The sequence below is a fragment of the Lolium perenne genome, chromosome 2 (assembly GCF_019359855.2).
Source record: "Lolium perenne isolate Kyuss_39 chromosome 2, Kyuss_2.0, whole genome shotgun sequence".
In the NCBI taxonomy this organism is placed as follows: domain Eukaryota; kingdom Viridiplantae; phylum Streptophyta; class Magnoliopsida; order Poales; family Poaceae; genus Lolium; species Lolium perenne.
The window spans coordinates 217164399-217235549 of NC_067245.2; the positions used below are offsets into that span (position 1 = coordinate 217164399).

The following is a 71151-nucleotide window of genomic DNA, read 5'->3' on the forward strand; positions in this document are numbered from 1 at the left end:
TGCAGCGAAAGTAAATGATAATCAACTTTATGCAAATCAAAGGAACACTTAGCTTGTTGGGCACGACGGAGTCGGCGCGATGAAGTCTTCGAGTGCGGAGAAGAAGTCGAGCCGAAGTAGAAACCACCAAATAGCGAAAATAAATGCCGCCAAATTGTTTGATGAAGAAATAGCCGAGCCCCCAAGCGTTGCTAGGGTGATGTCATGATTGTTGCTTAGACGCCGTGTCATAGTTGTTACTCGGGGCAAAGTTGTTGTCGAGCTCCCGAGTATTATCCGTGTCGCCGAAAGAAAAGTTTACGGAATTGCGGAGTCATATAAGGTGAAGCCATTGAGGATGAATCCATTGATAATAATATAATATGAATCAGCCGAAAATTTACGCCATTGGAGATGAAGTCGTTTGAAGATTGAACCATTGAAGATTACGCCATAAAAATGAAGCACTGGAGATGAATCCAAGATGAAGTATTTGAGATGAATCCACGTTGAAGATTACGCCATTTAACCATGAAGCATATATTGAAGATGAATCCGCCAATATCATAGATGATGAATCCATTGACCCGAAGAATCCAGTAATAGTCATAAAAGATGAATCCGTTGATATCATAGAGGATGAATCCATTGAGCCGGAGAAAAATAAATCCAGTAATAACCATAGAAGATGAATCCATTGACCCGAAAACGCATCGGATAATATTGTATAAGAGTGAACCAATAATAACCCGAAGAAAACCAATTCAGTAAGCCGAAGAAAATAAATCCACAGAGCCGAGGAAGATAAATCCACTAAGTCGAAGAAAATAACTCCAGTGAGCCGGAGAAAATAATTCCACGGAGCCGGAGAAGATATATCCAGAGCCGAAGTAACCGAGTATATTTTGAGGTAATGAAGTAATGACGTAACCCCCAGTGTTGGTTGAATTTACTGTAATAATATAATGGCGCAGCCCCCGAATATTCGGCTGTGGCGAAAGTAAATAATAATTGACTCTTAAATGAGAAACACTTATCTTTATCATTGGATGCGGCCAGAGTCAACATGGAAGTAGTTCATCCGGCAGACGAAGCCGACGAAGTGGACACAACCGATGCAGCGGAGCCATGCGGCGTTTAGCCGAAAATATTCGACACGGTGGAAGTAGTTGGCATGGAGGAGAGAATTGTCAAGTTCGCGGCGGGCGAGCTCCCGGGCGAGGTGAGTGCGCGTTGTCGGGTTAACGGCAGGCGAGCCCCCGAGCATGTGATTGCACGCGGCGAAGTAATCGGAGCTAGTTTTGATCTAAAGTTGTATTGGAGTGCGGAAATCTGCGCGCAAATAATAGTACAAGCCAGAAGAAAAAAAATGGCCAAATAAATTTTACGAGTAGCGATTAACTGGAAATATATCACCTGATCTTTGTGCCGGATGACGAGTTCGCACTCATGGGTGCGTGCCGACAGATCTTCACGTTTTCTGATTTTCGTTGTCGAGAAGTTTTGCAGTTCTTGTCGTGAATATAGATTTGCACGTAAAGTGGAGGTGCGCGAGTTGTCGGCTTGGAGCCCTTCTATACGTGAAGACACAACAGCAGTGTGCCGAATATTTTTCCCTCCTTGGCGTAAGGTTCTCGTTGAGCCAGGTTCAGTAAAAGATCTTGACGGATCCGTAACTTTCGGAACATCAAACCATGACGAGTCCGTGACCAAAAACAAATTTGAAGACTGTACGTGAGACGCACCCGATCTTCTTTTCTTCTCTGGTACCGCAGTAAATAGGTCCGTCAGGCCTTGCTGGTTCCTCTTGCTGGGAAACACAGTAAACCGTGCGAGCTTCCTCCATGATTCTAGATGGGATCTGTAGTGGTTGAAGTCGACGAAATCTCTGTGTTGGTTCACGCCGGCGCCGACGCAAACGAGACAGCCGATGATGATGTTAGGGATCCCGCCCGGATGACAAAATCCAGTCGTTACAGATTCCCACAGACGGCGCCAATTGACAAGGTATTAACTTGTCAATGCCTATGTATTGTAGATTTGGTTTCGGGAGAGAGCGACGATGGAGATTTCGGGAGCGAGATTAGGCACACGACGTACCCAGCTTCGGGTCCCCTCGGTGGAGGATCCCTACGTGCTGCTAGCAATCTACTATATGATCATAAGTATGTTTACAGGGTGTCGCCATAGCGGAGCTATGTTGTCTATCTCTTGTCTATCTGTTGTCCTCCTTATTTCGGGTGCCCTGGCTAGCTTTATATATGCAACCAGCCTAGGGTTTTACAAGAGTCCTAGTCGACTACTTCTTCGGGTTGCCTTGTTGGGCCTTCTCCATATTGGGCCGAGCCGATCCAGGTATACCAATAATGGGTACCCGAAGGGTATGCCCATGTCACCGGGGGTGGTATGCCTTGCATTGCGTTCTTTTTGGATCCTCTAGAGTACCAGATTCAACACTATGTAAAAATCACAGTAGACCCTTGACGGTGCTTTTCCTCTGTGACACCATGATCTGGGTGCCAGATCTTCAACAACTCATCCATGCAATCATCAGTGCAGGTAGCTACTCCATCAGGTCTTCATCATCCTTGGTACCTTCTACGCCAGTTGGGCCCACTGCAGCGACTTTGCGTACGCCTACAAAGAGCCGGGCGTGTCTGCCAGGAGCTGGCTCACAGGAAAACACAAGCCCCAGGCTCACATATTACGCGTCAACTGCATTCATACCATTGTGTCGAGATTGCCTACATCAACAATACACACTCTTCTGCACAACACACTGAACGATCTGCATTGTGCCAATATCTTAGTTGAGTATGAGCGAGAAGTGATTTCGACGGGCAGGACACGACAAACCAGTGTGGAAAAAGATGCAAATTTTTTGACTTCGTCAATTTGACAGTAAGGCCTCAAGACACATCGTCGCGAAGGTCGCCTTCAACGACGCACTATATCACACTTGTTGCTTCATCGCTGACACCACATCACCAAGGTGTGCTCCAACATGGTATTCGTTTACATTTCCATCGACACACCACCGCGGCCGCTACATCATCCACATGAGATGGACATGCAACCCAACACCCTCTAACTGTACTACTGCAAGTCGGCACAACATCGACGATGGAATTGACCACATACGAGGCTAAGACTACATCGCCATACCAAAATCACAAACGTTGTTCTCACAAAACTGTTGTATGCTCGGTGGGCTTCCTCTAGTCTTGGGAGCACTGGTGGTTTCAGCTATGACCGTGTGTCATCTGCAAGATGCTCGCGGCGGTACCGCCGATTGCAGCTACACCACATACGACAAGTATTGTATCGATCAGGACTAGCTCGACCACTACTATTTAGGGATTTCTATTTCCGTGCCCTCGGGTCCTTAGTTGTACTCAGTTTTCCCGAACTCCTTAGTTTTCCCTCAGTTTTCCCCAAGCCCTTGTCTGAAACCCTCACAAAGAGCTCGGACGGGAGGAATCCCATTCAGTCGACCGTTCCATGCTGACGAGTGGGGTCGCATCGTGTGGGGCCGTGTCGTGTGTGGCTGGTAGAAAGGGACCACGTGGGAAAGGACGAGATCGTGTTTGGTCATACGAGCGGAGCGGGGGGCGTAGCGTGTGGGGCTGTAGCGTGTGGAGCCGTGTGGGTCCGGGACGTGGGCACGAGTGGTTTCTGTCTCTTTCGCCCAGATTAGCAGTTTTCAATGCACTTTTTCCTCTCTCTCGCTCGATCTCATTCATTCTTGATTGCCCAAATTGGTAGCAAATCTAGAGCAGCTTCTCCTTCTATTTTTTAACGCCATTCATTTCTTTATACCTTCGCTTTTACCCAATCAGGTAGGAAATCTAGGGCACAAATCCAGAGAAAATATAGGATAAGCTGCATACAGCAGCCAACATAGCATAGATATATTCACGACAGATCCAACAATACTACCGATAGATCCAACATAAGCTACATTTTACATAAATTTAAGCTGCTCTACAGAAAGAGCAGTCACATACAGAGAGTGCAGTAGGCACGTTCAACGCCTCCAGGTAGCGCATGTGACTCGCTTGGAGGCTACGCAGGTGAATCCCAAGTGCTTTGTGTTGGGCCATGAACGCATGCACGTTCACGATCGTTCCAACTCTAGCGCCGCATCTTGTTGCCTGCCAAAACCCACCGGCGAGCAGCGACGAGCAACACGGAGAGCCGGGAGGCTCCCAAGACTGCTGGTGGGCCCTGGTCCCTCGGGCGACGGCCCGCAATGCTCTGGCACACGTCCTGACGGTCGCAAGGGCGTGCCACCTGACCTATACCTGGTCAGGAAGGTGTTGGATTACTTCGATTAGTTTCCTGCATGGCAGACACGTAAACATTAAATGCGAGCCCGATCGGCTCTCAGGTTGCCCTGTGAATCGGCTCAAAGAGCCGATTGCCCCATGGTTCACGTTGGATTTACGATGACATGGGGATCCTGCTTGATCAATACAAAGCTAAATCAATCTACGACAGTTTAGGGTTTTCACCGCATAACCGGAACATCCTACACGTAGTTGAGCCTAGCAGATACGAAAGATGATGGAAAACTAGTCCTAAAAGAGGCCTAAAAACCAACATGAAGTCAATTCCCGGAACAATCCCTTCTAGGACTAGCAAACCATGCCTCACGCACTACCGGATCGTTCAACCCGTTTGCAAGGCCTAACCATGCGGATATCAAACTAATCCTTGGAGAACAAGGAACAACTATAACAGATCGGATCTACTAAATAAAGAACAAGCAAGATGCTGCCCTTACACCCAAAATAGGTGCAAAGGCAGCTAGATATTGAGGGGCAGCGTAGTTAAGCAAGCATATCATAAAAGCATTGACATCAGCCCCAAAACATCTACGATAAAGGTGTGGCTCGCCATCAAAAAGGCTTCAGCATGAGCAACACCAGCAACGAATAAAACTAATACTGCCTAGATCGCAAGATGCGATCTAGGCAGCATGTTGCTTACCCGGAAGAAACCCTCGAAACAAGGGGTGGCGATGCGCCTAGATTGGTTTGTTGTGAACGTGGTCGTCCTCCTTTCTCAATAACCCTAGGTACAAATTTATAGTCCGGGAACTTTCTATCTTTGGAATAAACCTAGTCGTATACGACCAAACTCTATCTCTTAATTCTAAACTAAGATGCGATCTACCATAATGTACAGATACACGGGCAATCTAGCCCAAATTCTCGCACGAGGCCAATTCATAAACGCTTCAAGTGCACATCTTCCAAGCCCAGCTCAATCACGACCCATCTTCTGATTTGGCCAAAATCTGGTGATAACACATGCCCCCCTGGTTTTGGCAATAATAATTCCAAAACCACTCTGTTTTCCTTCATTGGGTCATGTGTTGCAGAGCAGAACCGCTACAGTGCCCTTTCATCATGATGCCTTGCCTTCTCAACTTCTCCGCACTGCAAGATTTGACAGTTTTGGCACCGCATCCTCGAAACTGCCACAGCATTGAATTATCTTCCACTGTATCTCCTTTATTTAACCTCATCCGAGCAGTTCGCCTCCACATCTCCTCCTCATCCTCTTGCTCTGCATTAGCCACTGAAAACCCCCTTCCTCTGCCATGGACTCCTCCTCTTCTGCCTCCTCGGATCTCTCCTCCCTCTCTTCTTCCTCCCGTGAGCCGACGCCGGAGTACGACCTGATGGCGGCGTACGAGGCCCTCGCCCCACTGAAGTGGGACGAGGCGGACTGGGACTTCTCTGTCTGGTCAGAGGATGATGAATCCCTGACCGACGGGGAAGACAACCTCCATTTCCTCATTGATGGGGATTTGGAGGAGGAGAGCGACGACGACGCTCTCTGGGGCGAAGACATCTCCTCCGACGAGGAGAATGAGGAAACGGAGGAGGACACCTCCTCCAACGAGTACCCGCCGATGAAGCGCTTCCGCGCCGGGTCGGAGGATGACGGCGACGACGATGATGATGAAGAAGACGAAGCCCCTGCCGGCGGCTTCGACAGCAGTGACGAAGACGTCGCCGGCAGCAGCACCGACGGCAGCTACGACGGCGACGACGAGGGCAGCGACGGCCCCTAGACTAGGGACTCCTAGTATAGGGCTAGTAGTAGTAATTTAGGTGGTAGATCATCCTTTTGAGAGCAATCAGCTCTTAGTTGTAAGAAATCCTCTTATCAATGAAGAATGTTTCCCAATTCGATTTCTCCGATTGTCCAACTTGATTCTTCCGATTATCAGAGTAAGTCCACGCACCAAGAACCGATAGCAACGCATCGGTCTTTCACCATAAAACGCCACAAAGGCCAAACTCAGTTACCTAATTAGACAGGTCCAAGCAGACATTCCCCAAATCCAAACGGTAACTTGATACTTGCTTGTAATAGTTTGTACCTCTAAAGTCGATGGCTGCGCATCGGCTTTTTTATTATAAAGTCGATGTCTGTGCATCGGCTGTACTTTGCGTCTTAGTAAAAAAAAATTTACTGGCCGATTTCATGCATCGTCGGCCCCCATATTTTACTGCCCATCATCCCACATACTTGGGAAATACTTCTTGAGATGCTGGCCATTGACAGCCACTGGGAACTTCACGCCGCTCAGCTCCTCGAGCATGTATGCGTTACCCTTTAAAACTTGGTCGACTCTGTATGGCCCGTGCCAATTTGGAGACCATTTACCATACACTTTATCCTTAGTCCCCAACGGCAACACAGCTTCCCATACCAGATCACCAACGTGGAATTTCTTTGGTCTCACCTTCTTATTATACGCGCGAGCTACCTTGGCTTTGTTCTCTTTAATTTTCTCAAGCGACCACAGTCTAAGTTCCGTTACATCCTCAATGCTGTCACTCATCAGGGCTGCGTATTCTTCAGTTGTTAAATCATTCTGAAACGTAATCCATCTCGACCCAGCCGTGATTTCCCAGGGCAACACGGCTTCTTGTCCATAGACCAGGTGGTATGGCGAAGTTTTTATCGCTCCATGACATGACATGCGATAAGCCCACAAATCCTCTGACAATACCTCATGCCAACGTCTAGCGTGCTCGTCGATTTTCCTCTTAATCAGCTTGATAAGGCTCTTGTTGGACGCTTCAGCCTGCCCATTTGCTTGAGCATAGTATGGAGACGATCGGATCAGCCTAATTCCCATGTCCTCACAGAACTTTCTAAACTCGCGAGAAATGAAAACCGAACCTCCATCGGTCGTGATAGTCTGGGGAATCCCGAATCTATGAATGACATGTTCTTTCACGAAATTGATAACATCTTTCGATGCCACTGACTTCATAGGGACGGCCTCCACCCATTTAGTGAAATAATCTGTAATGGCCAGAACCCACTCATGGCCTTTGCTCGATGGAGGATTAATTTTGCCGATCATATCCATGCCCCAACCTCGAAATGGCCATGGCTTGATGATGGGATTCATCGCTGATGCGGGTACCATCTGAATGCTCCCAAACTTCTGACATGCTTGACACCCTTTATAGTACTTAAAACAATCCTCAAGCATGGTGGGCCAATAAAATCCCGATCGCCTGATCAGCCATTTTATCTTATGAGCCGATTGGTGAGTTCCACAGGCGCCTTCGTGTACCTCGTGTAAGAGCCGATTTGACTCAGCTGTTCCCAAACATTTGAGGAGTAACTCTTCCAAAGTTCTGTAGAACATATCATCCCCAATAAGGACATACTTCATGGCCTTGTATCTTATCCGTTTAGGTGCCCCCCGAGCCGAATCTTTCAAGTAATTGAAGATATCGGCTCTCCAGTCATCTGGCTCCAGGAACTGTACCTGAACATCAGCCCCATCTGCTGCGTCCTTGTAGCCTAACGCCTGATGCATGCAGTTGACACACGTCCGTTGGGAACCCCAAGAGGAAGGTGTGATGCAGACAGTAGCAAGTTTTCCCTCAGAAAAAAACCAAGGTTTATCGAACCAGGAGGAGCCAAGAAGCACGTTGAAGGTTAATGGCGGCGGGATGTAGTGCGGCGCAACACCAGGATTTCCGGCGCCAACGTGGACCCTGCACAACACAACCAAAGTACTTTGCCCCAACGAAACAGTGAGGTTGTCAATCTCACCGGCTTGCTGTAACAAAGGATTAATCGTATTGTGTGGAAGATGATTGTTTGCAGAAAACAGTAAAGAACAATTGCAGTAGATTGTATGCGATGTAAAGAATAGGACCGGGGTCCACAGTTCACTAGAGGTGTCTCTCCCATAAGATAAATAGCATGTTGGGTGAACAAATTACAGTCGGGCAATTGACAAATAGAGAGGGCATGACAATGCACATACATGATATGATAAATATAGTGAGATTTAATTGGGCATTACGACAAAGTACATAGACCGCTATCCAGCATGCATCTATGCCTAAAAAGTCCACCTTCAGGTTATCATCCGAACCCCTTCCGGTATTAAGTTGCAAACAACAGACAATTGCATTAAGTATGGTGCGTAATGTAATCAACAACTACATCCTTGGACATAGCATCAATGTTTTATCCCTAGTGGCAACAGCACATCCACAACCTTAGAACTTTCTGTCACTGTCCCAGATTTAATGGAGGCATGAACCCACTATCGAGCATAAATACTCCCTCTTGGAGTTAAGAGCAAAAACTTGGCCAGAGCCTCTACTAATAACGGAGAGCATGCAAGATCATAAACAACACATAGGTAATAGATTGATAATTAACATAACATAGTATTCTCTATCCATCGGATCCCGACAAACACAACATATAGCATTACAGATAGATGATCTTGATCATGTTAGGCAGCTCACAAGATCCAACAATGAAGCACATAAGGAGAAGACGACCATCTAGCTACTGCTATGGACCCATAGTCCAGGGGTGAACTACTCACTCATCACTCCGGAGGTGACCATGGCGGTGAAGAGTCCTCCGGGAGATGATTCCCATCTCCGGCAGGGTGCCGGAGGCGATCTCCTGAATCCCCCGAGATGGGATTGGCGGCGGCGGCGTCTCTGGAAGGTTTTCCGTATCGTGGCTCTCGGTACTGGGGGTTTCGCAACGGAGGCTTTAAGTAGGCGGAAGGGCAGGTCAAAGGGCGTCACGGGGGCCCCACACGCTAGGGCCGCGCGGGCCCCCTCTAGGCCGCGCCGCCCTAGTGTGGCGGCGCCCCGTGGCCCCACTTCGTCTCCCCTCCGGTCTTCTGGAAGCTTCGTCTAAAAATAGGCCCCTGGGCATTGATTTCGTCCAATTCCGAGAATATTTCCTTACTAGGATTTCTGAAACCAAAAACAGCAGAAAACAGCAACTGGCTCTTCGGCATCTTGTTAATAGGTTAGTGCCGGAAAATGCATAATAACGACATATAATGTGTATAAAACATGTAGATATCATCAATAATGTGGCATGGAACATAAGAAATTATAGATACGTTTGGGACGTATCAAGCATCCCCAAGCTTAGTTCCTACTCACCCTCGAGTAGGTAAACGATAACAATGATAATTTCTTAAGTGACATGCCATCATAACCTTGATCATACTACTGTAAGCATATGTAATGAATGCAGCGATCAAAACAATGGTAATGACATGAGTAAACAAATGAATCATAAAGCAAAGACTTTTCATGAATAGTACTTCAAGACAAGCATCAATAAGTCTTGCATAAGAGTTAACTCATAAAGCAATAAATCAAAGTAAAGGTATTGAAGCAACACAAAGGAAGATTAAGTTTCAGCGGTTGCTTTCAACTTATAACATGTATATCTCATGGATATTGTTAATGTAAAGTAATATAACAAGTGCAATATGCAAGTATGTAGGAATCAATGCACAGTTCACACAAGTGTTTGCTTCTTGAGGTGGAGAGAGATAGGTGAACTGACTCAACATAAAAGTAAAAGAAAGGTCCTTCAAAGAGGAAAGCATCGATTGCTATATTTGTGCTAGAGCTTTTATTTTGAAAACATGAAACAATTTTGTCAACGGTAGTAATAAAGCATATGTATCATGTAAATTATATCTTACAAGTTGCAAGCCTCATGCATAGTGTACTAATAGTGCCCGCACCTTGTCCTAATTAGCTTGGGTTAACACTGATCATCATTGCATAACATATGTTTCAACCAAGTGTCACAAAGGGGTACCTCTATGCCGCCTGTACAAGGGTCTAAGGAGAAAGTTCGCATTGGATTTCTCGCTTTTGATCATTCTTCAACTTAGACACCCATACCGGGACAACATAGACAACAAATAATGGACTCCTCTTTTAATGCTTAAGCATTCAACAACCGTTAATATTCTCATAAGAGATTGAGGTTTTATGTCCAAACTGAAACTTCCACCATGATTCATGGCTTTAGTTAGCGGCCCAATGTTCTTCTCTAACAGTATGCATACTCAAACCATTTGATTGTGAAAACCGCCCTTACTTCAGACAAGACGAACATGCATAGCAACTCACATGATATTCAACAAAGAGTTGATGGCGTCCCCAGGAACATGGTTATCGCACAACAAGCAACTTAATAAGAGATAAAGTGCATAAGTGCATATTCAATACCACAATAGTTTTTAAGGCTATTTTGTCCCATGAGCTATATATTGCAAAGGCGAATGATGGAAATTTAAAGGTAGCACTCAAGCAATTTACTTTGGAATGGCGGAGAAATACCATGTAGTAGGTAGGTATGGTGGACACAAATGGCATAGTGGTTGGCTCAAGGATTTTGGATGCATGAGAAGTATTCCCTCTCGATACAAGGTTTAGGCTAGCAAGGTTATTTGAAACAAACACAAGGATGAACCGGTGCAGCAAAACTCACATAAAAGACATATTGTAAACATTATAAGACTCTACACCGTCTTCCTTGTTGTTCAAAACTCAATACTAGAAATTATCTAGACTTTAGAGAGACCAAATATGCAAACCAAATTTTAGCAAGCTCTATGTATTTCTTCATTAATGGGTGCAAAGTATATGATGCAAGAGCTTAAACATGAGCACAACAATTGCCAAGTATCAAATTATCCAAGACATTTTAGAATTACTACATGTAGCATTGATGACCCACAAGTATAGGGGATCACAACAGTCTTCGAGGGAAGTAAAACCCAAATTTATTGATTCGACACAAGGGGAGGTAAAGAATACTTATAAGCCTTAACAACTGAGTTGTCAATTCAGCTGCACCTGGAAAAGCACTAGTAACAGGGTGATGTGAAAGCAGCAGTAATATGAGAGCAAGTGGTAACATAACACGAAGCAGCAGTAATATGAGAGCAATGGCACCAGAAAATAGTTGATACTACTTCCAATGTCATGTAGAACGAGTATATGATGATGAGAGATGGACCGGGGTTCCCAGCTATCTACACTAGTGGTAACTCTCCAATAACAAGTGTTGGGTGAACAAATTACAGTTGGGCAATTGATAGGATTGAAATAGCATTAAGACAGAACATCAAGATCATTAATCATGTAGGCATGTTTCCCATATATAGTCATACGTGTTCGCAATGAGAAACTTGTACAACATCTTTTGTCCTACCAGCCGGTGGCAGCCGGGCCTCTAGGGAATCTACTGGAAATTAAGGTACTCCTTTTAATAGAGCACCGGAGCAAAGCATTAACACTCCGTGAAAACATGTGATCCTCATATCTAAGCCTTCCCCTCCAGTTGTCCCAATTTCTGTCACTTTGGGGCCTTTGGTTCCGGACATAGACATGTGCAAACAACTTGTAGATACAATCTAAGCAATAAGTATAGAGCTTAAATCTAAGATCATGCCACTCGGGCCCTAGTGACAAGCATTAAACACAACAAGATTGCAGCAACAATAACTTCATAAACTTTGTAGATAGACAATCATAATGTAACAATCCATCGGATCCCAACAAACACAACACCGATTACATCAGATGAATCTCAATCATGTAAGGCAGCTCATGAGATCATTGTATTGAAGTACATGGGAGAGATGATACCAACTAGCTACAGCTAGAACCCGTAGTCCATGGGGGAACTACTCACGGAGCATGATGGAGGCGGTGGCGTCGATGGAGATGGCTTCCGGGGGCACTTCCCCGTCCCGGCAGGGTGCCGGAACAGAGACTTCGTCCCCGATTTGGAGTTTCGGGATGGGGGCGGCGCCCCTGGAGTCTTTCTGGAGTTTCGTCAATTGGTATCGCGTTTTTAGGTCGAAAGGGCTTATATAGGCGAAGAGACGGAGTCGGAGGGTGCCTGGGCCCCCCTCACAGTAGGCCGGCGCGGCCAGGCCTGGGGCCGCGCCGCCATGTTGTGTGGTGGCCCCCTGGCCCCTCTCCGACTCTCCTTCGGTGTTCTGGATGCTTCCGGGAAAAATAAGATGTTGGGTCTTCGTTTCGTCGAATTCCGAGAATATTGCCCGAACAGCCTTTCTGGAACCAAAAACAGCAGAAAACAGGAACTGGCACTTCGGCATCTTGTTAATAGGTTAGTTCCGGAAAATGCATGAAAACATTATAAAGTGCAAGCAAAACATGTAAGTATTGTCATAAAACAAGCATGGAACATCAGAAATTATAGGTACGTTGGAGACGTATCAGCATCCCCAAGCTTAGTTCCTGCTCGCCCTCGAGTAGGTAAACGATAAAAAGAGTAATTTCTGTAGTGACATGCTACTTACATAACCTTGATCATACTATTATAAAGCATATGAGATGAATGCAGTGACTCAAGGCAATGATCTATAGTTGCTAACAAATAGATAACATATAGCAAAACTTTTCATGAATAGTACTTTCAAGACAAGCATCAAAAGTCTTGCATAAGAGTTAACTCATAAAGCAATAAATTCAAAGTAAAGGCATTGAAGCAACACAGAGGAAGATTTAAGTTTCAGCAGTTGCTTTCAACTTTCAACATGCATGTCTTATGGATAATTGTCAGCACAAAGTAATATGATGAATGCAAATAAGCAAGTATGTAAGAATCAATGCACAGTTGACACAAGTGTTTGCTTCTAAGATGGAAGGAAGTAGGTAAACTGACTCAACATAAAGTAAAAGAAAGGCCCTTCGCAGAGGGAAGCAGGGATTAAATCATGTGCTAGAGCTTTTTAAGTTTTGAAATCATATAGAGAGCATAAAAGTAAAATTTTGAGAGGTGTTTGTTGTTGTCAATGAATGGTAATGGGTACTCTAACTACCTTATCAACCAGACTTTCAAGAGCGGCTCCCATGAAGGACGTTATCTCTAACAGCAAGGTAGATCATCCCTCTTCTCTTTTGTTTACACATGTATTTTAGTTTTATTTATGGTTGACACTCCTCCCAACCTTTTGCTTTCACAAGCCATGGCTAACCGAATCCTCGGGTGCCTTCCAACATTCACATACCATGAAGGAGTGTCTATTTGCAAAATTAAGTTGCTTACTGATGAATCAGAGCAAAACATGTGAAGAGAATTATTAATGAAAGTTGATTAATTGGGGGCTGGGAACCCCGCGCCAGCTCTTTTTGCAAAATTATTGGATAAGCGGATGAAGCCACTAGTCCATTGTGAGAGTCTGTCAAAAGTAAATGACAAGATTGAAAGATAAACACCACATACTTCCTCATGAGCTATAAAACATTAACACAAATTGAGAAGCATTTTTAAGGTTTAAAGGTAGCACATGAAGTATTTGCTTGGAATGGCAGGAAATACCACATAGTAGGTAGATATGGTGGAAACAAATGGCATAGGTTTTGGCTCAAGGTTTTGGATGCACGAGAAGCATTTCCTCTCAGTACAAGGCTTTGGCTAGCAAGGTTGTTTGAAGCAAACACAAGTATGAACCGGTACAGCAAAACTTACATAAGAACATATTGCAAGCATTATAAAACTCTACACTGTCTTCCTTGTTGCTCAAACACTTTTACCAGAAAATATCTAGACCTTAAGAGAGACCAATCATGCAAACCAATTTCAACAAGCTCTACAGTAGTTCTCCACTAATAGGTTTAAACTACATGAAAAAAACTTAATCATGATCTACTTGAGAGCTCAAAACAATTGCCAAGTGTCAAATTATTCAAGACATTATGAAGCACTTTCTGTTTCCAACCAAATATCAATAAGTGTTGCGGTTTTCAACTCCGCCATGAACATTAAAATAAAGCTAAGAACACAGTGTTCATATGAAAAAGCGGAGCGTGTCTCTCTCCCACACAAGGATTGCTAGGATCCGAATTTATTCAAACATAAACAAAACAAACAGACGCTCCAAGTAAAGAACATATGATGTGACCGAATAAAAATATAGTTTCAATAGAAGAAACCTGATAAGTTGATGAAGAAGGGGATGCCTTGGGCATCCCCAAGCTTAGACGCTTGAGTCTTCTTGAAATATGCAGGGATGAACCACGGGGGCATCCCCAAGCTTAGGCTTTTCACTCTTCTTGATCATATATCATCCTCCTCTCTTGACCCTTGAAAACTTCCTTCACACCAAACTTCTCATAAACTTCATTAGAGGGGTTAGTACTCAAAAAACTTGAATCCACCTTGGTCCTGTAGTGACACATTGCAAGAACTCAATAAAACATTAGCTACAGCTCTCCACGTCTAGAAAGCCTTGCTTAAAGTCCACAAGAGACAATGCAAAAAACAGAGACAGAATCTGCCAAAACAGAACAGCCAGTAAAGATGAATTTTAAACAGGTACTTCCGTTGCTCAAATCAGAAAACTCAAAACTAATGAAAGTTGCGTACATATCTGAGGAACACGCACGTAAATTGGAATATTTTTCTGAGTTACCTACAGAGAAAACAGCCCAGATTCGTGACAGATAGAAATCTGTTTCTGCGCAGAAATCCAAATCTAGTATCAACCTTCTATTAGAGACTTCACTTGGCACAACATTGCAATAAAATAAAGATAAGGAGAGGTTGCTACAGTAGTAACAACTTCCAAGACACAACAAAACAGTAGCAAAATAAACACATGGGTTATCTCCCAAGAAGTTCTTTCTTTATAGCCATTAAGATGGGCTCAGCAGTTTTAATGATGCACTCGCAAGAAATAAGAGTTGAAGCAAAAGAGAGCATCAAAAAGCAAATTCAAAACACATTTAAGTCTAACCCACTTCCTATGCATAGGAATCTTGTTCACAAATAAATTCATGAAGAACAAAGTGACAAGCATAAGAAGATAAAACAAGAGTAAATTCAAAATTTTCAGCATATAGAGAGGTGTTTTAGTATCATGCAAATTTCTACAACCATATTTTCCTCTCTCATAATAATTTTTAGTAGCTTCATGGATAAACTCAACAATATAACTATCACATAAAGCATGCTTTTCATGATCCATAAACACATAATTTTTATCAAGCTCAAAAATAATGGGATTAAAACTTTCAAACACAATTTTATCAATAATATAACAAGATGGTTGATCAATCTCAAGAGATATGGGACTCAAAGATAATGTCAAGACCTCTCCAATCCCATTTTCATTAGTAGTACAATTAATATTATCAAGTAACATAGGACCATCATCAAGAGCTTTATCATAAACATTTTCTACGCAAAATTCTTTAGTACCATGCATTTCGACATCAGGCACAAACAAAGCATTATCATAAGATTTATCAAAGTAGCATGGATTATCATGAATAACAGTAGCATAATTATTCTCACAAGTTTTACTCATAGGGAATATTTCAAGAGAATCCACAGGAACATAACATTCAACCTCTTTCGGTAAGCATGGAGGACAATCAAATAGTGTAAGAGATAAAGAGTTACTCTCATTAGAAGGTTGGCATGGGTAGCTAATCCATTCTTCCTCCTTTTGTTCATCACTCTCCTCTTCTTTTTCATCCAATGAGCTTTCAGGTTCATCAATTTCCTCCTCTTTTTCATCCAATGAGCTTTCAGGTTCATCAATTTCTTCTTCCACAGGTCCCTGCAAATTGTGAGTGCATTCTTGTGCATTAATGAGTCTCTCTTTATAATCAATGATATAAGGATTATCAGTGTAACTTTCATTGCAAAAATTAAGGATAGAAGAGACATAATCTTTAAGGTCCTTACAAACAACACAAGTTTCATAATTTTTAACCATGAAGGATTCTATCTCAGAGGCTCCCATAAATATGACAAATTGTTCTACCTCTTCAAACCCAAAATGAATATAGCTATTCCGATTATAGTTCTTAATTAAAAATTCCTCACTAAAGCCACATTGAAATTTAAGATGTTTAGTGTCCTGTTGAGAGCAACAGTTTATATCATGGAGTTTAAGCAAGATTTTAGCAATTGTATTCAATTTTTCTATCACAGCACTCATCACTTTTCCCGCTCTTGATTCTCTATAATTATTATAATATTCTATAAGCTCCAAGTAGGTTGTAGGTTCTCCCATAGCAACAGTTTTTAATTTTTAGGTTTTTCAAATTTTTATGGATTTTCGGGTATAAGAGAAAAGTAAAACAAAACAAAAAGAAACTAGAAAAAAGTAAACTAAGCAAAGTAATACTAGACAGAAATAAACTAAGCACAAATAAACTAGACAAAAGTAAACTAGGCAAAACAAAATAAAATAAAACAGAGAGAGAGGTAGAGTGTACTCCCCAGGTGAACTTATGAGTAGAGCTATGCCTCCCCGGCAACGGCGCCAGAAAACAGTCTTGATGACCCACAAGTATAGGGGATCGCAACAGTCTTCGAGGGAAGTAAAACCCAAATTTATTGATTCGACACAAGGGGAGGTAAAGAATACTTATAAGCCTTAACAACTGAGTTGTCAATTCAGCTGCACCTGGAAAAGCACTAGTAACAGGGGTGATGTGAAAGCAGCAGTAATATGAGAGCAGTGGTAACAGTAACACAGCAGCAGTAGCAGTAATATGAGAGCAATGGCACCAGAAAATAGTTGATACTACTTCCAATGTCATGTAGAACGAGTATATGATGATGAGAGATGGACCGGGGTTCCCAGCTATCTACACTAGTGGTAACTCTCCAATAACAAGTGTTGGGTGAACAAATTACAGTTGGGCAATTGATAGGATTGAAATAGCATTAAGACAGAACATCAAGATCATTAATCATGTAGGCATGTTTCCCATATATAGTCATACGTGCTCGCAATGAGAAACTTGTACAACATCTTTTGTCCTACCAGCCGGTGGCAGCCGGGCCTCTAGGGAATCTACTGGAAATTAAGGTACTCCTTTTAATAGAGCACCGGAGCAAAGCATTAACACTCCGTGAAAACATGTGATCCTCATATCTAAGCCTTCCCCTCCAGTTGTCCCAATTTCTGTCACTTTGGGGCCTTTGGTTCCGGACATAGACATGTGCAAACAACTTGTAGATACAATCTAAGCAATAAGTATAGAGCTTAAATCTAAGATCATGCCACTTGTCGTGGTATCGTCACGGCATATGCCATAGGGTGGCTAATCGAAGTGGTTCCTGAGGGATCTCACGGCGGTATCCGGAAGCGGGTATGGGCACGAGCGACACGGCGACGTACCCAGGTTCGAGGCCCTCCGGTGGAGGTAAAACCTCTACTCCTGCTATGAGTGTATATGATGATCACACAGTACAGTGGTGCTCCTAGAGCTGTGTCCGGCTGGCCCTGAGAGGCTAAGGGAGACGATGGTCTCTCTCACAGGGCAGCTCTGTAGGTAGGTGAAAGCAATCAATGATCGATCCCCTGCACGAGAGGGGGTAGTGCGGCTTATATAGGCACCGGCACTTTACATATAAGACCCTATAGTCTACTGGCCGGCTTGGCCGGCTTCGGCTCCCGCTCCTTCCCGAGGCGGTGACGTCAGGAGTGGTTGAGCATCGTGGCCTGTCCCATCCGGCTGCCACGGTCAGCGGTATGGAGGAGGTGTCCCTGTCGCCGTCGGCCACTGTAGCCAGTACGGATCGTCGTAAGCTTCTGACGGCCTGTCCGGCGCGTGGCACTATTGCTCCACAGTGCCCCGCGCATTACGGAAGATGGAGTCAGTGTGGACTTTAGGAACCCGGATCACCAACCCGGTTCCTTCCAGTGCAAGACTCGCCAGCCTCGAGTCGGTCTGAGGTACAAACCCCAGTCGGATATGGCTTGTAGAAGCCGGCCCAGCTACAGCATTGGTGGCCGCAGCCAGGCCGACTAGGACCTAGAACCAGCCGGCTTCCGGACCAGCCGGCCACGGCGCCAGCCGGCTGCTCCACAGCCGGCCTTTGCCGCGAGCCGGCCAGTGGCCAGCCGGCTGCTCCGCGTCCATTGCCCTATCCGGGGTCTTCCCCCCGACATTAGCCCCCGAAGCTGGCAAGGTCCTGCGTTTAGAAGGACCTAGGCAGGTTTTCCTGGCTTCTCGAATATATTAGACGGCACTTGGAGGGGCCGACTGAGAATTTCCATTCAGCCGGCTGCGCCCTCATCCGGCTTGTTCATGCCGGCTGCTCCCCAGCCGGCCGCTTTTTACACTTGTACAATTTTTGCTTTCTCGCAAGATCTGACGGCGGCTCCGCCTTGCTGATGGATTTTGGCTTGAGTGGAACTTTTGGTTCGGCTCCGGCTCGCGGCGCGCCGGAGTCTCCGCCGCCTCGGGTCCTGCGCCCGACTTGACGGGTCTGACGCCTGGCCCGGCGGTCGGTTCGTCTGGTCACATCAATGTCCCTCCGGATCCGGTGCGGTAGTGGGCGACGTGGTGTGGCCGTTTCCGGTAACCGTTGTGGACGTGGGAGGAGTTACGCGCAGTTACGGCGCAGTAAATCCGGGGAGTTACGGCCCACGACCGCCACTTGGAGGCCAACCGCCCGCGGCAGGAGGCTATAAATGCCGCGGGGGAGCGCCTCGAGGCGGCCACTTGCCACTTCTTCTTCCTCGCACTCTCGCTCCCATCGCTATCCTCTGCGCGCTCGAGCTCGCCGCTGCTCCGGCGAACATCTTCCGCTGGCGAACTCCGGCGGGCGAATCTCCACCGATCCGCCGCCGCCACTCCGCCAATCCGGCGCCACGGGGCCGCGCGTCTCGACGGAGCGTCCTCAGCCGCCGCTGTCGCCGCCGCGATCGCAAGGTTCTTCCTCGCCGTTCAGCCTCTCCTGGTCATCTTCTTCCTCGACCTCGTCAATGGCGTCCCCCAGCGGATCGTGGAGGGGCTCCTACATGCAGGAGGACGACATCGAGCGCCTAGTACGCCTCCGGCGAATCCCGCAGTCGGTCATCACGCGGGTGCCCGGCGAGGAGACGGAGCCCGAGCCGAGGAACGGCGAGCGCGTCGTCTTCGGCGCGCACCTTGATCGCGGGCTGGGTCTGCCGGCCTCGCCCTTCTTCCGGCAATTCCTCGACCACTTCGGCCTTCAGCCGCACCACCTGCCGGCCAACGCGTGCGTCCTCCTGAGCTGCTTCGTAGCGTTCATGGAGGCTTACGCCGGCTTGTGGCCCGACATCGACTTCTGGAGCCGGCTCTTCTTCTTGAAGGCGCAGACCAACGACGGCCGCCTGCGAGCCTGCGGCGCCGCCTCGATCTACACCCGACCTGGTACGCCTTTCCCCAAGATCCCCACCGTCGACTCGGTGAAGAACTGGCAAATGTCATTCTTCTACGTGCGCAACGAGGGGGAGCTCGTCGACCGGATCAACCTGCCGGAGTTCAATCCGGCTCCTCCAGTCGGCCGGATCAACTGGAGCCACAACGCCCGCTCGACGGACCAGAACGCCGAGGTGAACCTGCTCTGGGATCTCCTGGCGACAGCCACCGCTGGCGGGCTGACTGCCGAAGATCTCCTCTGCACTATCGCCGAGCGCCGGGTGCTGCCGCTCCAGATGCGCACCCACAAGATCGGGCACATGTCCGGCCGGCTCGATCCGAACCGGACGTCCAAGGTGCCGCTCACCAAGGCCCAGGTGGCCAGCCGGGTGAACCACATCACCAAGGCGAACCTGGCGGAGGACTGGAGCTACGGGCTAGTGCCCTGCGACAGGAACCATCCACCGGCGCGGGTAAGCTTCGTGTTTTTGCCATTTTCCGGCTTGCGGCTGCGAGGCCGACTTCCTTTTTCTTCTGCCGACTTCCGGCTTGTCATATGCTCATGTTTTTCTGTCTTTCTAGGTTTTTGAGCGCCAGAACGCCGAGGACGGCGACCTGGCGACGAAGAGGTGGACGCCGGATCTTGTCGATCCGGCTGACCAAGCCGGCGAACACGCCGGCGACGACGACCTGCCGCAGGCGCCTGATCTAGGCGGCCAGGGGGAGCACAATCCGCCCCCTTCACCAGAGCACCAGGAGGAGGAGGAGCCGGCGACGTCCGGCACGGGGCCAATCCCCGCCGTGCCCCTGCGCACGAGGCCGCCCAGCACCACGGCGACTTCGGCGCCCAAGGGCGCGAAGAGAGCCGGCTCCACCGCCGCCGCGGAGTCGAGGGCGAAGAAGCAGCGCCGGCAGCCGCCGAAGAAGGTCCCGGAGCAAGCCGGGTGAGTTCTCTCTCTTTTTCTTGTTTGATTCCTTTTCTTCCCTTACTTTTGTGCTTATTATCTTTCTGTTTATCCGGCTAGGGCCCCTATCAAGTTTGCCCAGGGCGGCGGCTCCCGGCAAGCTCCGCGCGTTGTGTCGCCGCTTCCGCGCCAGAGGAGGGAGCAGACGCCGCAGCCTTCCTCGCGCGCACCTACGCCGCCGCCGCCTGCGACAGGGGCTTCTTCCTTCGCCGTGCCGTTGGCCTCCGCGCCAGATCGTGGCACGCGGGTCGAGCCAACGCGGCAGCCGACGCTGGACGACATGTTCCCGCGCCGGACGCCTCTTCGGACCCAGCCGGCGGGGCCGGGCGGGGCATGCCGCCTTCAACCGGAGCCGGAGCCGGCGGGGCTGCTCCTAGGACTGGCGCTGGCGGGGGCCGCGCCGCCTGCGGCCGGAGCCGGCAGCAGGCCCACCGTGGTGGAGTTGGACGAGAGTCCGGAGGCGCCCGGGCGCCGGAGACAACCGGGCCGGGCTGGGCCATCCGCTGCGCCGGAGCGGCGCCGCCGCCGCAGCCGACACCAGAGGAGCCGGCCAGGCAGGAGCCGGCAAGGGACGAGCCGGCGCGCACTGGGGACGCTGACTCGCGCGCGCTGGTGAGGACGGAGGGCCCAGCGGGCCCGTCTGAGGGCCTTCATGTGGCCAAGGGTGCCCGGTTGGTGGCTGTGCCGTCTGCCTCCGACTCCAGCTTCGGCTCGGCAGGAACCATGGAGAGGGCATGGCATCAGGCGAATTCCTGCGAGGTACTCAGCCGGGAGGGGCAGCCTGGCACGGCGCCCATGAAGATGCTTTTCTCCGGCTACCGCGCCAGCCTCAAGACCAAGGCCGCCGAGACCCTTGCCCAGCTGGCGACGCTGGAGGATGCTGAGAAGGTGTGTTTTCTTTTCTTCTGCGATTTTCTCGTCCTGGTAGCCCTCCGAGACGTGGGCCGGCTGCCTGAAGTCGGCTCAGGTTTCGTCTAAACAACTGATTCTTTCAGACGGTTGAGGAGCGGCGCACCGTCTTGTACAACCAGGTGGTGACCAGCTACCACCGGGCCAAGATCGAGCGGGCCGCCTTGGCTCGTGAGCTGGAGGCCGTCAAGGGTGAGCTCTACGCTTCTTTCGACTTGACGTCTTATTTTCTTTTTAATCTTGGTTGGCTGATATTTCCTTCCGGCCGCCCCGCAGCTGAAGCCGCCAAAGTCCCTCAGCTGGAGTCGGATCTCCGAGCCGCTCGCGCGCAGTGCGCCGAGAGCGAGGAGGCGGGCCGATCCGCCGCCGGCAAGCTCAAGCTGGCTGAGCAGGAGCTGACACGGCTGCGCCTGCTGGAGAAGAACCACATCGCCGAGCTCAACTCCCTCAGGTCGGCGGAGAAGGAGAAGGTGGATGATCTGAGCCGGCGGCTGTCGGAGGTGGAGAAGCAGCGGCTTGCGCTGCAGGAGGAGGTCACTGTCAAGTCCACGGAGCTGACGGCTACCGCCAAGCGCTGGACCGACGATTTCAGCGCGCTTGATCGCGGCTTGGCGGGTGAGTGCATCTTTATGTTCCTTCCCTTTGCCGGCTTTCGGCTGTCGACTGCCGGCTTTTGTTGGTAGCCGGCAGCCGAAACTTCTGATTTCTTCGTTATCCTCATCTTTGGGCTGGTGGCAGTCGGTTCTTGCCGGCTGCCGCCAGGCTTTTCCTTTTGGTTTAGGACTTCGAAAATTTGCATTTTTCAGCTTATTTCGGCTTTGATGGTTTCTGACTTGCTTCTTCTTCTTGCAGCGGCCTTCCCGGAGACGCAGGAGGCGGCTTTGGCAGCCGTTGGCGTCGCGCGCGATTCCAGGAGGCGGGAAACCGGCGAGGGCAGCTCGGAGTATTTCTCCATGGAGGATCATCTGGCGTCCATGGCTGCCCGCATCGAGCCCGTCACCAAGCTCGGCTGGGAGCTGCGGAAGGCGGCCGAAGAGCTGGTGCCCATCTTTGTGGCACAGGGAGGCGGCGCCGCAAGACATCTCCGGCCTCATCTCCTCGATGGAGCAGGCGCCGGACCGCTTCCTCGACTGGAAGGAGTCGGCCACGCGCGCCGGTGCCGATATGGCGCTGTCCTTCGTCCTCTCCTGGTACAACGAGGTGGACCTGGGGCAGCTTGAGTTCCGGCGAGCCGGCGTGGAGGACAAGCTCCCAGCCGACTTCAAGGCCGCCCGCCTTGCTCGGGCCAGCACCATCGCCGACTTCGTCGACAAGACGCTCTTCGTCGCGGACCCGAACCCTCCTCCATCCGATGGAGAATACATGGATGACGAGGAGGCGGAAGATGTGCCTGAGGGCGACCCGGCCGCCGGCTCCACTGATGCCCCTCCGGCTTAGATTTCCTGCTTTTCAGCTGTTCCTTTGCAAGACAGTTTATTAAATCCCCGGGATGCCGGGTGCAGATGTAAGACAATATTATTATCCTTTTATTAAGTCACACTTTAGTGTGTTTGTTAATCATTTGTGTGCCGAGTTGCTCTCTTTCGACTCGTTCGCTTTTTCCCATCCGCCCCACTCTTTGGCTGTGCCCTTGCCGGTCGTACGTCCGACTTGCGGTCCGTCGCCGGATCAAGAGCGGGCCGCTGGGTGAGGCCGACAGTATTTCAGTCGAACGAGCTGAATTCGGCAATCCGGCACTTTTGTGAAAAGTTGCAAGTCAACTCGCTTTTACTCTTTCTCTTAGTCGTTTTTCGCGTGCCGGCTCCCTAGGCCTTACTCCCGCCAGCCGGACAGCCGGGTTGCGGTCTGTAGCTGGATCGGAAGCCGGCTGTCGGAAACCGGATCACGTTACTGAGCCGGCCGCGTGAGAGGGTTCAAGCCAATTGGCGAAACAAGGTAAAATACGCGAAGAACTTGTCGGAAACGGCGCTCTTGGCGCGAGCTTTTTCATAACTCACAAAAGGGATACAAGGGATACATACATTCCTGCTCTCATGTGTAAAATGGGCGGAGTAACCTGACATTCCAGGGACGCTTAGTCTCCTCGTCAGCCTTGTCCGGCTTGTTTTTCTTAGCCTCTTGGGCATCTATGAGATAGTAGGAATCATTGCCTACTGCCTTGCTCACGATGAAGGGACCCTCCCATGGGGATGATAGTTTATGCTGTCCGGCTGTCCTCTGGATCAGTCGGAGCACTAGGTCTCCTTCTCGGAATGCTAAGGGCTGGACCTTCCGGCTGTGATAGCGTCGGAGGCTTTGCTGGTAGATGGTAGATCTAGACTCAGCCAGCAGCCGGGCCTCTTCGACCAGGTCGACTCCATCTTCGCGAGCTTCTTTGGCTTCGGCTTCTGTGTAGAGCTTGATCCTTGGCGCGTCGTGCTCGATATCAGTCGGCAGGACGGCTTCGGCCCCGTATACGAGGAAAAATGGTGTGAAGCCGACTGAGCGATTTGTCGTTGTGCGCAGGCTCCACAGCACATTGGGCAATTCTTCAATCCAGCAGCCGGCTGCTCGCTCGAGCGGCTCCACCAGCCGGGGCCGGATGCCGGCTAGGACTAAGCCGTTAGCCTTTTCCACTTGTCCGTTGGACTCTGGGTGTGCCACAGAAGATAGGGCCATCCGGATCCCCATTTCCCCGCAATAGCGAGAGAAGATGCCTTGGGAGAAGTTGGTGCCGGTGTCGGTGATGATGGTGTGGGGGTAGCCGAATCTCACAATGATTTCCTTGAGGAATGTGACGGCTGTGGACCCGTCCAGTTTCTTGATTGGCTTGGCTTCGATCCACTTGGTGAATTTATCAATCATCACCAAGAGATGTGTCATTCCGCCTCGCGCTGTTCTGAATGGGCCCACCATATCCAAGCCCCATACGGCAAATGGCCATGTGATGGGGATGGTTTTCAAGGCGGAAGCCGGCTGGTGTCTTTGCTTTGAGAAGCGCTGACAGCCGTTGCACTTCTTCACCAAATCTTCTGCGTCTCTGAGCGCAGTCGGCCAGTAAAAGCCGTGCCGGAAGGCTTTGGCCACTATGGCTCTGGATGAGGCGTGATGTCCGCACTCTCCTTGATGGATTTCCCGTAGGAGTTCAATCCCTTCAGCCGGCTCGACGCACCGCTGGAACACCCCACTTACGCTGCGTTTGTACAGCTGGTGGTTGATGATGGTATAGGCCTTGGCCCTTCTCTCAATCTGCCTGGCATGGACTCTATCATCAGGCAGCACACCGTCGGTGAGGTAGGAGAGGAATTCTTGTGCCCATGAAGGTACGCATCTTATCTCGAATACGGTGACTAACAGGGCCTCCTGCGTGGGAGCTTCCGGATTCGACTGCATGGTCGCCGGGTTCGGCTTGCTAGCCGGCGGGTTCGGCTTGCTAGCCCCCGAGTTTGGCGATGAAGCCCCCGGGTTGGACTGAAGAGTCCCCGGGTTCGGCATGCTAGCCGGCGGGTTCGGCTTGTTAGCCCCCGACTTGGGCGATGAAGCCCCCGGGTTCGGCTGAGCAGCCCCCGGGTCAGCCGGCACGAATATTGAATCCGAGTCCGGTGACGGTGTGATGGACGGCTTCTTGAGAACCGCCAAGGCGACACCCGGCGGGATGGCTTGCCGGGTTGAGCCAATCTTTGATAAGGTATCAGCCGCTTCGTTGTTTGCTCGTGGCACATGGTGGAATTCGCAGCCGTCGAAGAAGCCGGATAGCTGCTGGACATGGAAGCGGTACGAGGCCATATTGGCGTCCTTCGCGTCCCAGTCGCCAGATGCTTGCTGTATGACCAAGTCGGAGTCGCCGAAGCAAAGTATGCGACGCACGCCAATCTCCTTGGCCAGCTTCAGCCCATGAATGAGCGCTTCATACTCCGCCACATTGTTGGATGCGGCGAAGTGGATCTGCAGGACGTAGTCCAGCCGGTCTCCCTTGGGAGAGGTGATGACGATGCCGGCTCCCAAACCGTTGCGCATCTTCGAGCCGTCGAAGTGCATCTTCCAATGTGTGGAATCCGGCACAGGCGGCGAGTGCGCATCTCAGCCCGATCGACGAAGAAGTCCGCCAGGATCTGCGACTTGATGGCTGTGCGTGGCTCGTAGAGGATAGTGTGGGCGGCTAGCTCCAGGGCCCACTTGGCAACCCGGCCGTTGGCATCCTTGCTGCCGATGATTTCCGCCAAAGGCGCTGTGGCAACCACCCTGATAGGATGTTCTTGAAAGTAATGCTTGAGCTTCTTGGCCGCCATGTACACGCCGTAGGTGACCTTCTGGTAGTGGGGGTAGTTTTGCTTCGACTGGGAGAGCACTTCGCTGAGGTAATAGGCGGGCGCTGGACCAGCTTCTCTCTGTTTCGGCTTCTTTGCGCTCCACCACCAGGACAACGCTAACCACTCGGTTGGTGGCTGCGATGTACAACAGCATCGGCTCCATTGAAGCCGGCGTTGCAAGGATTGGCGCAGTTGAGAGCACGCGCTTTAAGTCACGGAAGGCTTCGTCCGCCTGCGGTGACCAGACGAATTTGTCCGCCTTCTTCATTAGTTGATACAGGGGCAGTGCCTTCTCTCCCAGCCGGCTGATGAAGCGACTCAAGGAGGCCAGGCAGCCAGCAAACTTCTGGACGTCCTTGAGGCACTGCGGCAGTTCCATCTTCTCCAGGGCACTGATCTTGTCCGGGTTGGCTTCAATCCCTCGCTGAGAGACGAGGTAGCCGAGGAGCTGGCCAGACGGCACGCCGAATGTGCACTTGGCCGGGTTGAGCTTCATCCGAAATCTTCTCAGATTGGTGAAGGTTTCTCTCAGGTCGTCAAGGAGGGTAGGCGTCTCCTTGGTTTTTACAACGACATCATCCACATATGCGTGAACATTTCTGCCGATTTGATCCTGCAAACACTTTTGCATGCACCTTTGGTAGGTGGCGCCTGCATTTTTCAAGCCGAATGGCATAGTCGTGTAGCAGTAAGCCCCGTACGGGGTAATGAACGAAGTCTTTATTTGATCAGCCGGATTCAAAGGAATCTGGTGGTAGCCTGAATAGGCATCTAGAAAAGACAACAATTCACAGCCGGCGATCGAGTCTATGACTTGATCTATGCGCGGCAGGGGAAAGGGATCCTTTGGGCACGCCTTGTTCAGGCTGGTGTAGTCGATACACATGCGCCAGGAGCCGTTCTTCTTCAACACCAGGACCGGGTTCGCCAACCAGTCCGGGTGCAGCACTTCCATGATGAAGCCGGCAGCTAGGAGCCGGGCGATTTCTTCACCGATGGCCTTCCTTCGTTCTTCGGCGAAGCGCCTGAGAGGCTGCTTCACCGGCTTGGCTTCGGGCCGGACGTGGAGGTGGTGCTCAGCCAACTCCCTCGGCACACCCGGCATGTCTCTTGGAGTCCATGCGAAGATGTCCCGATTCTCACGGAGGAAGCTGGTGAGCTCGCTTTCCTATTTCTTGTTCAAGCCGGCGCCGATGGTGACGAACTTGTCCGGCTGCGCCGGGTCCAGCAGGATCTTCTTGGTGTGGTCGGCCGGCTGGAAGTGAGTCGTCCCAGCCGGGTTGCCTGCAGCCGGCATGTCTGTCTGCGCGGCTTTGGCGAGGGCAACGGCGTCGTGGATGAGCTGCTTCTCGGTGGCGATGACCAGCGTCTGGGCCATCTTGGAGCTCTGCGTGGCGCAGTCCATGGAGCGGCGATAGTCGCCGGCTACGGTGATGACCCCCTTGGGGCCAGGCAGCTTCATCTTTAGGTACCCATAGTGGGGCACCGCCATGAACTTGGTCAGGGCCGGCCTGCCCAGGAGCGCGTGGTAGGGACTCACGAGGTCCACCACCTCGAACTCGATTCTTTCGGTGCGGAAGTGATCCGGCTGCCCGAACATCACCTCCAGCGTGATCCGGCCGATCGGCTGGCAGCAATGGCCTGGCACGATGCCGTGGAAGACGGTGGGGGTGGGGCGCAACTCGGCCTCCTGGATGCCCAGCTTGCGGGCGGTGTCGCGGTAGAGGATGTTGATGCTGCTGCCGCCGTCGATGAGGACGCGCGAAAAACGCACGCTGCGCCGGGTTGTGCCGATGGTGGGGTCGAGGACCATGGCGTAGCTGCCCGGCCGGCAGGACAGCCGGTGTGTCGCGGCGATCAAAAGTGATGGCCTGCTCGACCGGTTTAGGTATCTTGGGGGACCGGCGGCGGTATGACCGCGTTGACCTCGAGGGAACGGCGCTCTTGGCTCGTCCTGTCCTCGGGCTCGGAGGTGAAGATGATGTAAGTGGCGTCTTCGGCCAGATATCGGCCGCCATGGTGCACTTGGTTAGCCTCGTGGTGCTCGAGGTTGGCGTTCTCTGCGTCGGCTTGGCCACCCGGCCCGCCGGCTGGTGGGGGCGGGGGTGGAGGCGGTAGAGGTTCACCGCTTGTCAGCCGCTTCATGAAGTGGCAGTCGCGGGTGGTGTGGTTGGAGGGGTTCTTGCCGCTGTGGTACTTGCACGGCGAGTCGAGCATCTGCTCGAAGGTGTACTTCGGCTTCCACTGCCGGTCTGTTTGCTTCTGGCGGCGGCTGCCGCCTGCCGCGTTGTCTGCCACGGCGGCTACGTGGGCGGAGCCGTACCGGCGGTCCGGCTGGTCGCTGTGACGCTTGCCGCGGTAGTTGTCCCGCCGGCTGCCATGCGAGCCGCCCTCGGCCGGCTTGTGCTCGGCCGGCCTGTTGTTGTCCCGTCTTGCTGGAGCCGGTGAAATATCAGCCGGCGCCTTGCCGGCTTCCTCTGCCAGCGCGTACTTGTCGGCGATGGCCATCAAGGCGGCCATCGACTTGGGGTCACTGCGGCGCAACTTGTGCCACAGCATGGTGTTGGGCCGACAGCCTCCCATGAAGAAGCTGATGGCCTGGATCTCGTGCACGCCCTCGCAGGAGTTGCGCATCTCGCACCAACGCGTCAGGTACGCGCGATCCGTCTCGTCGGGGCCCTGCTTGCACATCTCGAGCTGCTGGGGGCGACCCGGCCGGCGATAGGTGCCGGTGAAGTTGCTGATGAAGGCCGCTTCGAAGTCGAGCCAGCCGTTTATGCTGCCGGCTGGCAAGTTGTTGAGCCATGTGCGGGCGGAGCCGACCAGCATCAGGGGGGAGTAGCGCACGGCCCAGCGCTTGTTGCCTTTGGCGATGCCGACTGCGGTGGAGTAGTCCTGCAGCCAGTCCTCCGGCTTGGCGGTGCCGTCGTACTTGGGGGTGTCGCGGGGGAGCGTGAAGCCTTCGAGTGTGGGCTCGTTGGCGATGCGGGGCCCGAAGCACTTTGGGCCGGCTGGAGCTTCTTCTTCCGCAATGAGGGATTCGACCAGCCGGTCGAGGCGATCTCGGGCGTCGGCGGGCTCGATGCGCGGGCCCAGCCGGGAGTGTGCCGGCTGGCGTGCGCCGCTTGTTTCTGGAGCCGGCCGGTGATGACGGCGGGGCCCGGAGTCTTGCTCCTGGTTCCGGCTTGGAGGGGGCCGGCTGCGGCCGCTGCCGCTCGGCTGGTGGCTTGGCCGGCCCGAGCTGTGCGTGGCCCGGGAGTCATGGCGTCGGCTTGGTCCTGGGGAGGCGGACTCGGCCGTGTCCCTGGCGCCTTCCCTGTCGTTGCTCGCAGCTCCACGAGCATGAGAGGCTGCAGGGGCGTTGACATGCCCGGGGTCGGCGATCCGCACTGTTGGCTGCGTTAAGCGGCTCGATCCTGCCCGCACAGTGCAGCGGCGTAACTCTTCGCCTTCGAGGCGGCTCAGCTCTTCTGCGGCGGCTTCGGCCGCGCGCATGTTCTTGTCGGGGGTGTTGTAGACGGGGAGCTCCACGGATAGAGCCGGCGAAGGAGCGCCGTCGCGTTCAATCTCAGCGCCAAGGTCGCGGCCCCTGCGGCGGACATGGCCGGCTGCGCAGCTCGTCGCCGCACAGGTGAGGCCGTGGGCGCGGTTGTACTCGCGGCTGGGTGATCTCCATCGGCGCTTAGCAGCAGCCAGTTCTTCGGTTTGCTTGAGGAGGAGCTGGCGGTGCGCCTCCAAGTCCGCCTCGACGGCGGTGGGATCTCCGCCGGGCGTGAGCGGGGTGCTCGGCTTTGCCGGACTGCGTCCAGCCGGGACGGTGGTGGTGGCGCTTTCGGGCCCGAGCCGGAGGCGTTGGGGTCGATGTTGCGCTCCAAGCCGGGGCCGCGGGTGCGCGGGTTCTTCTCGGGGAGCTCCTCGCCAGCCATCATGACTTGCACGACGGCGGGGCTGGCGGGAGCGCTGCTGCCGGCTCGCGGAGGAGGGCTAGCGCAGCGCAGCACCTGCCGCGGGTAGCGCGGCGGTGCGACGGTGGCGACGTAAACGTCGAAGCCGCCGAAGGAGATGACGCTGCCGTCGGCTGGGAAGGGCCGGTCAGCGAAGCAGCCAGCGTTGTCGGCGCGCAGGCGAGGGGCCGAATCTCCAGATCAAGCCTGAAGCGACTCGCTCGCCGGTGGTGATGGTGAGGCCCGTCCGGATGAAGACACCGGCCGAGGATGCTGAGGGCCCCACGGTGGGCGCCAAATGTCGTGGTATCGTCACGGCATATGCCATAGGGTGGCTAATCGAAGTGGTTCCTGAGGGATCTCACGGCGGTATCCGGAAGCGGGTATGGGCACGAGCGACACGGCGACGTACCCAGGTTCGAGGCCCTCCGGTGGAGGTAAAACCTCTACTCCTGCTATGAGTGTATATGATGATCACACGATGCGGTGGTGCTCCTAGAGCTGTGTCCGGCTGGCCCTGAGAGGCTAAGGGAGACGATGGTCTCTCTCACAGGGCAGCTCTGTAGGTAGGTGAAAGCAATCAATGATCGATCCCCTGCACGAGAGGGGGTAGTGCGGCTTATATAGGCACCGGCACTTTACATATAAGACCCTATAGTCTACTGGCCGGCTTGGCCGGCTTCGGCTCCCGCTCCTTCCCGAGGCGGTGACGTCAGGAGTGGTTGAGCATCGTGGCCTGTCCCATCCGGCTGCCACGGTCAGCGGTATGGAGGAGGTGTCCCTGTCGCCGTCGGCCACTGTAGCCAGTACGGATCGTCGTAAGCTTCTGACGGCCTGTCCGGCGCGTGGCACTATTGCTCCACAGTGCCCCGCGCATTACGGAAGATGGAGTCAGTGTGGACTTTAGGAACCCGGATCACCAACCCGGTTCCTTCCAGTGCAAGACTCGCCAGCCTCGAGTCGGTCTGAGGTACAAACCCCAGTCGGATATGGCTTGTAGAAGCCGGCCCAGCTACAGCATTGGTGGCCGCAGCCAGGCCGACTAGGACCTAGAACCAGCCGGCTTCCGGACCAGCCGGCCACGGCGCCAGCCGGCTGCTCCTCAGCCGGCCTTTGCCGCGAGCCGGCCAGTGGCCAGCCGGCTGCTCCGCGTCCATTGCCCTATCCGGGGTCTTCCCCCCGACACCACTCGGGCCCTAGTGACAAGCATTAAACACAACAAGATTGCAGCAACAATAACTTCATAAACTTTGTAGATAGACAATCATAACGTAACAATCCATCGGATCCCAACAAACACAACACCGATTACATCAGATGAATCTCAATCATGTAAGGCAGCTCATGAGATCATTGTATTGAAGTACATGGGAGAGATGATACCAACTAGCTACAGCTAGAACCCGTAGTCCATGGGGGAACTACTCACGGAGCATGATGGAGGCGGTGGCGTCGATGGAGATGGCTTCCGGGGGCACTTCCCCGTCCCGGCAGGGTGCCGAAACAGAGACTTCTGTCCCCCGAATTGGAGTTTCGCGATGGCGGCGGCGCCCCTGGAGTCTTTCTGGAGTTTCGTCAATTGGTATCGCGTTTTTAGGTCGAAAGGGCTTATATAGGCGAAGAGACGGAGTCGGAGGGTGCCTGGGCCCCCCTCACAGTAGGCCGGCGCGGCCAGGCCTGGGGCCGCGCCGCCATGTTGTGTGGTGGCCCCCTGGCCCCTCTCCGACTCTCCTTCGGTGTTCTGGATGCTTCCGGGAAAAATAAGATGTTGGGTCTTCGTTTCGTCGAATTCCGAGAATATTGCCCGAACAGCCTTTCTGGAACCAAAAACAGCAGAAAACAGGAACTGGCACTTCGGCATCTTGTTAATAGGTTAGTTCCGGAAAATGCATAAAAACATTATAAAGTGCAAGCAAAACATGTAAGTATTGTCATAAAACAAGCATGGAACATCAGAAATTATAGGTACGTTGGAGACGTATCAAGCATTTCCCGATTCCAACCATATAACAATTTAACGAAGAAGATTTAACCTTCGCCATGAATACTATGAGTAAAGCCTAAGGACATATTTGTCCATATGCAACAGCGGAGCGTGTCTCTCTCCCACACGATGAATGCTAGGATCCATTTTATTCAAACAAAAACAAACAGACGCTCCAAGCAAAGTACATAAGATGTGACTGAATAAAAATATAGTTTCACGGGAGGAACCTGATGATGTTGTCGATGAAGAAGGGGATGCCTTGGGCATCCCCAAGCTTAGACGCTTGAGTCTTCTTAAAATATGCAGGGGTGAACCACCGGGGAATCCCCAAGCTTAGAGCTTTCACTCCTCTTGATCTTAGTATATCATACTCCTCTCTTGACCCTTGAAAACTTCCTTCACACCAAACTTCAAGCAAACTCATTGGAGGGTTAGTGCATAATCAAAAATTCACATGTTCAGAGGTGACACAATCATTATTAATACTTATGGACATTGCACAAAGCTACTGGACATTAATGGATCAAAGAAATTCATCCAACATAGCAAAAGAGGCAATGCGAAATAAAAGGCAGAATCTGTCAAAAACAGAACAGTCCGTAAAGACGAACCTGGAAGGGGCACTTAACTTGCTCAAACGGAAAAACTCAAAACTAATGAAAGTTGCGTACATATCTGAGGATCACACACATAAATTTGCAGATTTTTTTGATTTTTATACAGAGACTTCTGCGCGAATTCGTGACAGACAGCAATGCTGTTTCTGTGCAGCAATCCAAATCTAGCATCAACTTTACCATAGAGACTTTACTTGGCACAAAAACATGATAAGGAGAGGTTGCTACAGTAGTAAACAACTTCCAAGACTCAAATATAAAACAAAGTACTGTAGTAAAAACATGGGTTGTCTCCCATAAGCGCTTTTCTTTAACGCCTTTCAGCTAGGCGCAGAAAGTGTATATCAAGTATTATCAAAATATGAAGCATCAACATAGGTGTTGGGAGTTTTCTCAACTATGCATTTTATCTTATCTATGTGAGTTTCAGAGGCTCCCTTTTCATTATTCTTAGGTTTGCTATCCTCGTCAAACAAATTTTCAGGGACAAGCCAACCATAATTAGTTTCTAGAGAATCGCTCATTCCTAGGAGCTTACAAGGTATTGTTGTCTTAATCTCCCCACAATCATTAACATTATTAGTGTGCCTTACTCTCTCAATGTCCATCTTTTCAAGGATACTAACAAAATTGGTATAAGAGCCAAGCATATTGTATTTAATAAAGACCTTTCTAGCCTCTCTTGCTACACCACCAAATTCTTTGAGAAGGGTTTCTAAAACAAAATCTTTCTTTTCCCCTTCTTCCATATCACCAAGTGTGAGAAACATGTGTTGGATTATAGAATTGAGATTAACAAATTTAGTTTCCAACATGCGAACTAAAGAAGCAGCTGCAATTTCATAAGTAGGAGCAAGTTCTACCAAGTGTCTATCTTCAAAATCTTCAACTTTACTAACATGAGTGAAAAAAATCTTCTATATTATCTCTTCCAATGATAGACCCGCGTCCTACCGGTATGTCTTTTAGAGTGTACTTAGGAGGAAACATGATGAAATAAACAAAAGGTAAACAAAGTAAATGCAAGTAACTAATTTTTGTGTTTTTGATATAGAGTGCAAGACAGTAAATAAAGTAAAGCTAGCAACTAATTTTTTTGTGTTTTGTTTAGGTGCAGCAAACAAAGTAGTAAATAAAATAAAGCAAGACAAAAACAAAGTAAAGAGATTGGATTGTGGAGACTCCCCTTGCAGCGTGTCTTGATCTCCCCGGCAACGGCGCCAGAAAAAGAGCTTGATGCGTGCAGTTGACACACGTCCGTTGGGAACCCCAAGAGGAAGGTGTGATGCAGACAGTAGCAAGTTTTCCCGCAGAAAGAAACCAAGGTTTATCGAACTAGGAGGAGCCAAGAAGCACGTTGAAGGTTGATGGCGGCGGGATGTAGTGCGGCGCAACACCAGGGATTCCGGCGCCAACGTGGAACCTGCACAACACAACCAAAGTACTTTGCCCCGACGAAACAGTGAGGTTGTCAATCTCACCGGCTTGCTGTAACAAAGGATTAATTGTATTGTGTGGAAGATGATTGTTTGCAGAAAACAGTAAAGAACAATTGCAGTAGATTGTATGCGATGTAAAGAATAGGACCGGGGTCCACAGTTCACTAGAGGTGTCTCTCCCATAAGATAAATAGCATGTTGGGTGAACAAATTACAGTCGGGCAATGACAAATAGAGAGGGCATGACAATGCACATACATGATATGATAAATATAGTGAGATTTAATTGGGCATTACGACAAAGTACATAGACCGCTATCCAGCATGCATCTATGCCTAAAAAGTCCACCTTCAGGTTATCATCCGAACCCCTTCCGGTATTAAGTTGCAAACAACAGACAATTGCATTAAGTATGGTGCGTAATGTAATCAACAACTACATCCTTGGACATAGCATCAATGTTTTATCCCTAGTGGCAACAAAGACATCCACAACCTTAGAACTTTTACATCACTTGTCCCAGATTTAATGGAGGCATGAACCCACTATCGAGCATAAATACTCCCTCTTGGAGTTAAGAGCAAAAACTTGGCCAGAGCCTCTACTAATAACGGAGAGCATGCAAGATCATAAACAACACATAGGTAATAGATTGATAATTAACATAACATAGTATTCTCTATCCATCGGATCCTGACAAACACAACATATAGTATTACAGATAGATGATCTTGATCATGTTAGGCAGCTCACAAGATCCAACAATGAAGCACATAAGGAGAAGACGACCATCTAGCTACTGCTATGGACCCATAGTCCAGGGGTGAACTACTCACTCATCACTCCGGAGGTGACCATGGCGGTGAAGAGTCCTCCGGGAGATGATTCCCCTCTCCGATAGGGTGCCGGAGGCGATCTCCTGAATCCCCCGAGATGGGATTGGCGGCGGCGGCGTCTCTGGAAGGTTTTCCGTATCGTGGCTCTCGGTACTGGGGGTTTCGCGACGGAGGCTTTAAGTAGGCGGAAGGGCAGGTCAAAGGGCGTCACGGGGGCCCCACACGCTAGGGCCGCGCGAGCCCCCTCTAGGCCGCGCTGCCATAGTGTGGCGGCGCCCCGTGGCCCCACTTCGTCTCCCCTCCGGTCTTCTGGAAGCTTCGTCTAAAAATAGGCCCCTGGGCGTTGATTTCGTCCAATTCCGAGAATATTTCCTTACTAGGATTTCTGAAACCAAAAACAGCAGAAAACAGCAACTGGCTCTTCGGCATCTTGTTAATAGGTTAGTGCCGGAAAATGCATAATAACGACATATAATGTGTATAAAACATGTAGATATCATCAATAATGTGGCATGGAACATAAGAAATTATAGATACGTTTGGGACGTATCAACGCCATTTGTGCGAGATCGTTTGCCTCGGTATTTTGCGACCTTGGGATCCAATTGAAGTTTATGTACCTGACCTGTGCCATCAGCTCACGGCATTGCATCCATAATGGGAAGAGTGTTGTATTCCTCCGTGAGTTGGGAAATCACCAATTTGGAGTCTCCAAAAAGTTCCACTGCTTCTGCCCCGGCTTCCAATAGCAACTCCATTCCCTTGCAAGGGGTAGGTAGCCTGATGGAGAAGGAATATGTTGCCCCCCGGGGCGACACGAGTAGAACGCCGATGCCGCAACCATCATCACAAACCGATCCATCGAAAAACATAGCCCATGCACGCACAGACAGTGCTGCTATATCAGTGTTGATTCGTTCAGCGATGAGATCGGCCAACGCCTGTCCCTTGACTGCTTTCGCAGGCTGATACCGGATATCAAATTCCGATAATGCAAACATCCATTTACCGAGTCGGCCTTTCAACACAGGAGCCGACAGCATATGTTTGATGACATCTGATTTGCATATGATGATAATTTCTGCTGACAGCAGATGTGATGAAGCTTGGTGCAGGTGAAAAATAAGCAGAGGCACAACTTCTCGATCTCAGGGTACCTAGTTTCTGCATCCAACATCCTTCTGCTGAGGTAGAAAACCACTTTCTCCAGACCATCATAAACTTGCACCACCACTGAGGCGATGGAAGTGTCAGCAACTGACAAGTAAATGTAGAATGGCCTGTCTTGCTGGGGCGGAACCAACACAGGTGGCTTCGTTAGATACTCCTTAATCTCGTCAAATGCTTGCTGTTGCTCTGCCCCCCAGCAAAACTCCTCATCAGATTTAATTTTTACCAACCCCATGAACGGCTTAATTCGTCCTGACAGATTGGAGATGAACCTTCTGACGAAATTGATTTTGCCGATGAGACACTGGAGTTCCTTCTTCGTGGTAGGTGGCTTCATTGCCCGCACTGACTCCTGACTTTTCAGGCCGATCTCAATTCCTCGTTCATGAACCAAGAAACCCAAGAACTGACCGGCTGTTACACCAAAAGCACACTTCTTTGGATTCATTCTTAGTCCGAACTTTCTAGTTCGGTCCAGGACGTGTCGCAAATCTTCCAAGTGTCCTTCCACTGAAATAGACTTGACTACCACGTCATCAATGTAAATCTCCACCAACTTGCCGATCAGATCATGGAAGATGTAATTCATGGCTCTTTGGTATGTTGTGCCGGCATTTTTCAGTCCAAATGTCATGACCACATATTCAAATAAGCCCACCGAGCCTGGTACTCTGAATGCAGTCTTGTGTATATCTTCTGGAGCCATAAAAATTTGGTTGTAACTGGCATTACCATCCATGAAACTTAAAACCTTATGACCAGCAGCTGCATTGATCAATGTCTCTGCTGCCGGCATTGGGTACTCATCCTTTGGAGTGGCTCTATTGAGATCCCGAAAATCTATGGCGACGCGCCATCGGCCGTTCTTTTTCTCTACAGGTACGATGCTAGAAATCCACTCAGCATACCTGCATGGCCTGATGAACCCGGCGTTCAACATTTTCTCGATCTCTTTCTTGACTTCTTCTAAGATTTCGGCCTTCATCTGACGTGCTCGCTGCTGGAACGGCCGAAATCCTTTCTTCAGAGGGAGCTGATGCTCAATGATGCTCCTGTCTAACCCAGGCATCTCTGTGTAATCCCATGCAAAGCAATCTGGGTACTCTTTCAACAAGGCTATCATCAGGCCCCTCAGTTGCGGATCCAACTTTTTGCTGATAAATGTTGGTCGTGGCTTATCCCCAGGACCAATGTCAATCTCTTCTAGCTCATCAGCCGATGTAAACCCATATCCTAGCTTTTCGTCGCCTGCTAGATCGATGCTGAACACAGGCGAAACATATGGTGAGGATAATTTGGGCCGATTGCTGGAATCGGCCTCCTTTTTCATTGCATTGCTCAATGAGGGTTTACAACTTATTGCTTCTCTATGACGACTACGTGACATGCTTGAGGTGAGATCATTGCTTTTTATTTTTTGGGGCCGATCGCAGGGATCGGCCTTGCCACGTACGTCCATTGACTTTAGTCTTGCTACTCTGTCAGGCCGGTGGATAAGACCAGCCTCACCCCATTTTTTGAAGCTTCGATGCGCTCACAGCCGTCCAAACTGATTCCAGAGATTGGCTCTTGGTCGTCTGCATCCCAAATATTCATGCCAGCTAATGAGATCTCGATCGAGTCATCTGCATGAACGACCTCCACCTCATCTCCATCCCACTGTATCAGGCATTGGTGCATTGTAGATGGAATGCATCAGTTAGCGTGAATCCAATCCCTCCCTAGCAGGACAGCGTAGGTGCTTTTGCTGTCGACGATGAAGAATGACGTAGGGATGGTTTTTCGGCCCACGGTTAGATCCACGTTCAGAATGCCTTGTCCTTCCGATGCTTGGCCGTTGAAATCGCTTAGTGTGACGTTGGTCTTGATCAGATCTGCGTTAGAGCGTCCCAAACGCCGTAGCATGGAGTATGGCATTATATTGACTGCCGCTCCCGTGTCAACCAACATCTTGTTGACAGGCTGCCCATTGATATAACCTCTTAGGTACAGGGCCTTCAAATGCCTGTAGCCCTTCTCTCGTGGCTTTTCAAAGATAACCAGCCGTGGACCGCAGTCAAACTGTGCTACTGGCACTTCTTCAGTTCTTGGAGCACAAAACTCTGACGGAAGTATGAACACCATGTTTGTGCCAGCCGATGCCTTCGCATCGGCTTTTGCTTGTTTGGCGCGCCATTCTTTATTTGGCGGATGTATCTCCGTCTCCAAAGTCTGCTGAATTTTCACGGCCAGATCAGGCCGCGCTTTCCTCAACGTGTACAGGTACTGCGCTTCGGCTTCCTCCAAGTTACGTAGCCTCTGAACCCTACGCTTTTGGGAGTGACTGAGTCCGTCAGGGCACCACCTTGGCCGGTGGTACCTATCTTCTTCTTCATCTTCTGACTCCTCGAAGTCTTCCTCTCGAGATGACTCAGCTCGTCGGTTCTGAGGTGGAAGAGGCCCTAGACGCTTGAACACTGAAACCTCACTTGCGCCCTTCTTCTGCTGTCTACATTCCGGGCAGTTGTCGATTGTAGGCAATCGGCTCATTCCTGAGTCCCAGCAGTGCTTAAAGAAGGGACAATCCCAGTGTCTGTCCATGTCTTCCTGCTCTCTTGGCTTCTCCTTAGCGCAGTGCTCATATCTTTCGTCGTTGCTATCATACCGACGATATTTTCTGCTGTCAACATCAGACCGATGATATCTTTTGTCATCCATGTCGTACCACCGACGTCAGTCGTACTGATGCTCATATTTGTTCAGGAGATGCGCGGAGAGCGGTCGTTGGTACCGCACGTTTCTTACTTGTTCCTCGGTGAGGTACCGTCTATCATCATATCGGGGCCGGTCGCTTGGATCGGCCTCCTCCTTATCTTCGCCACGGGAGTGACTGATGTCTTCTTTATCCTTGCCATGGAGGTCTACAGGCCCTGCCATGTTAACCTCGAATGAGAAACCTGGCTCGCACCCCGTGGAGTGATTGAGTTCCACCATGTTAACACCAGGAAACGGGTGCGTGTCTACTTTCATGGCAAACTGACCGAGGATCAGACGGCCCTGTTCTATCGCCATTTGGATCTGCCGACGCAACTCTTTGCAGTCATTGGTGGCATGGGTGAACGAGTGATGCCACTTGCAGTACGGTCTCCCATTCATTTCTTGCGCCGTAGGGATTTTATGGCCTTCGGGTAACTTCAGCTGTTTTTCCTTAAGCAGTAAATCGAATATCTGCTCAGTTTTGCTTATATCAAAGTCAAACCCTTTTGCAGGCCCTTGTTGTTTCACCCATTTGTAGGACACGGGAGCTGCCCCCCCAAGCCCATTCAGCCACGGCGACTTCCTGATCTTCTGCAAAGTCTTCAACTTCTTCTGCCTCGACCAGGCCTATCGGGCGCTTGAACTTATCTTGGTACAATTCTGGGTGGCGCTGTTCATATAATGTTAATTTCTGAACCATGTGTGCCAGTGAATTGTATTCCACTTGGAAAGCCAGATCTTTGATCGGTGCTGCGAGGCCTACCACTGCCAGATCGACTGCTTCTTTCTCAGTTAAACGAACCGAATAACATCGGTTCTTGACAGTCCTGAAACGCTGAATGTAATCAGACACCATCTCTCCCCCTTCTGCCGCACCTGCGTCAGATCGGCAATGCCAGCCTCGGTAGCTTCTGAGTGATATTGTACATGAAACTGTTCTTCCAGTTGCTTCCATGTCCGGACTAAATCTGGTGGCAATGAGGTGTACCACCCAAAAGCTGGTCCTGTGAGAGACTGTGCAAAGAACCTTACACGTAACGGGTCTGATGCCGAAATCATGCCCAACTGTGCCAAATATCGGCTCACATGCTCAATTGAGCTAGACCCTTCTAATCCACTGAACTTTGAGAACTCACGGAGCCGATACTTGGGCGGCAGCGGAATCAGATCATATTCGTTGGGATACGACTTGGAATAGCCGATTGTTCTCCTCTTTGGCAGGATACCGAACTGGTCTCTCAAGATTGTACTGATTTGTTCCATGGTATGAGCTGCAGGGGTTGAGCTTTCATGACTCGTTCCGGTGGCATATTTAGCTAGCCACGCCTGCTTATCGGCATCTGCTCCAGAAATCCCTCCTGCTCCAGAAATCCCTCCTGCTGTAATCTGGTTCGTGCGCGCCCAATTATTGCAGTCCGGCACGTATGTGCACACGTATCCATGTGGGATCTCTTTAGGTGGCTCATACAGGGATTGGTAATCGCCAGGATCACCTCCAACCTTGTAGACGACGTATGCCGGTGAACCCTGTGGCTCTGGAGCTGCAAGCGTGAAGGGCAGTTGTGGTCTGGTGTGGAACGGTGCCTCTCCTGGGTGAGTTCCTAGGGCAGGCCCTGACGGGGAATACTGATGCTTCATGATTTCCTGAACCACTCGCACCGCAATACGCTCCAAAGTGTTCGATCACCAGGCTCTCAGAATGACGGTGTAGAGAATGAGCCACCATATAATTAACTTCCTGGCGCAGAGCTCTGGTGCGCTCCTCCGAAGGGAGAGACAGATCTACTCCATCGAGCACGCCTTCAGGTGTGAATCCTTTGAACCTAATGCCATGTGTACGGGTCCTTTCGAAAGAGCCGATGAGATCGGCTTCGAAGAGAGCCTTAAGCTCATCATATTTCTTCTTGTGATCCTCAGGCAGATCTTCATACTTGACTGGTTCGTCCGACATCTCAGCTGCAGATGTTGACGTGGTTGCTGCAGAGGGTCCTACCGGGCGTGCCAGAATGTGTTGCCTGCCAAAACCCACCGGCGAGCAGTGACGAGCAACACGGAGAGCCGGGAGGCTCCCAGGACTGCTGGTGGGCCCTGGTCCCTCGGGCGACGGCCCGCAATGCTCTGGCACACGTCCTGACGGTCGCAAGGGCGTGCCACCTGACCTATTCCTGGTCAGGAAGGTGTTGGATTGCTTCGATTAGTTTCCTGCATGGCAGACACGTAAACATTAAATGCGAGCCCGATCGGCTCTCAGGTTGCCCTGTGAATCGGCTCAAAGAGCCGATTGCCCCATGGTTCACGTTGGATTTACGATGACATGGGGATCCTGCTTGATCAATACAAAGTTAAATCAATCTACGACAGTTTAGGGTTTTCACCGCATAACTGGAACATCCTACACGTAGTTGAGCCTAGCAGATACGAAAGATGATGGAAAACTAGTCCTAAAAGAGGCCTAAAACCAACATGAAGTCAATTCCCGGAACAATCCCTTCTAGGACTAGCAAACCATGCCTCACGCACTACCGGATCGTTCAACCCGTTTGCAAGGCCTAACCATGCGGATATCAAACTAATCCTTGGAGAACAAGGAACAACTATAACAGATCGGATCTACTAAATAAAGAACAAGCAAGATGCTGCCCTTACACCCAAAATAGGTGCAAAGGCAGCTAGATATTGAGGGGCAGCGTAGCTAAGCAAGCATATCATAAAAGCATTGACATCAGCCGCAAAACATCTATGATAAAGGTGTTGCTCGCCATCAAAAAGGCTTCAGCACGAGCAACACCAGCAACGAATAAAACTAATACTGCCTAGATCGCAAGATGCGATCTAGGCAGCATGTTGCTTACCCGGAAGAAACCCTCGAAACAAGGGGTGGCGATGCGCCTAGATTGGTTTGTTGTGAACGTGGTCGTCCTCCTTTCTCAATAACCCTAGGTACATATTTATAGTCCGGGGACTTTCTATCTTTGGAATAAACCTAGTCGTATACGACCAAACTCTATCTCTTAATTCTAAACTAAGATGCGATCTACCATAATGTACAGATACACGGGCAATCTAGCCCAAATTCTCGCACGAGGCAGATTCATAAACGCTTCAAGTGCACATCTTCCAAGCCCATCTCAATCACGGCCCATCTTCTGATTTGGCCAAAATCTGGTGATAACACATCTGCCAATGGATTCAGCATGGTTCACCAGGCACTTGAAGTCGGTGGCACGGAGCTTCTTGTTGTAGAAGGGGCACCTGTAAATGCCTCGAGCAAAGTGGCCATCGTAATGGCTGAACTGTAGCCTCCTGAGGACGTGATGAGTCTTGGTGTGGAAGGACTCATCGTCGTTGTCGACGTCGCTGCTCTGCACCTGTCACGTAGCACCAACGATCATGCAAAAAAACATGGAGTCAATTGCAACGATGATGGAACTAAAAGTGAACAAAAGATCATGCATGATAATATGGACACGAGAAAAAAATGTAGCCTCAGTTACATTGGACACACTTATATCCAGGATTTCAGTGAGTGAACCAAAGATCATGCACAACAAATTTGTACACATCAATTGTTCACTGACCAAACCCTGAATCAATTTGTGCTCAAATATTCATCATCATCGGCACAAATTAACCAGATGGGATTGATTACTCACATAAGCTAACCGAATCTTAAACAAAAGCAAATCACAAACACTAATAACGCAAGATCTAGAACTAGGAACAGACGAACCCTAATAACGCAAGATCTAACACAAAAGGATTGAACTAGGAATAGACGAACCCTAATAACACAAGATCTAACACAAAAGGATTGAACTAGGAACATACGAATCTTAATAATGCTAGATCTAACACAAAAGGATTGAAATGGGATAAGAACAAGGGAACGAAGGGTTGCCTCCGGCTCGTCGTTGACGATGCTGGTGTCGTAGGGGTTATCCGGCGCGACGTACGGCACTGGTTTGTCCGGGTCCCAAGCGACGGGGGCCTGGACGGGGGCGGCGGCCAATGCGCCGGCGATTACGTTGGAAGCATCAACGGGGGCCTGGATGGGGGGTGGCGACCGATGCGCTGGCGGCTGATACGCCGGCGGCTACGTTGGAAGCGCCGAGATTGGACATCTCATTCTTCTCCATCGCCGGCGGTTTTCTTCGGGGTTTTTTCTTCGGTTGTGGAGAAGATGATGGGACGGGAGAGGCGGTTGTAGTGAGAATGAGAGAGTGGGCGAGCGTCGAGGGAGAGAAAGAGGGGCTCTATAAAGATGAAGGTGGCGTGTACCGCAACATGCGTCCGCTATGCACGGCCGGAGCGTGCACCGCGACACGAGGCTAACCCTGGGACGTTTGGTGTACTCAGTTATAACATCAGGCCTTATAGTGCAATATACTCAGTTTTACCCTCAAGTAGCTGGTCAACAGAGAGTCAACAAATGAGATTAACATAGCTAATTGAGTCATTTCATGCACAAAAAAATCCAAAAATAAATAAAAACATAGTGGTACCTACTCATGGAGTCTTCCTACGCAACCTGCCACCTAGGAAACCTTAACAAACATAGATAAATCAAGTTTTACCATAAAATGTCACTTTTCAGAATCACTAGTAGCTATGAAGATGCATGGTTTTCCACTCAAACCCCTTTGCAAAACATCTTCCTCAAAACATAGTTTGTCTAAATGAGGCCATAATTGTCACACCCATGTATATTTGAATTGCAAATAATTTTATGTAGCCAAATATGAATTATATTGTACAAAACACGTATTTTTCATTTTGTAATTCTTTTGTTTGAATCCCTTAGTCTATTTACTATTTACGTGCCCTTGGTTTCTTAGTACTACTCAGTTTTTCCCTCAAGTACTGTCACAAATGCTCACATAAGCCCAAACTTATCCTGATTGGTTGATCCGTTGTCACACGGATCGACTCCACCAACCATTGATCCACTGATCTAACAGGCAGTATACCCCTCTCCGTCTCTTCGTGGCCACCCCTCTCTCTCTCTCTCTTTGTTGACACCCCTCTCTCTCTCTCTGTCGGTGGACAGTGTCACCCCTCTATTTATGTGAAATAACGAGTTTGCCACGTAACTATATTCCCTCTATTTATGCATTATTTTCCATGATTTAAAAATGTTAAACTAAAAAGTGGTAAAATTTTGGTGTAAACAAGAGACATACATATTTGCGGATTTCGGTGAATGCATTATTTGCCACCCCTCTAACAATTATCAACTCTCTTTAGCATTGCTTTTATTTAGGGAATATAGTTTGGGATATAGTTTGGGTAATTTGAAACGGTACAAAAGTGGTATAATTTTGGTATAAATATGTGATACGTCTCCAACATATCTATAATTTCTTATGTTCCATGCTTGTTTTATGACAATACCTACATGTTTTAGTCACACTTTATATCATTTTTATGCATTTTACGGGACTAACCTATTAACAAGATGCCGCAGTGCCAGTTCCTGTTTTCTGCTGTTTTTGATTTCAGAAAAGTTAGTTTACGGATATTCTCGGAATTGGACGAAACAAAAGCCCACGGTCTTATTTTCCACGGAGTTTTCCAGAACACCGAAGAGGAGACGAAGAGGGACCACGAGGCGGCCACACCATAGGGGGCGCGGCCCCACCCTTGGCCGCGCTGCCATATGGGGTGGGCCCCTCGAGCGTCCCCCGACTCTGCCCCTTCGCCTATATAATCCTTCCGTCGCGAAAACCCTATCACCGAGAGCCACGATACGAGAAAAATTCCACAGACGCCGCCGCCATCAACCCTACCTCGGGGGGTTCAGAAGATCGCCTCCGGCACCCTGCCGGAGAGGGGAATCATCACCGGAGGGCTCTACATCACCATGCCCGCCTCCGGACTGATGCGTGATTAGTTCATCCTTGGACTATGGGTCTATAGCAGTAGCTAGATGGTTGTCTTCTCCTCTTGTGCTATCATGTTTAGATCTTGTGAGCTGCCTATCATGATCAAGATCATCTATTTGTAATGCTACATGTTGTGTTTGATGGGATCCGATGAATATGGAATACTATGTCAAGTTGATTATTGATCTATCATATATGTGTTGTTTATGATCTTGCATGCTCTCTGTTGCTAGTAGAGGCTCTGGCCAAGTTGATACTTGTAACTCCAAGAGGAAGTATTTATGCTCGATAGTGGGTTCATGTCTCCATTGAATCTGGGGGAGTGACAGCAACCCCTAAGGTTGTGGATGTGCTGTTGCCACTAGGGATAAAACATCAATGCTTTGTCTAAGGATATTTGTATTGTTTACATTACGCACAGTACTTAATGCAATTGTCTAGTATTTGCAACTTAATACTGGAAGGGGTGCGGATGCTAACCCGAAGGTGGACTTTTTAGGCATAGATGCATGCTGGATGGCGGTCTATGTTCTTTGTCGTAATGCCCTAAGTAAATCTCATAGTAGTCATCATGATATGTATATGCTTCTCTATCTGTCAATTGCCCAACTGTAATTTGTTCACCCAACATGCTATTTATCTTATTAGAGAGACACCACTAGTGAACTGTGGACCCCGGTCCATTCTTTTACATCTGAAATACAACCTACTGCAATCATTGTTCTCTTTTGTTTTCTGCAAGCAAACATAATTCTCCACACCATACGTTTAATCCTTTGTTTTCAGCAAGCCGGTGAGATTGACAACCTCACTGTTAAGTTGGGGCAAAGTAGTTTGATTGTGTTGTGCAGGTTCCACGTTGGCGCCGGAATCACTGGTGTTGCGCCGCACTACACTCCTTCACCAACAACCTTCATGTGGCCTTCATCTCCTACTGGTTCGATAAACCTTGGTTTCTTACTGAGGGAAAACTTGCTGCTGTGTTCATCATACCTTCCTCTTGCGGTTCCCAACGGACGTGTGCTTTACCGTCACAAGGAGCTACCACTGGCGCTGTTACACCCCAGGGATTTCTAACTCCCACACGCCAGCAATATGAGGCATGCATATTTGAGGGATTTCGGTGAATGGATTATTTATCACCCCTCTAACAATTATCAACTATCTTTAGCATTCCTTTTCTTTTATAGAATATAGTTTTGGTAATTTGAAACGGCCAAAAGTGGTATAATTTTGGTAGAAACATGAGACGTACATATTTGGCATATTATGGGGATTTCGGTGAATAGATTATTTATCACCCCTCTAACAATTATCAACTTTCTTTAGCATTCATTTTCTTTTAGGGAATATAGTTTGGGATATAGTTTTGGTAATTTGAAATGGCCCAAAAGTGGTATAATTTTGGTATAAACATGAGGCATACATATTTGAGGGATTTCGGTGAATGCATTATTTGTCACCCCTCTAGCAATTATCAACTATCTTTAGCATTCCTATATTCCCTAACACTTATTTTTTTTGGTAATTTCGGTGAATGCACACACTAACTTTGAAAACAACTACAACTACATGTAACTGAATAATGGATTGTAACAAGGGATCCCTTGTAACAACTTCTAGCGCCTGATGAGCAATGATAAGAATCCAATCGCAATTATACAACAAAAAAAAAACCAACCATCATATTAGCTTGCTTCTTCAACTCGATCAGTTGCCTTAACTGCTTGTTCATTTTCTTTAGTTCTCCCTTCACTTCCACCAGTTCTGCATTGGGCGCATTATGCATAATCGGAACGACTCCTCTCTCCGCCACATTCTCTACAGCAAGTCCCCCCACCCCTCCCAAATTGCGTTCCCCAATAGCGCCAATTGATTCCTGCAATTGAAGCCTCTCAACGTACACATCGATCCACTCGAAATACCTGCATTTCTTCAGGATCTGAAAACAACAACGTGAACCCTAAATCCCAAATTCGAGGGAATAACAAGAAAATTGAGAGAAAACAGAGCAATTGAAGCGAGATCTAACCTTATACCCCTCTCTATATATGGCAAGCTCTCGCACGCAAAAAAAACTCACGTCCACGGTTGCCGTTGTCGCCCGTCTTACAGATCGACCGCTTCAGAGGCTCCTGGCGTGGGTAGTCAGGGCATCTTTTCAAAGGCACGGGTCCATACTACGCCATGAAGAACGGGAGGTCGAAGAGAAACTAGACATCACCCGCCTGCCGAAGAAGGGTTGCCGCTGGCGGAGAAGAAGAACAATGGGGCGTGGGAAAAGAAAATGGAAGCAATGGCACGTGCACGGGCGCGGGGCTGGCTCGGGCTCCCATTTTGCAACGGTGGTAAGCTGTGGGTCCGGTGCGCTAACGTGAACAAGTTGTGGGTCCCACGATGATCTGGATAAGTGGAGACATGTCCACTTCGGGGCACCAACAGCTGCCCCACTTGCCAGCACCAACAAACGGTCAACTAAACGGGATTCCTCCCGTCCGAGCTCCTTGTGAAGGTTTCAGACAAGGGCTTGGGAAAAACTGAGAAAAAACTAAGCGGCTGGGAAAACTGAGCACAACTAAGGACCCGAGGGCACGAAAATAGAAATCCCTTCTATTTATTACCGGCTACCTCGACATCGACATCAAGGACAACGTCTATAGCTACACATCGGCAACAACTCCCGTCAATAATGTTTCCTAGTCATTTACGTCCACGACACTCCCGATGTGACTACATGAGGGAAGAGAATACACCAGAAGGGGACATTGATGATGACATGGTGGAGAAGAAAACGGAAGCGCAAGACTTTAAAACCAGTCACAGTGGCCTGCTTCACTCCCGCTAACATGAGGGGGAATGTTTTGTTAGAAGTACAATACGTACACGAGTAGACTACACATAGACGATCATCTTATACTCGGATTCTACCTCCCTCTATGTGCTTCCTATATATAGTTATATACTCATGAAAGTCACTACAGTAACCGGGAAACAAAATATTAGGATTTATCTACTCCGATAGTCCGTATCGCTCGAAAGAAGCCCACCGATGGGCAGGCCCAAAACAGCCGTGCAAAAATGCACTCGAAGACGATATGCAGGGTACCATTAGAAGAAGACCAACCTTCTCAAAGGGAAAACGTCTCCCGCGTATTGACTGAGCTGTCGACACGTGTCAAACCCACGATACAAGCGCGCGACGACGCGGTCCAACGCGCATGCGAGGAAGTACAGCACGCGACGAGCGCGCGACGCGCGCGCGACGACCGGCCAGATGCGTACGCGAGCATGTGCGATACGGCCAAACAAATACAGCGCGGGCCGCGCGGGCGAGTACAGCTGCATGCATGCATCGATCGTGCGTGTGATGTGCCCATCGCGAGTAATCCCATCCAAAGCCAAAGCTTTGACCAGTCAAGTACATATATACTATAAGTCACGAGATACAACATTGTATGCACGTTGTTTTTTATGGCACGTAAGAAAGTTAGCTCGAGTACAGATAGAACACGACACGAGTACAGTTACATACGACACGCGAGTACAGTTATGTAGAAAGCACGAATACAGTTACATACACGAGCGGATACAGTTACATATGACACACGAGTACATTTGCGTACAATGTAGGAGTACAGGTGCGCATAACGAGTACAGTTAAATAGACGGGCGAGTACAAGTACAGTCACGCACACGAGCATGTATAGTCACGCGGACGAGCAGGTACAGTCGCGCACACGAGCAAGTACATGTACAGAAGTACAGTCGCGCATACGAGCAGGTACAGTCACGCGGACGAGCAGGTACAGTCGCGCACACGAGCAAGTACATGTACAGAAGTACAGTCACGCATACGAGCAGGTACAATCGCGCACACGAACGAGTACAGGTACCGAGTAAAGGGAAAAACTGCAGCAAATACACTAAAAATAGAAGTACTTATCAGTTTAACAACGAGTACAGTTAGGTACACACGATGAGTACAATCATAGTAGTATTGGAAGCACGGAAAAAAAGTATCTCAAAACCTATCAACATGGGATCTAGTTTTGAAGATCTCGACGCGAGGATCTCAAAAGTGGAAACGGTTCGTAATTTGGACTTACGGTTCTCAAGATATTTCATTTTGAAAAAACGAATCTAAAAAATAAAGGGAAAAACGCAGCCCCTTTGCCTTCTCTCTCCTCCCTCATCCCCACTTTACTTCTCCTTGCGACACGTGACAAGCAGGGAGACCACTTCCCAGGGGTTTTCTGGCACCACAGCGCGCCACTTGTCGCACGCGGAGCGAGTTGTCTTCCCTTCGCGAAGGTCAGCCTTTTTCTAGAGTTTTCGCGATATGCATGGCGGCGTTGCAGACTGGATATACATAAGACACATAATGCCAACAATCATGATTTGGACATAGGCCTAGCAACCACGCAACTGGAACTGGGTGTCTTAACAATCGAATTCCCTGGCTTGCGTTCGACCGGGCAAGCGGTTAGTATTCCACACGAAACGCGCGATTTTTTTTTAAATAATACGAAATAATTATTTAATTCCAGGACTATCACGCGTTTTCAAAAAATTCCAAAAGTGTGACTCTGTCGGCATGCAGCAGACCGATCGGACAGGCGCGGGCCGATCGGACCATAGTAGGCCGATTGCAGGTCCCTGCGGTCGCCCGTCAGACGACAGCACCCTGTCGGACTGCTGCAGTCCGATCGGACACTAGCAGCCAAAGCGTGGCATGGCCCGGCCACGCGCAGACGCTCTCTCCCCGGCCTCCCTTTTCTTCTTTCTTCTTCCTCCTTTCTCCTATCTTCTTCCATTCTTTATTTCCTGCCCATTTTCTTCCCTGGCTGCACAAGAACAGCTCGAAAACTTCACCATATTTCACAGATCCCTAGTGATTTAGCCAATAAAACTTCACCATTTTGCTGCTATTAGTTGAGGGAAGCTCTATCTACAGATGGGTTAGGTTTTGGAGAGGAATGGTGGTGCTGTTTAGCAGCAATGGTGATGAAGTGGTGGAGGTTGGTGGTGGTGTAAGGGGCTGAGCTGCTGCTGGTTCGTGGTGGTGCTGAGGTGCTGCGTGTTGTTCGTGCTGTTCGTGCTGCTGCAGTTGGAGAGGCTGCTCACGCTACAAGGGTAAACCCTAATCTTTGCATAGTAGTGTTAACTGTGTAGGTTAATGTGGGCTGGTTTTAGTGTTAGTGTATTTATGTGGACTGGTTTTAGTAGTTTACGCGGACGGATTTTTTTTTAGGTGAGCAAAGATGACAGATGTAGTGAAGATAGTACTTTACTATGGTTTGGGTAGTGTCCGATCAAATGAGATGTTAGTTGATCTGAGTGAGTTCAAGTATGTAGAGATGAATTTGACTGCCCCTAGAACATGGACAATTGAGCAGGTGAAGGACTGGTTGACGGAATGTTTCGGGCTTAATCCTGAAGTGCACACAGTGGGTGTGCATGCATTATGGACTAAGTCGTTATCAAACATTTTATGGTATCTGAGGCCTGTAGATGATACCTCTAAGTGGGTGAGCTGCTTAAAAGGGTCTGATAGGAGAGGAACTAACCCTGTGGCATTAGTTCTTCCGGTGGCGAAGGAGGTAGCGCCTCCTGAAGGCGGTTATGGTGGAGGAGGTGGTTACGAATTAGGCCATAGCAGTCAAGCACCGGGCGGTGGCGGTGGTTATGAATCAGGCCAGAGCAGTCAAGCACCCGGTGGTGGTGGTGGTTACGAGCCTGGACAGAGCAGTCATGTGGAAGATGTTTATGGTGGTCAGGGTGATGGTTACGTAGGAGAAGACGGTGAGGTTGATGGTGACGAAGAAAATGGATACATGCCGAACCAGATGTAAGAGGAAGATACAGAAGGTGAAAGTGATGCTGATGATTCCGATGGGTCTGATGATGGCGCGGAGGTGCCTATTCCTGGCAGATGGAATCAAAACTTTTCATCTGCAATGACAATCAACGATGGCCTTGATTCTAACTGGGAGTATCACCAGAATAATGTCGCCGTAGGGGCTATGTTTCCGTCCAAGCGACATATGCAGGATGCAATAGTTAAGTGGGCAATGTCGACTCAAAGGTTGCTCAGAACAACCGTGTCATCTGGAAAATACTTGACGATGGAATGCCATGACATCAATTGTCCCGGAAGGGTGCATGGGTATGTTCCTAAGTATGAGACAACATGGCGTGTCAGCGACTTTGTGGCGCACACTTGTGAGCTTGCAAGTATCCGCAACGACCATTGCAACCTGTCGTCTAATCTGATAGCTCGGCTGCTGTACACTGAAATAGTGGAAGGGCAAGCCATGGGAGTAAGGGGCATAATTAAGAATGTGAAGAAGCATCATTTGTACAACATTTCTTATGGCAAGGCTTGGAGGGCTAAACAGAGGGCGCTGGAGATGAGATTTGGTTCGTTTCGAGACGCATATGATGCAGTTGTTCGTTTGTTGCGGACACTGCAGGAGAGGAACCCAGACACATATATAAACATCCAGGACTTGTTTTTGCCGGAGTACCCAACTTACAGGGTTCTGCATAGAGTTTTTTTCTCGTTCGGTGTCTGCATCGAATCTTTCAGGCATTGTCGACCCGTGTTATGTGTGGACGGCACGTTTCTCACCGGTCAGTACAAGGGTCAAATCTTGACCGCCATTGAAATGGACGGAAACAATCAAATCGTGCCACTCGCTTTTGCATTCCTGGAGAGTGAGAACACCGAAAGCTGGTTATGGTTCTTTAGACAGTTGAAGATTTCAATTGTGAAGGACACACCGAATGTTTGCATCCTTCATGACAGGCATGCAGGTATACTGAAAGCTGTTAAGACACTCAAAGAGCCAGGACAAGAAATGCCATGGATTGACATTCAGAGGCATTGGTGCATGCCACCTGGGGGCCAATTTTTACACACAATTCAGGAACAAGAACCTTATGAATCTCTTCAAGAAGCTGTGCATCCAGAACCAGCAGTGGAAGTATACTTTTTTGTGTACCAAACTCCAGGAGTTCACGAGCCTACGGAGAGGTGGTCCTTGTTGCACGACACACATGGCGCTAGATACGGCGTCATGACAACCAACCTCGCAGAATCGTATAACTTTGTGCTGAGAGGCAACAGGGCTTTGCCACTTACAGCTATAGTAGAGGGTATTTTCATGGGCACAGTTAAATATTACAGAGAGAGACGCGAGAAGGCGCAGATGCATATAGTGAACAACCCAGACACACTGTATTGTTCGAATATTATGGAGTACATGCATAAGAAGAAGGAGAAAGCTAGAAATCTCGCTGTTGTTCCCATTGGGAATGTGGAAAGAAGGTTCGAAGTCCGCTTACCTACAGATATGTTCGGGTGTGGGAATCCGCAGAGGACTCATGATGTGAAAATTGGTAGTGAAGAATGGCCAACGTGCGAGTGCACATGCAACAAACCGAAGTTGCTTCATCTTCCTTGCTCGCATGTGCTAGCTGTTTGCGGTGTCCTTGGGATGTCGGAAATCTCGTTCGTCTCTCCGTATTACCTTATGGAGGCCGTGCTGAACACCTGGACCGGAGAGCTGCAAGGATTTCGGTCATTGGGAAATTTCAACACTGTAAACCCTGCTGAAAGGTGATATATCCCACACCCAGCGCTACTGAGGACAGGCATCGGTAGAAGGCCATTGCAGCGCATCCGGAATGATATGGATGAATCTGAACCAGGAGGGCCAACGAGACAATGTTTCCTATGCAATGAATTTGGTCACTGGGACACTAATTGTCCAACCTTCGGCACTGGCACAACAAGAAGGGGGCAGCGAGGCACAAGGGGACGTCGCAGGAGGGGAAGAAACTAGTTCGCAACTTCTTTGCAATTTTATGTAGTGAACAATGAATTTGTAATAAGTACGAAACTACTTTGCAATTTGAGATGTGAACCTATCTTATTGTACCTTTATGTATTGAACAATGAATTTGTAGTAAGTATGGAACTACTTTGCAATTTTATTATGGTCATGTACGTTACAATAATTTATATCCGTATTATGTCATTTTGTTTTTGCAACTATGTTATCATTTGTAATGAGTAATAACGACTGTTTTGTTGTTTACAGAAATGGCAGGAAGATCATTGCTCAATAGGGACATTGCGAGGGCGCACCGTGCGGCCAAGCTAGAGGCCAACCCTAATAGCTTGTCACCAATGGTGACACGCGGGGGTAATCAAAATTGGCAGATACACCCCGGTTGGGTTCAGAGGTATGTGGGATTTATTTGGTATATTCAATTTGAAGTACTGGCACATACTAATTGGATTCTTATATGAATTTGTAGGTTGAAGTGGGTTGGACTTCTACCTTTTGCACGGTTGGTTGAGGACACTAGGTCAGAGGTCATCGGTGAGCGAGTAGGCACACCGATCAAGCGCCTTCAGTAGGACCACACCCTACTGACCAGCCTGGTGGATCGGTGGAGGCCCGAGACACACACGTTCCACTTTCGATGGGGAGAGATGGCCCGAGACACACACGTTCCACTTTCGATGGGATGAAGAAATGTCTGCACCTTTTGAGGGAACTCGTGCGGGCTAGACTGAGTTTCTCTGTGAGGACCACGGTCCAAAGTGTGACTGATTACTCAACTTTGAGGTAACCATTGTTATAACACATTTATTTATGGTTATTGCGATGTTATAACTAACATCTTTTTTTTCATGGTTGTAGGTTTCACAATTCACACCGCCGATGAGTGAGGCACAGATCACTAGGAGTCTCGAGGCGTACATATTGTGACTGCTTGGGAAGGTCATGTTCACAGAGAACCATCAGACCACCATCAGCAGGCGCTTCATCCCCATTGCACTGGAGATAGCAGAGGCACAAACCGCCGACGACATCATACATCGGAGTTGGGGTTCCGCGGTTCTAGCAACCACATACCGAGGTTTGTGCAATGCTTGTACACTTGTCTCCCCCAAGTCTGGGCTTCTTGGATGCCCACTGTTCTTGCAGCTGTGGTCCTGGGAGAGGTTCCCGATTGGTCGGCCAGACATAGATGTCGAGCGCCCTTTCGGGGCAAACGAGTTGGATGATCCGGACCACATCGATATGCCTACTTTTGGCATACTTTGGACACGTCGCGAGGTATGTAGACTGTCGAATATAGTTCTTTCGTAATTTATAGTTTTGCATGAGTACTGACTATTTCTCTCCACATAGACGATTTGCTCGCGACCAGGTCAGGAGGAACTGCTACCCTGCGTTCACCGAGCAGTTCGACGTGCTCGATGATAGGGCGGTGATCTGGCAGCCCTATATGGCCGCCGCTGTGCATGCAAGGTACCCGGCGGGATCTCTAACCTCTGCTATAGAGATTGTGCGTACTGGATGACACAGTCGAAGATCATCTTCGATGTGTCCGTGGAGATAATGGCCCAGCAGAGGATCATGAGGCAGTTCGGCTCTCGGCAGTTGGTCGATCCTCCACCACCGATAGCACCTCTCCCTGCCTACGTCCACAAGTAAGTTCTGAGCGTCGCTAAGTTTAAGACTGTTCATCATGGTTTGGCTAACTGACACAATTATTTTCTGCAGGTACAACAGGAAGGGTACTAGCCACTCCTCGACATGGTGGCTTCAGCGGGTTGGCTCGTATGTTGCTGAGTGGGATGGCGCGACAACACACGTCTGGCCGAACGATGAGCAGTTTGACCCACATGAGTTTGACGCATATCTGCAGAGGTACACTGCAGCCACGCGAGTGCGCCTCATCCCGCCGACTGATCCAGCTGAGACGCCACCTGCGTCTATGCACGATATGCACCCGACTCAGTCCACAGTCGGTAGTCGACAGCATGCGGTACGTACAACTTTCTATTCCACCATCATACTTGTCGTTTATCTATTGGGTTCTACGATTTATATGCTACCATGATTTTTTAGGGTTAGCTGACTGCAGACTTACAGGATGAAGTCGCTCGGTACACACGTCAAGTGTCCATTGCACCTCTTCTGCGGCGTGACCAACATGTGTCCTGGTTGAGGCGTCTCGAGGACAAGCTATGCGGGATCTACTCGGCTATCACGTGCAGCCGTAGTTCCGACATCGTTCAGCGCCACCTCCTTCCACCGTGACCCTCCGCACAGCAGCAGCGACGGCCACATCTCACACCGACCGCGACACCTAGACCACCACCTCCTGACTGGGCAGGAGGTTCGTCGTGGCAGCATCGCACTCCTTCCGTCGACGACTTTCAGTACCAGCACCACGGATCACGGCCACGTCTCACACCGACACCAACACCCAGACCACCACCTCCTGACCAGGCAGGAGGTTCGTCGTGGCAGCAGCAGCACACTCCTTCCGTCGATGACTTTCAGTACCAGCAGCACAGTTTGTTCGACGACTATCAGCAGCAAGCTGCTTTCGACCAGTGGCAGCAGCAGCAGGCCCCTTTCATGGGAGGAGCAGGATACACACAGGGTATGTACTATTCTATATATTGTGTTCCATATAGACTATAATCCACTTAGTTTGACATCACTTATGTTTCGTGGCACAGGATACACGCAGCACACTGCGTCCAATCCTTCATGGGGAGCTAGTGATCAGGATCCTGAGCACATGGAGTATTACAACACGCAGCAGAACTATGTCGGTATGTAGACTCCTCCACCAGAGCCCACACAGGAGACACAGTACGACCCCGAGTCCTGTTCCTGGATCCCTGCTCGCACAACCAGGGCCCCGGACAGGTTCGGTTGGATACCCCGTGCTACGCCGCCCCCACGAAACCCCAGACGCCGTCCATAGTCCCAGACATTTATGTATCTATGTATCAGATATTTATGTATCTATGTATCAGACATTTATGTATGCATCACCTATGTATCAGACTTTATGTATGAACTATGTATCAGTATGTTGTAGCGATACTCCTGCTAACCCTAAGCGTCATGCAAACGAAGGAAATACATCCATGCAATTAATCGGGTATTAGCAAGCCAGTTGGTTTGTAGCAGGCTAGTTGGTCTCTAGCAGTCCAGTTGGATACACTCTGGACGGAAACATAACCCAACACCCAGTCGGTTTGCTGCTGTCCGATCGTCCTGCTGCAGGCCGACCGAGTCACACTATTGGAAATTTTTGAAAATGCGTGATAGTCCTAGAATTAAATAATTAATTCATATTATATAAAAAAAAATCGCCACGAAACGTCGTGCTCTTTCATTAATTGCGTTGACTAGTCAAACCATAGTTTCCTCGGTCCCCACTCCAGATACCACAAGACCGTTGCTGCTCCCGCTCCGCGACTCCCGGCCATCTCAGGGTATCTCCAGCGGTGCGAGCGACCGTTTGCGTCCACCGGGCCCAAAAATGTGTCTGGTACCACCTCCAGCAGCGCGACGCAAAGTGACTGGACCGTCTGCAGAGACGCAAACCTGGCCCAAATATGCGCCTCGGATGCGTCTCTGCGGACGTTGCGCGGACGCGCAACGTCCGCTCGCATCTGACGGACGTTTCGTCTGGCCCGCCTGGCAGTGACCCAGCGTCGATGCATTTTATCCGCCAGTACTGGCGCCGAGCCGTCGCTTCGGCAGTCTTCGGCCGCGTAAATGGCGATGCCTCGCGTGGCGCGCGGTCGTCGCCTACCTCTGCGCACGAAGTAATGGCGATGCCACGCGTGCCGCGGCCGTCGTCCTGCCTCCGATCTATATAAACAGGGGAGCGAGCATCTCATCTCCTCCCCACTAAACCCTAGCCGCCGCACAACCTCCACCGTAGCCCCGCTGCCACTCAGACTCCGCTGGAGCCACCATGAGCAGCGCCGGCCGCGGCCAGGCTGCCGCGCCTCCACCTCCCACTCCACCTCCCCCGGCGTCGAGCTCTGACGAGGATTTCGACTCCGAAGACAGCACCGACCTCCTCCACCCGGTCAGGGACGCCGCGGCCCTGGCTGAAGCGGAGAAGGAAGCAGAGGAGGAGCGGGAGGCCCATGCGGCGGTCGACGCAAGCTGGAGCAGCGCAGGGTGGCGGCCGCCGCTGCCGCGGAGGACTCCGACTCCGACATATCATGGTCTTCCGACGACCCTGATGCGCCTACCCCGGAGGAGAGGGCAGCGGAGCACCGAGCCATAGTCGAGTCCTTCGAGACGCTCAAGGACGACGCCACCAACGCGAGGCTGGAGCAGAGCTTGCAAGAGGACGCGGCGGCGCACCGAGCCATAGCGGCCGCACGGGAGGCGGCGGAGAAGCAGGCGACGGAGCGACGCAACGACGGAGCCAGGCCGTCAGGCATCAAGTAGTTTAGATTTTACTTTATAAAGTTTCTATGCTATCAAAATGTAGTACTATATTACTTTCAAATATGTTGCAAATCTAAAAATGCGTCGCCCCGGTGGACGCACACCCAGACGCAAACAGACGTGCGGACAAAATATATCCGCGGGGCGACGTAAACGGACGCTCGCGACCACTTTTGGGCGTTCAAAATGCGTCGCGCCGCTGGAGATGCCCTCATGGCCACACCGCGCACCACACATCAACCTGCTCTTGCATGCTGTCGGCAGCAGCTGGCTACTATCAGCCGAGCCACATGCATAGCACTAGCCATTTGGCTCTAAGAGCATCTCCACCGGTAGCCCCCAAATAGGCGCCGGCAGGGGCGCCGGCACCTCCGTTTGGGCGGTGTCGGCATAACATTCTCTATTTGGGGATGCTGCTCCCACACCGGCGCCCCTAAAATGGCGGCCCCGATAGATTTTGAAATTTAAAATGATATTTAAAAACTGAAATTCATAGGAAATTCATACGAAGTTCATCCAAAGGTAGCTAGAATTTAAACATAAACTAAAACATAATCCTATCTACTGGCCGCCGGTTGGGCCGCTCGACGACCCTACCTCGTCATCGTTCTTCTCCATTGGCGCCTGCGACCGTGCCCGCTTCTCCTCCCTTGCTTCGCGCATGTGGCGGTGGAGCATGGCGGCCGGCGTTGCAGGGGCTTGCCGACGGCGCTGTCCCGCGCTTCCAGCCTTTCCCGAGAAGCAGCGATCTCGGCGCGCCTCGCCACCTGGCGGGCGAAGGCCTCGTAGTGCCGATGGGCGTTGAGTTCTGCGAGCCTCTGTCGCTCCGCCTCCATGAGGCGGCGTCCCGCCTCCTCCGTGGCCGCTCGCTGGCGTGAGATCTCGAGGCCGTGCTGGAGGTTCGCGTCGTTGATGAACTCGTCCCTCTCTTCCTACAACCGTTGGTATCGTTTCGCCTTCAGCGACGCGAGGATCGCCGCCTGGTCCGGGTGGGCGGGAGCCTGCGGCGACTCCCCCGACTGCGCTGCCTCCTCCGCTGCCTCTTCTTCCGCGGATGCGACGTGAACCTCGTCCCACGTTGCGAACTGTGGGTCTACGTCCTCGTCGGTGCTGTAGTCGGCGTCGGCCTGCGGCTCGGGCTCGGGCTCCGGTTGCGGCTGCGGTGGTGGCGGAGGCAGCGTGCGGCCGTTGAGGCCAAGCATGGAGTACGTGGTCTTTAGACGGCGAGGCATTTCGATGTGGAGAGGAGAGAATGGAGTGGTGGTGGTGGAGAGGAGAGAATGGAGCGGCGGTGGTGGACGGCGTACGAACTATATAGCGGTGGCAACTACCCACATTTATGCCGACTGGACGCCGCGTGGCCAGTCGCTGCTTTTGTGGCCGCCTCGGTTTCCGCGCGGGGGGTTATTAAATGCCGACGACCAACCTTACCGCGTCGTGGCTGATGCGAACCGTCGCGTCCTTTCGCTGACAAGGCGCCCCCACCCGCGAAAACCATCTTTCCCCGAGGCGCCGGCGTGCCCGATTCGTGCCCTTGGCGAAGGGGCCAGCACGGGGGGTGCCGGCTATTCTATTGGGCTCGAAAAATAGCCGGCGCCGTTTGGGGCGCGCCGGTGCGAGGCCAAATACGACGTCGTCCCCTAAATCGCTATCGGGGCCGCTATCGGTGCCGCCGGTGGAGATGCTCTAAACTTGCATTAGACTTAGGCCTTTCTAGCTAATCAAAAGTGAGTGATAATTGCATGCATGGAGAGATTGCTCTACTCTTCCTAATCGTTCCGTTTCAATTCCTTTTTCTCAATTCCCTTTTCTCAATTCTCTTTGTACTTTTCCCTTTTTCAATATTTGTAACTTTTATACCAAAATTTATATTGTTTAGACTTATTTTTTAATTTTCTTTTTCGGGCTAATGGTTTTTAGGGGGAATAATGGGTGGGGATTCACTTGCGACTCAAATGAACTACCACTTGCTACTCAATAAGGTGTAAGCTAAAAAATATTGCTAAAATATCTTTAGGATTGCTAGGTATTTAAATTTAGCGTTGTTAAATAACGGGGCACCGGGTTGATAACTTGTAAACAAAAAGAAGTCGCTAAAATATTTTAAATAAAATTAACTTTTTAGGGTTGATAGTTATTTATATTTACGATGAATAACGGGTCACCGGTTGATAGCTTGTAAACTAAAAAAGATTTGCTAAAATATTCTAAATGAAATACTCCCTCCGTTCCTTTTTATAATGCCTATAGATTTTTGGCATTTGTTTCAGAATATAAGGTTGTAGTTTGGCTTTTTTTTCAATTACCCCCTCTATCGGTCAGCTCCCACACGACATGCATGAAAAAATCCATACAAAAGGGAAACAATTAATTGGGATTCCTAATGCATGACCCCAACGATTCCTTAGATTTAGGAAGCATTGTTTTTTCTTTCCTTAATAGTAGAACCTGGCTGCACATATATGGAGAGTCAACTAGAGAGATTTGTGGGATTTGTTATGTCAATTTAGGAAGTTATCGATTTTCCTCATTCTACTCTGATCTCAAATCGTTAAGCCAGGGGTCTTATGTAAAAAATACTCTTGCGCTAATTTCCGTGCCAAAAAATAATAGGCACTATAGAATGGCACGGAGGGAGTACTTTTTAGGGTTGATAGTTATTTATATTTACCATTGATAACTAATAGGCCACCGGGTTGATAGCTTGTAAACAAAAAAAGAGTCGCTAAAATATTTAAAATGAAAGACCTTTTAGGGTTGCTAGTTATTTATATTTACCGTTGATAAATAACGTGGCACCGGGTTGATAGCTTGTAAACTAAAAAGAGTCGCTAAATTGTCTAAATGAAATACTTTTTAGGGATGGTAATTATTTATTTTTACCATTGATAAATAACGGGGCACCGGGTTGATAGCGAGTAAACTAAAAAAGTGGTCGCTAAAATATTCTAAATAAAATTAATTTTTAGGTTGATATATATTAATAATTACCGTTGATAAATAACGGGGTACCGGGTTGAAAACTTGTAAATTAAAAAATAGTCTCTAAAATATTTAAAATGAAATTAGCTTTTTGGGTTGGTAAGTTTTTAAATTTACGGTTGATACATTCCGTATTCCAGGGTTGATAACTTTTAGCCCGAAAAAAAAATTTGTCAAAACATATTAACATGAGTGCTAGTTTCAAAGATCTCTTCGAGACGATTTTATTAGTGAAAGCGTATCTTAAATTTGAGTTGTCATTTGGGAGATAAAACATTTTAAATTTTAGAATTAAGAAAGATTTTCGCTGACATCATTGTTTTTGTCTCGTAGCGAATGCATGTAACATCTTCCATAAATAGCAAATTTCGTCAAACAATTGTTAGAAAAGGAAATATCGGCTAATAGCATGTGAGTTAAAAAAATCCATCAAAATATTTCAAATAAAATTAACTTTGGGTGTTGATAATTTTATACATTTACCGTTGATCACTCAAGTACGGAGGGTTGATTATTCAAATAGAGATGGTTATAACTTTTAGCAAAAAAAAAGGTTTGTCAAAACATATTAACATGGGTGCCAGTTCTGAAAATCTCGTCGAGATGGATTTATTGGTGAAAACAGATCTTAAATTGGAGTTGTCGTTTAAAACTTAAAACATTTTGAATTTTCAAATTTGGAAAAGATTCCGCTGACATCAGCTGGCACATGCATGCAGAACTTTCCATATATAGTAAATTTGGTCATAATTTTTTTACCAAAAAAGAAAATTTTACCATAAATAGAATTCCGAGCTTTACTAAAAATAGAAATTTCTGGTCTAAAAATAACCGCTCAAGTTGATCGCTAGCTAGGGTTGCCCCTTAACAATGTTCACGCAAGTGGCTTGATCCCCCTTCATATTTTGCTTTCAGCGCAAATGGAGATGAGTAGAACAGCATCCGTTGCATGCCTGCATCGCACGAGAGCTGGGGCTTCGACGGCGAGCATATGGCGTGGGACGTCCGATCGTGTAGCTTTCTCTCATTCGTAGTAAACAGTCCATAGCCGTTACCGTACAGCCAGCGGTAGTCACAAACTAAAATTTCGCAAGGCTCTTTGAGTCATCTTTGGGGAAAAAAGAAAGAGAGAAAAGAAAGGGAAATGTGGACGTCATTATGCGCGCTTTGGCTTTGGTAAAGAGAAAGGGAAATGTAGCAGCAGGCAACAAAGGATTCACAGCCAGGAGAAGTCTAGGGAGACAACAAGCAAGGGATCGGTCATAGACACTTTGGCGTGGTCCGGCCGGCCGGAGGCTAAACTTCAGAGAGCGCAAGCGACAGACCATATTGCTCCTGCGCACCATATTACTAGAAGCAGATCACCTGTGCTGCTTCCAATTGTTGAAATCAAGAGGCGGCTACCTATTGTTGAGGTACGCACTTTCTGATGTATGAAACCTTGTCATGCAGCATTCATCCTAGAATGGAACTGCAGTGTTCTTTTTTTTGGCCGGGAGTGCCTTTGGTATACAAACTTACGCTGTTATCATTTCTCTTGTTTATCTAGGAAGTTGCCAGAAATCTTCCGGTGATGGGTTAGATGGATTGATTAATTCGCTGAAGCTCTTCGTTCTTGGTCTTCCATGGAGGAAATAAGTCAAATAACCGACCCGGAGGTTGATCTACCGGTATGAAACATTGTGCAGTAGTGCATTTTTCCTTCATTGAATAACAGCACATGACTTTCTTTTCGCATTTTTCCTTCATTGAGTAACAGCACATGACTTTCTTTTCGCCAGCTAGACTTTGCTTTTACCCAGATGTAAGCAGTCGATCTAGGAGAGTTCAAACACCCACTCGTTTGTTTACTGACACGCCCATTGTTCATTCATATGCTCAGACTATATATTGATATAATTTTACTTAATATTCATAGATGGTCTAACTAAAGCGCGATTTTTTCTCCAGTGGGCCAGTGCCACAGATGTTGACGGTGCCACAGAGGCAATAATTGGGTATATTCAGAAAATGGTGGATCAAAGAGTCTTCTATTTTCAAGCATGGAGTGGACTTGGGTCATCCTCTGTTCTGAGATCCATAGCAGAATTGCTTCCTTCTAGGAGAGCCATTCCAAAACTATGCTTTGACAGGATAATTCTTATAGATTCTTCAGAATGGAGAAGTAGAAGATCATTGCAGAGGGCAATTGCAGAGGAACTGAAACTTGATTGCTCGACAATGGCTATTATAGATAAGCAGGATGAACAGGATGACTTTTATGGAGTTCAGGAAAGATCACGGGGTGAGATAGCAGCTGTGTCAAGAAAAATTAATCATATTTTGAAGGATAGTAGATTTGTGATGCTTTTCCATAAGGGGTGTGATGACGAGATTGATTTATATGGCTTCGGTGTTCCTCAATTTGGCAAGTTTGAAGACAACCTTTTGATATGGACATCTGGGAGGAGGAGGTTGATCTTTAAAGAAAACGACAGGGTGACACGAGCCATTCTGGAGGTTTATGAGGGGATAGTGAATTTAACGAATGAACAATTTTATGCAATACTGTGTAAAGAGGGAGCCATCATAGCTCCAGGCATCGACCCTACAGTGGTCTCAGATTGTTTTTTGTACAAACTATTACTGCATATCAGCTTTCTTACCACCAATAAATATGATTGGGCTGGTCATGCTTTCAATTGTTGGATATGTGATGGGATACTGCAAGTGGACATATCAAGGGAGATAAGTAATGTACTGAGAAGAAAGATAAGTATGGAGTGTGATGATACTGTACTTGATTACATGCTTAGAAAGTTCAAGAAATATTTGAAGCTTCCTTTTCTGAGAGTTAAAGATGGTGATGTATATGAAGAAGGACCATACCGTTGGATTTCAATGACATCGAAGGATACAAAACTACATGGTATGCAAATTGTTCCTGCACAGACATCATCTTTCTTCTTGGAATTTGAGAGATCTGAACCACTGCTAGCATTGCCAACTGGTTTGTTTGAACATTCCAGCATCCTTGGTGTGCTAATCCTTTGTTGTTGCGCCTTCAATTTTGCATCACCTCCTTTTGTAAAATGTCACAGCCTGAAATTCCTTGGACTAGACCACTGTACTGATAACAATACATGTGAAGTAGAAGATCATACTGAGTGGGTATGTTTGTATTTGCTGAGGGTGCTAGACCTACATTTCACAAAATGGAATGAGATCTTATCTATAGAAAATATTGATCTGATGACCAACATCAGAGAACTAAATATAGAGGGATTCATTTGTTGGCAATACACAACCCACTTACAAGGTCGGCTACCTAACCTTGAGAGGCTCCGAATAATCAAGCCAGGATCTGAACCCGAGATTTCATTAGACACAAGCAATTCCTTCCTTGGCAGGACAAAGCTAGAGATACTTGATTTGTCGGGCAATAGTAATATGGAGGTTCTACCAAGCAGCCTATCAGAAGTGAGTAGCCTTGATGTGCTTGTCCTAGATGGTTGCACTAAGCTTCAAGATGTTGTGCCTGATGTGCTCCCTCACTTGCTACGGTCATTCAAACTTGATGCTTATGGGCCGCCAAGTCGACGGATACCAAATGTTGAGCAACCTATGGAACATATCAGTTCATCCACTGGATCAAATAAAAATGGTTCCAACAATATCTCTAGAATCTCCCTACAAGGTTGCACAAGGTTGGATAGTCTATTCCTGCGCGGGCTACCAAATCTGGTCGAGTTAGACCTCTCCGGGAGTGCAATTAAAGTTCTTGACTTTGAAACCATGGTGGTTGAAGTTCCAGGGCTCAAACGGCTATTTCTTCTAGGATGTGAGCACCTTCGTGCAATAGGATGGGGCAAACTGTGGATAGTGTATGGCACAAAGCTTGACCTGGAATTATTATGCATAGACACACGAGCTGGAACGGTGCGTCCTCGGCCACCCCTTAGCAAGAATAAACCCTTACGGTTGCAGGTGCATGCTGTTGTTGAGGATGCAAGGCTTGCTTGGTCCCTATGCCCTCCGATGATTATGGGAGCACGAGATGACGGCCTTAAGGAGGTTTATTTTAATATCCATGTCACATCCTCACTTGTACATAACGGATCTGTTCAACTCAGAGAACTCTGCAAGAAGAAGACTAGCATGCACGGTGATCAAGTGAGCATGCAACTATCTGGTATACCTCCAGGAAGCCAATACAAGGCTGTCTTTAGCGTGGTTAGCGCCGTCCCCCTTATGCAGGGTTTTCCAGAACCGCCGACTAGCAACTTGGACTATCATATTGAGATCGGTGAAGGAGGCCGCAGCTTGGAGAGCGCACTGGACGGACATAATAATTATGATATTAACTATAATGATTGTAACTTAGCTTTTATAATGAAATGGTTTGCGGAGTCACTGCATGTGCATGATGTCTCGGTTAGTGGTAGTATGCCCATGGGATATTGGAACATGCTCAAGCAGTGCCGCATGGAGAGGTGTCCCAAGTTGGGTACCGTATTCCCTTGGGGGTCTCAAGGGAATAGTTCGGGGTCGTCTGGATTTGAAACACTGGAGACTTTTTGGGCGTGCGATCTCCTGATGGCCCGCCAGATTTGGAGTAAAGGTTCGCACATCAATGTAACGAGTACTAAAAGCTTCAGAAACCTGCAGCACCTACACCTGAGCTCCTGTCCCAGGCTCCAGTTCATGCTCCCCGTCTGGGTCTCTTCTTTCCCCAGCCTGGAGACCCTTCACATCATCCACTGCAGCGACCTCAAGCACATCTTCGTGCTGGACGGATGGTACCCCGAGGAAATAGCCACCAACGGTGTAGCGTTCCCGAAGTTAACCGCCATTTACCTTCATGACCTGCCAACGCTGCGGCAGATATCCGAGATGATGATGGTTGCGCCCATACTGGAGACCATCAAGATCAGAGGTTGCTGGAGCCTGCGCCGACTGCCGGCTGTGAACAAATCCCGTGGTCCAGGCATGAAGAAGCCGACCGTCGAGATCGAGAAGGACGTGTGGGATGCGCTGGAGTGGGACGGCGTCGAGGCCGGCCACCACCCGAGCCACTTCGAGGCACCGGTGCACTCGCGCTACTACAAGAAGAAACTGCCCAGGACATCCGTCCTCAGGTATACTCGTCGTCTGCATATTCATGTTTCTTTGTCAGTTCTATTACTGAATGCATACTCGGAGTTAGCTTAGATCAGATGCTCACCCTTCGTTTCTCCATCTCTCACATTGCCTAGGTGATTCCTGCACTTCATCGAGATGTGTTTCTTCCATGGGGATAGCTTGCTGATTCAGAGTGATGGATGCTCCTGCGGCTGTATGCGTGTGGGTTGCTTGTGTGCTTTGAAGGAGAATTCCAGGTGTGGTGGCCATCGATCAATTGCTTTTAACTACGTACGTACTATCGTGTGTTGTGTCAGGTGTGAGCTTACGGTGGCTCTAACCTCATGTGTGGCTTTGAAATAAGAGGCAGTCTGATTCGCGCCTGAGTACACACTGGGCTGGCTGATATGTGTGGTTTGCGATTGAGTGTTTAATGTGTGTGTGTGCCTGCGTGCAACTACTTATCTGAGTGTTTAATGGGTGTGTATCTGAAGTTCTGAACTAAGAAGCAGTTTGTTTGTGTGCATCGAACTTTGGTGCATCTTTTTTTTTTGCTGCATCTTTGTTTGGTGTGGTTTTCACATTAGCAACAGATATATATGTGTGCCGGTTGTTGCATTTATCTGCCCGTTTATGTTACATGCAGGATCTATTTCTAGTTTCTGGTTTCTAATTTAAGTAGAGTCACTACCAGTGCAATCAGATCGTGCGTAAATATAACTTCAGCTTGCACTATATTTGTGCTACATGTTTACATGAAGGAAAGAAGAGAGAATGATCTGAACTTCTGAAATACATAAAAACAAAGTTGAGTTGTACGGTCATGTTATGCAAGAGTAGCTCCTTCCGCTGCTTCCTCCTGTACGAGAAATCTGCTATCCGTACGTTGGCGTCCGTCATCATCGTGACCACCTCCTCCCTCCTTAAGCGCTGCAAATGGAACTCGTCAGGGGCCGACTCATCTCCCGATTTCCTATCTCTTCTCCCTCAACTTCTCTCCCGTCACCACTCCGGCACTCCCCATGGCTCTGGTCTTTTGATGGAAGGGAAGAATGGTCTAGTGATACACGGTGGTGGGTTTTTTCAGCCCGGCCCAGCCGCCTAGTAGATGGAGACGCACATTGTTCCTGTGTGAGCATTTTGTTTAAATCGTTGAGCTAACCGTCAAGTTTGTTTGTGACTTGTATGCGTCCATCAACTGAGATGAGTGTTCCGAATGCTTATTAGGGAATAGGGATGTATCCATTGCCTGGAAGCACTGTTATCTACGATATCCTTCAAAAAAAAATCCCACAAAAAAAATACGATAAGTTGGAACATCAGTTGGGTCTCTTTCCGGTGCATGATAATCTCAGGTTCATTGCTAGCTCAAGTACAAACCCTCCGAGAGAAGATAATGTACATCTTTTCTGCATGCCACATTGTCACTGAACCTGATTGTACGTATCCATGGCCTGGAAGTGGCCTGGAAGCACTGTTATCTATGAACCTTTGTAAGTTGGAACATCAGTTGGGTCACTTTCCAGTGCATGGGAATCTAAGGTTCATTGCTGGCTCAAATAAAAACCCTCAGAGAAGATAAAAACGAAAGAATAACATAATGGGCTGATACTAGCATCTCCATAGATATAAAAACATAGTGACGCTTCCCAAGTAAAGTTGCATGTCCGACCTAGGACCAGACTCAAATTTTGGTTACACACAAAGCTTCCATGATTTACCATCTTGTACAGGAAACAAAATGAGTAAAGAACTCTGCTCACAGAAAAAAAAAACAGACCCTCATAGGTCCAAAATTGGCAATTTTGTTGAGCAGCCATGCTTATTACCTGGCCCCACAATAAGACTGTAAAGATTAAAGAGTTCACGTGCAGCTAAGAACTTGCTTACCAGAAATAAACGATCAACACTGGCCAATATCTATTTCCCGGTTTCTTGTTTTGGAAGACTTTCAGCTGCTGTTTCACTCGCTTGGGTGTCAATAGGCTTTGCGGCAGTGGACTCAGCTGTCCTCATCGCGAGCTCTCTTTGCATTTTTATTTGGTCTCGCATTACCTTTGCCATCTCCTTCGCCTGCGCCTCTTCTTTCTCCATTTGCATGTTCGTTATCATCTGAGCATTCTTGTCAATCGGGTTGAAAATTTTCTCTATGGCAGTTTCCTGATAATTAAGATGAAGAACGAATTACGAGTTAGTACACAATTGTGTGCATTGTACAAGTGGCATTTGTGTTAAATGCCAGTGATCCTATACCTATAATACTGAACCAGAAACATAAACAAAAATACAAGTCTATTTTGGTAGTTGCAGAACAAGCATGTTTCACATCAATCGAAAGTAAACAAGCCAATGTGCTGTTCTCCAGAGGCTGACAACATGATCGTCAAATTCTGTTTATCACTTGTGAGATTGCGCATAAACTAGTAAATAACATCTATATATCCGTATCTAAAGAAAGTTAAGACACTTATTTTTAGTATGGATGGAGTAGAATGCAGTACACATTTCCTAGGCAAGCGTTGCATTTAACCATAAATATGTGGTACAGTGTCTTACAGCTTCTTCGAAGTGCTGTTTGAGAGCTTGCATCTGCTGAACCACTTGACGAACCTCTGACAGAATAATTTGCTCTGGCTGTTTCCTCACTTGTTCCTTCCTAGCCTGAGCCTGAATAACAAATACTGTAGTTTAAGTGCTATCGCAATTGAATACAATATTGGTTCTCAGAAAAATGAATATGAATACATAAAGGATGGACGGTGATGTAACCATAGATAATCAAACCTACTTACAACTGGAAAATAATGGTTTTTTTGCAAGCTAGTTTAGTAGTTTCCTGATACTAGCTTAAAATTTTGCAGTGAGCAACCGTGCAATACAAATTCTTTAAATTTGCGACAGTATATACAAGCATGTCACAACCGAGGACTTCATGATTTCGCTAAACTTAGAATGCATAAGTTTAGCCCTAAGTTGCACCTAAATATGGCAGGAAACACAGCTTTCTGAGATTTATTAAAAACCCAGTTATCTCATATCTCTACTGTGTATTCCACATAACCAACACCACTTATGACAGCTGGTACCAGTATACCCTACAAAGGTACAATATAAGTTTCCTTTATTATAGTTGTAGGTAAATTTTATACAATAAGCATAATTTGGAACATTGAACATGCCCTTTGCAAAATAGCACAAAGATCATTGCCAAACGAACTAAGTTGCCTGACAACCATTTCCAAGTCATAGTAAAGTTGATCAAATGTTCACCTGAAAATTTCAAATCCTCTACCTTTTGTAATTATACTTTCTCTGTACAGTTGTACTATACCAAAAATGTATAAAAAAACATGCAGTAGAGTCGTACTGTTTTCAGAAAAAAAAGATCAAATCTAACATTTAGCTGCATATATGAAATAAAGAAATCTATCATGAAAAAAGGCGAGCAGTAAACAAAGCTACTATTCACTGAAAATTGCCCCTTTTCTGTTTCTCCGATTGTAAGTCTTCACTCAAATATTTTGCAGGTGTCATGCACCTGATACACTCTAACAACGAAAATAACACAAGAATCAGGATAGCGACTCACCATAAGACAGTTCACAAGGACAAATGCCTTCATATCTTTGGTTTATGATAAAAATATTGTTGACACAGAAATACAAATGTTAGATATCTTCTAGTGAGTTCCTAACCATTTGAGTCCAAACAAATGTCAGACATGACAAATCGACCTAGTCAGAAATGGGATATGTGTTTTGAGTTCCATAAAAATGAGCAAAGTTATTTTCTTAGCATCCATATTTCTTTTTCTAATGAAGGGCGGGCCTGGTGCAGCGGTAGAGCCTCACCGCCTGTGACCGAGAGGTCCCAGGTTCGAGTCGCGGTCTCCTCACATTGCACTTCGTGAGGGTAAGGCTTGCCACTAACACCTTCCCCAGACCCCGCACAGTGCGGGAGCTCTTAGCACTGGGTACGTCCATATTTCTTTTTCTAATAGTATTAAGCTATTCTCATTTGCAGCCATGTCGAACAGCCTAAAGGGAAAATTGGGTATGTACCATTAAAAGATCCACTCTTTAGGTTTATACCATCAAAAGCTTCTTGTTTAGGTTTGTACCACCGAAAGGTTGCAGCGTTATTGGTTTTGGCCACTCCGTCTGCTTCCGTTAGGAAGATCTTTTTTTTTGGCTGATTAATTGATTTAACTATTTACCTTCCCCTGTGGAGGATTCCCTGGCTCTGCTCTTCACCACGAACTGAACCCACGAGCAGAGTTCACAGGAGAAACCCCGACCACCCCATTGCCTTCCCCGACGGTGCCAACCGCGTCCCCGAGCCCATCGGAGGATCTCCTCGGTGGCACGCCTCGATCCCTACCGAATCGTGCCCCCAGAGGCATGGAAAGAAGGGGCCCGTCCGGCCGCCCGAGCAGCCTGCGAGCTCGCCGAGCGATCGGCCGCCACCGTCGCACTTCGTCCAGTCGTCCTGCTCGGAGGCCGCCGAGCGCTTCTTCCGTCTCCGGCACGACTCCGACGCCCGTGCTCGTCCCTGACCACCCCCTGCGTGTTTTTGCTGCTCGTTGGGAGGACCCTCCTGGACTCCTGGTGCTCAACCTGGGTCATCTTCTGTTGTGAGATGTTTTCATGATGAAACGGAACCATGGTCATCAGTAACGGAGACTTCACAGAGATGGTAAGAATCAAAAGTATTGCAACCTTTCGGTGGTACGAACCTGAACAAGAAACTTTTGATGGTATCTATACCTAATAATAAAGGAGCTAAGGTTTCTGCCAAAAAAAATTGTCCAACATTTTTTAGACGGTTTTGCCCTCCCACCAAATCGCATATTATGCACCGATGCCATCAAAATAACGCTTCATGGTTCCTTTTCCTGCGTCGCTGTGCTGGTTTTCCTCCGAACTGGGCCTGTCCAACTAATTGTGGGCTGGGTCTCTATTGGACAAAGAGAGATCGTGTGGCATCCAAACTCCGCCCGGAACCTTACATATATACTGGAGAAAACAATCCCCCAAGTCCACGCAGCAGCCGCCGAAACCCTGCCTCCTTCGCCGGAACCTGTCTCCGCTGCCATCGCGGCCGCTGGACGCGGCGCCATTGAAGAACGTGGCAATGGCAGAGCTCAAGTCACAGGTGTTCTCCGCGCTCGTCAAGCTCGTGGACGGCAACACACAACACATACTAGATCGCTTGATCCGCTCGCCACCGTCTCGCCGCGGCTGCATAAAACGCATCTGGCTCGGTGATGCAACGACCTGGCCTCGAATTTGTATCAGCCAATCTCGATGGCTAAGGGGCCCTCCCCCACCAGAAGCTGGTTACTGGGAGAGAATTTAGAAGCGCCGTCTTCTTCTTTGGGCGTCGCGGTTGGATAAGCTAGGCCAACGGGAAGAGCACGCCCTCCACATATGTGGGCTACACCATACCCGGACTCACAGGAGGTAAGTGGAGACAGCTGGGGAGGGCGCTGTCGTCTATGACCGAAACTCACATAAAGTTGGGACCGAGAGAACCACCCGCCGTAGTTCCCCAAGCCCCACACAACCACAGCGGCACCAGCGAGAGTTCTTCTGTCATCTACTCTCCATCGAGACGTGCATCAGAAAAATTGTTTCCTCGATCAGAGATTCAGAGCCGATCACGTATGGAACGGAGCGGTGACCAATCCTATATACTCCATACGACAGAGCTCACAACAATTCAGAGCGGTGACCATATAGTTTGGACAGAGAAGATACGACACGCCAGGGCACCGAGCCGACCGGTCACACGATATCCGGCCATGCTAGCAAGCTTCGTATCATCCCGATTTCGTGGTCGATTTCAATCTCTGCTGCCGCTAACAACATCAACCGTATGTACTACCAAAACTTATTGGCTGCTCGATGTGAAGTAAAATGTTGCAATCCGGAGGAGAACGGGAACTATCAGCCGGCGCTGTGGTACACTCGAAATTAGTCTGACAATGCGTGCTCCAAATCCTAAGATACACTGCTTCAATGGTGGCACACATCTAGACTGCAACTTCCCAAGATAATGTAGTGGAGGATCTGGAATCAACGTAATGCTCGTGGCTAGAAGATATTACGTCCGTTCCAAAATACAAGTTTTTTTTATACAAAGTTAAACTAGCTTCAGTTTTGCACGAGCTAGAGATTTACTATGAAGTCGCAATAAATATTTTTCATTTACTATTCCTTGCCATGCGTTGATTTATGTTTGCTGCCTTCTATACAAATATTACACATTTTGCGTACTTAAAAAATTATGTTTTCCATTTTCACATTGGTCAAAAGTTTGCATCCTTTAATTTTTTATCTACTTTCAAATCCGTACAGTAATTTCCGGTATCATCTTTCGCTAATCCACCGGGATAGTTCTACATTTTAGTTTTAGAAGGGTTTAATTTCATTTATGACTATGTTAGAAGCTCTCGACGATGGCACTACCCACCCTGATCAAGTTTCCATTCAAAACGCTCCAAAAATAAGCTGATTTG

General features: G+C 48.8%; 4 protein-coding genes across 4 annotated transcripts in view; 3 read left to right on the forward strand and 1 right to left on the reverse strand.

Moving 5' to 3' along the window:
* Positions 1-20957: 20957 nt before the first annotated feature.
* Positions 20958-50105, forward strand: LOC127334867 (uncharacterized). The gene is made up of 5 exons (XM_051361405.2): positions 20958-21331; positions 21439-21544; positions 21629-21967; positions 22205-22347; positions 49650-50105. Exons 1-5 carry the CDS (start codon positions 21167-21169, stop codon positions 50103-50105), a joined length of 1209 nt encoding a protein of 402 aa, XP_051217365.2. The 5' UTR covers positions 20958-21166.
* A 105-nt stretch (positions 50106-50210) lies between these two features.
* On the forward strand, positions 50211-52996 carry LOC127329147 (uncharacterized). The gene is made up of 4 exons (XM_051355687.1): positions 50211-51654; positions 52359-52503; positions 52579-52643; positions 52968-52996. The coding sequence occupies exons 1-4, from the start codon at positions 50211-50213 to the stop codon at positions 52994-52996; spliced, it is 1683 nt and encodes a 560-aa protein (XP_051211647.1).
* A 7777-nt stretch (positions 52997-60773) lies between these two features.
* LOC127334868 (uncharacterized) lies at positions 60774-65232 on the forward strand. Its single transcript, XM_051361406.2, has 4 exons — positions 60774-60946; positions 61081-61201; positions 61482-64648; positions 64766-65232. Exons 2-4 carry the CDS (start codon positions 61157-61159, stop codon positions 64767-64769), a joined length of 3216 nt encoding a protein of 1071 aa, XP_051217366.1. The 5' UTR covers positions 60774-60946; positions 61081-61156; the 3' UTR covers positions 64770-65232.
* A 1088-nt stretch (positions 65233-66320) lies between these two features.
* LOC127334869 (uncharacterized) overlaps positions 66321-71151 on the reverse strand; it is a 5701-nt gene continuing 870 nt past the window's right edge. The window contains exons 2-3 of the mRNA XM_051361407.2: positions 67188-67298; positions 66321-66791 (exon numbers count right to left, since the gene is read on the reverse strand). Of these exons, the coding sequence (XP_051217367.1) occupies positions 66552-66791; positions 67188-67298 (351 nt within the window). The 3' untranslated portion in view covers positions 66321-66551. The remainder of the gene's footprint in view (positions 66792-67187; positions 67299-71151) is intronic.

Coding starts and splice junctions, on each gene's coding strand:
- LOC127334867 (XM_051361405.2), top strand. CDS start 21,167: ATGGAGAGGGCATGGCATCAGGCGAATTCCTGCGAGGTACTCAGCCGG. Junction 21,545..21,628: donor TGAGCTGGAGGCCGTCAAGG/GTGAGCTCTACG, acceptor GCCGCCCCGCAG/CTGAAGCCGCCAAAGTCCCT. Junction 21,968..22,204: donor GCTTGATCGCGGCTTGGCGG/GTGAGTGCATCT, acceptor TTCTTCTTGCAG/CGGCCTTCCCGGAGACGCAG.
- LOC127329147 (XM_051355687.1), top strand. CDS start 50,211: ATGACAATCAACGATGGCCTTGATTCTAACTGGGAGTATCACCAGAAT. Junction 51,655..52,358: donor GACTCATGATGTGAAAATTG/GTAGTGAAGAAT, acceptor TGTTGTTTACAG/AAATGGCAGGAAGATCATTG. Junction 52,644..52,967: donor CACTAGGTCAGAGGTCATCG/GTGAGCGAGTAG, acceptor TCATGGTTGTAG/GTTTCACAATTCACACCGCC.
- LOC127334868 (XM_051361406.2), top strand. CDS start 61,157: ATGGAGGAAATAAGTCAAATAACCGACCCGGAGGTTGATCTACCG. Junction 61,202..61,481: donor ACCCGGAGGTTGATCTACCG/GTATGAAACATT, acceptor TTTTTTCTCCAG/TGGGCCAGTGCCACAGATGT.